Below are 72,089 nucleotides of genomic sequence, written 5' to 3'. Positions count from 1 at the left end.
CAAATCATGAAAACTAAGTGTAGAAAGGACTCACTTTTATCATCAGAAAATTGAAAGCTTAAATCTAATAACTGATGTGCTATGTAAGATAATATCTGAGTAAAATTGTGATCCTTTACACCTAGTTTCTAAAAGTTTTTTTGTTACTATTTTCTGTTAGGGATCTTTTTTTAACCGACATAAAACATGTGAGCTATTATGGAGTTCAACGTCTCATTCCCCTAAGAGGAAAACCTCACGTTGGGGAGAGGTGTCATACTCTTGCCAGAGAGTATAACCTGAGCTAAGTGATCATATCTGTAACTATCATCCATAGAGAAATGGCAATACTCAATCTATACTTATGTTGTCTTATAGTTCTAGAAAAGTAGGATGAACTAAACCCACACTTATCGCTAGGTGCTAAATACTATTTCCTTAATTATATTTTCATTCTGTAGGAAATCCACTTTAAAAAGTCATAATATTTCATATTGAAAGCTAACTATGCATCTGTTCATTCAAAACTGAATTTAAGCTGTAAAGTGAATTCCATGTATATTGAAATCTTTATTCAAAATTATCTATAAACATATCATGGGATGCTTAAAATTATAATCATTCTTGAAATAGAAATATTCAACTAGGGCTTGATAACTCATGCTTCAAATTCATGTCAATACATTATAATGTTCATGCTTAATAATGTTCATGCTTGATAATGTATATATTCATAATTTAAGTCTCAGTATTTTTGGAATGGGTTCAGATATGTATGAGCGTTATCAGTTCAGTCAGCTATCATAATCAGTCAAACTTAGATTAGTTCAGTAATTTGAGTCAGTTCAGTTAGGAGTAGAATTTATCACCGAGTGAATCTAGGGATGGGGTCTCACCTGTCAGTAGAGGGTGTGACCCATAGTATCAGTCCCTAGGTTTCAGAACTATGTAACAACATAGGTTGAGATATCAACCTGCTAGTTGAGGGTTGATAAAGTGTTTACTTGCCAGATGAGGGTAATACATATCTCATTAGGGTACTTTCTAGATGAGGGTGACTCTTTTGATTGTTAGTACTTATAGTACAGTACTAACAACTTTCCAACTGGGGTTACAGGTTGGACCCCAGTAAACTTAGATTGGGGCATGCCGGTTAGATGATACCTTCCACAGTTTCAGTTTCAGTATTTAGTTTAGAACTTATCAGTTTTACTTGACCATAACATATAGTTATCAGTTATTCAGTTATCAGATTTCAGTATTTTAGTTTACAAACTATTTTAGAAGCATGTTATATGCTTGGTCACGCATACTCAGATTTTTTAGTTTTCAGGTATCTATGCATCAGTTATCTCATGCTAGTCAGCCAGTTAGTTATTAGTCTTGTTCAGTCAGATTTTAGTATTTCCACGCATGTCTGTTATTACTATTTCTATGCACAGTTAGCCCATGCATTCATCCTAACCTTATCTCATATACTATTACATTCAAAGTACTGATCGCATACTCATTTCTTGTGCTATAATGTTTAATATCATAGGTTTGAATGCTTAATTTCCTGACCGTGCTTAAACAGATCAAATTATCAGAAGCAGCAGTGGTGAGTCCTCATACTTTGAGGACATGATTTCTTTATTTTAGTTTATCTTAGTAGTTTAGTATTTCTATTCAGTCAGAGTTATATGGGGGTTTGTCCCTTCAACTCCACAACCAGTCAATTTCAGACATTTTCAGATAGTTAGTTAGATTATCAATTTTTATCATTTTCAAACTGTTGTTTTCAAACCTATGATTCAGTGATGTTATCAGCATTTAAAACCTTATGGCGTATTCAGTTATTCAACATAGGTGTTTTGTTACTATTATTCCGTGCTCATAGTTGGTACCAGTTTATGGGTTAGCTTGTGGTCTTTCGGGATCGTAAGCACCGTGTGACGTCTATAGTATATTTTTGGGGCGTTACACCTTTGGACTAACTGTATAAACTAACTCTAGTTGACACCACTGATCTATCTCTTGCACACTTATCAATTCACTCTACTTGGCATGATTATGGCTTACTCTAGCTCATAACTCGACGAATAACTCTAGCCCTCAACTCTAAATCTACAAGATAAGAGTGAAAATGAAATATGAGCACAAGTTTCTCAAAATGAGGAGTATATTTACAACGAACAACAAAGTAAAAAGACTTAATGACCTAGACTTAATGACTTTTTCAGTTGTAGCAAGATGGTCCCTTGATTATTGAAGCTTTGTCTTGTTGAACACCTTAAAGCTTTGTAGAGAAAGTTTGAATATTTTGATTTTGCTAAACTTGGGTTTTCTTCACTTGATTTGTTGAATATATATGGAGGGTCAAGAGAGTGGGACTGCAACAGTTTTCTACAAAGCATCCTACAATGTTGTATTTCTGCTGTAGTGATAACCAATTTACAATTGTAGATATTAGTGGGAGTTGACTCATATAGATCAACTTGGTGCACGCAACTGATCCCTCATTTGGTCACTATTTAATAAGAGACCATAGTAGCTTGTTGAAACTCTATCATGATTGGTAATATCTTTACAACAATGAACCGTTGTGGATTGGTGTGAGAGTTGAATTGTACAGATCAACCTGGTGCAAATATCTGATTCCTATGAAATAAGATCCCTCTGAAAGATGATTTTTCTTGAATGAGATTTCCCTCTTGGATTCTTATCTTGTTCCCTTGAGATCTTGATTTCCTTGCTCTTCTTGAGATCGATCTGGTGCATGTTTGAATCCTCAACTGGTCCCTCGATGGATTGTCAAATTATCAAATAAAGCATAGTATCGTAGTAAATAAGCATCATTATAACACAATAAAAAATTTAACATTAATTTACTTGAACACCATAAAATAATATTTTACCTCAAACACGTATGTTGACTACGTGTTTTGTGCTTAAGCTACTAGATTGTGGCTTATTATATAGGAGATATAGAGATTAGTTAGTTGATTCTTAGTGCTTTCAGATTAGGTATGATTTAAATTAGGAGGGGTAATTAGGCGGGTTGAGTTAAATTTTGGCAGGTCAATATGAATCAAGATAACAAATGGGTCAAGACCTAACCCGACTCAAATTTGTTTGGGTCAAAACGAGTTAGGTTACGGGTTATAACTCAACCTACCCAATTCCTATTAAGTTATGATTGCTTTATTTGTTTTTTTATTAATTTTTTGTATCGAATACAATTATGTTTTTCTTTATTTTGTCATATATAACATATTAAACGAAAAAGTCTTTTTAAAATATATTTACCAGATTTCTCAAAAATCATTTTGAATTGCATAGCAATCCAATTTTTAATGGGTTGAAATGAGTTAAATTGACATAAGTTGAGTTAATAAATGAGTAAGTCAATAACCAACCCAAACTTGAACTGATTGAATCGGATTGAGCAAGTAGAATTTAATTTTGCCACCTCTAATTACTCACTCATTTTTGAATTTTCTACTCACTAATCAAAGGAAAATAAGTGACAACAACAACAACTACATACCCAGTATATTCCCACCAAGTGGGGTCTGGAGAGGGTAAGTGTACGCAGTCCATACTACTATCTCAGATGTGAGATAGAGAGGCTTTTTCCAATTGTAAATGTACACAGTCCATACCACTACCTTAAATGTGAGATAGAGAGGTTGTCTTTGATAAACCCCCGGCCAAAGAAAAATAAGTGAGATTTTTTTTTTGACACAAAATTTGTTAGGGGAACATTTTCTTGGTACGAAAAGAAATTACTCTTATTTTGTTATAAATATATTTACATTATAGTGAACGTCTATCAAGAATATAAATAAGATCTATCAATACCTATTAGGATATGAAATATCTATCTTTTTGAGAGAAACTAAGAGTAATTTTTTGTATAAATAGAAAGGTTTCCTTTATTGTAAAAGACCCCAATAGAATCTCTCAACAGAAATAAGAATTATTCTCTCTTCTCTCTACACTCTTGGTTTTCTCTACTTTATTTTTCATAACATGTTATCATCACGAGACTCTACTAGTTGAAGTTGGATTTTTCCACGAATATTCTTGAAGTTCATTGAATGCCAGAAAAGTACTTTAATGATTATTCATTGAGTCAAAATTATATTTGTGGAACTTATTTTAGTCACTCTCATACTTGACAAGTAGAGGATGCCTTACTGGCATCAATGATTGATTCTCTTTGCTGCAGGAGTTGGCTTCCTTTAACAATTTTGATTATCATTTTTCTAGTTTCCTTTCAAATATGATGCTAACTAGTTTAGGTGGCTGGGGAAGATCACAAACAAACAAAAACAACATGGTAATATTCTCTGATTTTGGGGTCAACTCTTACTAGCAACAATAGTTCCTAAGTCTAATTATGACTAGAATATATCTATAATCATGACAAGTCATTAAATTTAGCAATGATTCATTAACTTTCAAAGCAACAATTTCTTTGAAGCTTGATATATCCTCAAAGACATCGGGTTATAGTTTTGAGATACCTTGATGATAAGGTGTTGGGTTTAAGCTCCATCTCTTTATAGCTTAAGGCACCTTTATGTGGATAAGACATTGAGTGTGAATCTCGATGCATCATATTGATGATATTATGATGGCTAAGACAAAATAATGTGTATTTGGTGAAAAGTCATGAACCTGTCCCATTAAATACGCTCCATTCAATGAAGTGAATGTGTAGCAATATATGATAAGTCTAAAAGATGTTAATTTTCCCCATTCTTGAAGTAAATATGGTAGCAGTATATGATATACTTTGAAAGATATGTATGTCTCGATGTACTCCTGAAGTAGCAATATCATGAATGAGATTATAAGCTATCAAAATTTGATAGACTTAAGGCACGATTATATTTAATTCTTAGGGAATGAGAATTTCGATTGTTTTAAGTACATATCTATTGACCATTTTCTAAGGTGAATGAGATAATATTTAGTAAAACTTATTAATATAAATGTGCACTTGATTGTAATGGTATCATAACTCACCTCCGAAAGAGGTAAAATAATTGAGAAAGTTATTTTGAAATCTACTTCTGAGGTAGTAAATTTGAACTTTAATCATGTAATAGTAAATCTCAAATTTACTAAAAGGTATGTATCATGGTAAACATGGAGTTTATTAGTAAAAATAAATTTCTAAGTTGACATGAACGATTATGACATTTCAAAGGTGTGCATATTAAGTATTAAACAAATATTGAAGAAGTAGAAAGTTTCTTCTTGAACTTATAATGTTATGTGTTCTCATGATAAGTTGGTTGGACCAATTAATGTTGGGGCTGGATCCCCTAAATTCTGGAAAGTATAAAAGGTAAATATGGCCCATTCACCAGTCATGTGATTTATTAAGATACATCAATATAAGATGATCACTTGTATGTTTATTGTCAACCTGCAATTTTACATTCATAAAATTGTTGCTCGATAAAATTGAGTTAAGAGCATAATTTTTAGATTATGTAATCTAGAAAATTCATCTTGATAATGCCAATTTGGCATTGAATGCCTTCGATAAATAGCTAAATCATTGCTAATGAGAATAAAAGTTTTATGTATTGATTTCAAATATTATATACAAAAGTACTTGTATGTATCAAATCAATAAATTATGATTAATTCCCCTTCAAAGTTGATTCTAAGTCAGGAACCACACGTTGTCCATCTAATAGTTTTGATGTACGGTATATGATTAATGAATAAACCATAATGCACAAAGATAGATTTCTCAAAGAAGATGGAGAATGTATTTTAGTTTTCCTAACATAAGGGGGAGATTATAAGTAGTTATGAAATATGTTAGGAATTATCATCAGTGTAACACCTCATGATTTTGGTCCTTGAATTATTTTTTAGAAATTTATCCTCATTGTCATGATGAGTTTTAGGGAGTTGTGATGGGTCGTAAGGACTCGATTGCAACTTAATTAGAATAAGTAGTTTAGTATTCTACTCTGAGTATGAGTGGCTCTCAAAGGGTCCCAAGACTTCTAATGGGTCGTAAGGTATCCAGGATATTTAGACCAAGACACTTTTTCATTATGACTCGAGGCCACGAGTCTTAAAGACTCATGACGAGTTGTTGTGTCCCAATCGCAGGGTGTTCAGTATGTCATTCCAAATTATTATTATCTTGAGTATGAGAAGAGGTTACAAGTCATTAAGTGTGGTTATGAGTCTGTGGTATGACTCATAGACAGACCAATATGGGGCCTTGGTGGTTTTGTATTGACTACAACTCCCTGTGATGAGTCGTAATGTATCCTTATGATTCCTATGGTGACCCGTAGTCACCGATGACTAAATTTTAATTTTTAAATTGAGGGCACTTTAAACAATTCCATCTTTTCCCAATTAAAACCCCACATACATAAAGCAATTTAGGGGGGTAATTTCATTCTTAGCATTCTAAAACACTTAAAAGACTCTCTCAAATTCTCTTAAGAATCCATACTTAGTGTTTTAAAGAAGTAGGTCATCCCAGGGCTCAAGGGTTGAATTCTTTTCGTGAAACTTGGTATTTCAGGCATGTTACTCTTTCCTCATTGTTAATTTGTTAAAAGTGTACGTTTTAAAGTATTGTTCATGAGATATTGATGTTGGTTTTGAAATAAGGGTTGAGGGTTGTGAATATTTATGGATTGAACAATGTTTCTCATGGTTTACTTATGAGTAATCATGTTTCAATTGTGGATTTAAACTTGTGGGTCCCTGGGTATGGTGATTGAACTGGGAAATTGTGGTTTTCCCTAAATTTGTGACTTTTAAAGTTGTTATAACCCCAACCCCATATTGTTAAATTGGGTTTTAGCTAAGAAAAATATGAGAATTTGAATTGTTATTGTACTATTGCATAATGATTTGAATTGAACCTTATGGGATTATGTAATTCCCCAAATTAATATGTAATTAAACCAAGGAGGTTGTAAAATCCCCAAGAGAAGAAAATTGATGTGGCATATTGATGTTACCTTGTTAGTGTAATTGGTATGATGATACCAACAATGTATGCCTTAAGGTGTAATGTGGTTCAATGAATGGAAATGTGTGATACTCATTTTAATTGGGATTTAATGAGAGTTGTGTAGCTGAGTCAGGATAGTGAAGGTAAGAGAGACCAACAATGAAAACCTCAATTTCCAACACGGGGGTCTATATATTGGGATTTTCGAGTCCCCCTTAATATTATTATTATATGATTGAGAGGTTCGAGTCCACCATATATTTCTACATGATTTGATGCTTGTGTCACCTTGATATACAGGGAGGTTTGAGTCCCCATAGTGCATATGTATACTCTCTGGTTTGTATGACCACACGTACTAGGGGCCCTACCAGTTGGGGGGTGAGCTGGAACCATATAGCCTATGTGTGCCTTGTATGTTATACTGGTTGAGCTACACAATCTTGTAATGACTCAAGACTACCGACTCAAGACTACCCCCTAGTCATAACACGGTGCTTGGAACCACAAGTGATCCCAAGCTAACCCATGAGCTAGCATACTACTTGAGTAACTGATTTAATATATTAAATAGCTAGTTCTGCTGTGCTGAAACATAATCATAATGAAATTTAAATAAGTATGTAACTGATAAAAATTTACAATCTAATAAAACTGATGAAAGAACTCAAATTACATGACTGACTCTGATTGACATCTATGAAGCCTCTACTATACTGACTATGGATAACCGGGACATGCCTCTAACTACCACTAATCAATATATATGGAAAAATAAAAAACACAACACAACACAAGAACTAAATCAGACTGGAGTCCCCGAAATAAGATAACTCATCACTGATGGCTGGAAGCTAAAACTGTCTAATTATGATGCGTAGGCTATAACTGGTACCTACATTATGAGATAATATAGCACATCGACATATATATGGGTCAGTACTTCTGGAATGTACTGAGTAAGTGGGGGTGAATGCAATACGTAAAACTGAATAGGTACAAAATCTTAAAAACATGAATGCTAAGTGTTTGTAGTCTTACCAAGAGACTGATATAAATTAAAAGCTGAAGTATCTTAAAACATGCATAATAAATATAATTTGATAAGCTAGTGAATAACTACACTTAATTTCTGAAAACTTTACTTCTATAATATAAGTAGAACTGAAGCTGGAAAACAACAAAACATGGATATTGTATGAATACTGGGTCTAAAACTACATGATGGAAACTGACGAATACTGGGTCTAAAACTACATGATGGAAACTGACATAACTCAAGGATATGAATATACAATTATATTGAGAACGAATGCATAAACATACAAAACTAAATGTAGCATATACTAAGCTAATCCGATTAATTGAATGACTGATAGCTGAATACTAAATAACTGATGCCTGAATATTGAATAACTGGTATCTAGCTATTGATTCACTAATAATTGTAAATTGATTAACTGATAACTGGATACCGGTCATATAAGACTGAACTATACTTAGTCTGAGTAACTGGATTGAAACTGCGGAGTACTATGACTATGAGGTACTATCTAGCTGAACAACATAAGATAACTGAGCATGAATTCATGGAAACTATAATATCTAAGAATGCAAGACTAAGTGTATATTTGTTATGTCACTGAGATAATCTATAATTTTGAAAGACTGAAATTTATATAAATAAATATCTGAAAGTCAGTATACCTAGCCAAGAAAACCTAAACTGAAGATACACTGAATACTGTAATGAGACTGTGGGAGCTAACTATAACGACATGCCCTGAATTTGTTGTCGGGGTTTAGCTTGCAACCTTAGTTGGAAGGGTGTCAGTACCGTGCCATGGGTACTAACACTTTCTGTGAGCTACCTTATCCTAGCAGGTGCTCTCATAAGATATGATTCAACCTTACCCTATAGGTGGACATCTCAAAACTACACTGGCTATGAATTCTGTAACTCAGGGACTGCTACTAAGGGTCACACCCTATCCTCATAGTGAGACCCCATCCCTACGTTCACTTGGTGCTAAGTTTTACTCCCAACTGAGTGTCACTAATACTGAACTAAACTAAGCTCAACTAAATGTTATTACATAATTGATAGTGCTCTTTATAAATATGAATATCTGAGTATACCGATAAGATTCATGGGTTAACTATTTGATTTCTTAAAAAGATGAATTTATGTAAAATCATATAGGTATCAGGTGGTCACAACCCACCAACACTGAATGGAAATAACAAAAATGCCATATAAAAGCTGTAAAACCATAGTAGGGAATCATTGTTCAAAAATCCAACACTTAGGCATTTCATCAAACACATGAGATTCATGAACTTAAGCATGAGAATGTCTTAAAACATGGGAAATTAGCATGGTTTCATGACTAAGATCATAACTTAATAATATAACATGAAATTCTCTTGAATTTAACATGGAAGATTGAAACTTAAAACATAGGATAACTTGAATTTTCATGGAACCATACATGGACATGAATTGAGTTTAATTACTAAGGAAAGACATGAACTTAAACCATCTTGATCATACAAAAGCTTCATAATAAGAGAAAAATCCATACTTTAGTTGAAAAGGGTTTTTGGGCTCCATGGGCGAACGAAACCCATGGATGAACACCCACATACCTTAATTTTCTTGACTCGTGAAGAAAACTTGAATCTTGGGACTTGAATGATGAACTTGTGAAGGAAACCCTATTTTTTATATTTCTTGAAGATTTTCTTGAACTTGTAAGATTGAATTCTTGGATTCTTGGGAAGAGAAACCTTGAATTTCTCGTTCTTGGGAAGAAACCCTAATCTTATTGTTGTTGAGAGTGGAGTGGATTAATGGTATCTAAAAATTGATTAGAAAAGGCTAATAACGCATATTTGATGCTTTATGTCATGGAGGAGGTAGGGTTTGGGGTGGGTAAAAAACCAAAATACCCTTAAGAAACTGAATAAAAATTGCTGAATTTCTTTAGTTGGTGACTTGGCTGATAGGTTGTCAACTAGTTGACAGCTTATCAGCCTAGTTGTCAACTTCTTCAGTGATACTGCATAAGGTTAACGACTTTGGTTGATAGCTTATCAACTAGTTGACAGCTTATCAGCCTAGTCGTCAACTCCTTCAGTGGTACTGCAAAAGGTTGACGACATTGGTTGATGTCTTGTCAACTGACTAATAGCTTATCAGCCTAGTCATCACCTTGATGACAGATGGATATAATAATGCAAAATGGGTATAATTTTCCACTCCGATATCGGATTAAGGTGAAATCAAATGCATAGAAAAGAAAACTCAACGAACTTTTATTTGATATATAGTAGGGCACCTGAATCAATGTATTCTAGGAGATACAATCATTTAAAGTTGACCTTTGTAGGATTGAATACAAAAACTTAATCGATAAAAGTGTTCTCAACTCGACTTTGATCTAAGTACTTCCCGTGAAAAAATTTCACTTTGAGAGCACTTCACACTAGGATAAAGGTCATGATACTTGTATTCATAAGTAAATCATGGGATTAGAGTTTACATACATAAGAATAACGCTTCAAAGTTTAGCCTAAAATGTAGGGTATTACAAATCCAGGCGAGAGTTTCAAAGTGCATGATAAGTCTTGTTCCCTATCTCGGCATGTGACATATATATGCATATGCATTTGATTATATCCATTGGATTTGAATGATGTTGAACTATTGATCATGACATTATATTATCCTTATCCCTGAGTTACATATAGCATTCACCTCGTTAAACATCTTTGGACGTTGTATCCCTATACGATGTAGGAACTGGTCATGCTTCTACTTCTCTTACTTAGTGATTAGGATTTGGGATTAGCTCGTGAGTTGATATTGAAGTGGTGAGCTTCCATACTTTGAAGCCTACATTTTATGTTTTGGTCTCTTATGGCTCAGACTCATTAGACTTTTTTTTGTCTATAGTTGGGGGCATGTCCCAACACTCTATTGATATCCAGTTTTGGTCTTTTTTAGAAGGTTTTATTTGGAATACTATGGATTGGGTGATGTTGGTCGGCTTTTTTGGTCGGTTGTTGGTCTTTGATCATGAAAGCATCTGTTATTCCTTGAATTTATCTTATTATACATTTGGAATTCATCCAATAATAGGGAAATTATGTTGTTTCATTAGGTGCAAATGGGGTAGTTTCTGGTCCATGCGGGACTTGAGATGCCCATCAAGGCTATGCCTTGGTTTGGGTCATGAGAGATATGGTATCATAGCCTAGGTTTGGTGTCATTGGGTGTCTAACAAGGCCGTGTTGAGTAAAGTCTCATTTATAGGTGTATAGCGTGCCATACTCGCAAGGGAGAGGCCATGAGGCATTTAGGAATGTTTTCTTTTCTTGTTGTTCTATATTTGAGCTATAGATTCTAAGGTATTAAATCTCTCTAATCCCTATTTGTTCGCATTTCAGATCATGCCTCCTAGAAGATCTAATAACCATGAGAACTCTTCTATCCCATCTGATGGATAGAGGAAATCACTGCTTCTGATTTCCTTAATGGAAATCCACCATTTCCCCTATCCCTCCTTAGGCACCCAGGCTGGTGTGTCTAATGTTGAGTTTTGCCAGTTGATTCATTTGCTTATCCAGTTGGTGACCTCCCAGATTGAGCGTGTTGCTACTATTTCTCCATTATCTGAGGCCACTAGAGTTGTCCAATTTATGAGGTTGAGTCCTCCTATTTTTATTGGTTCTAACGTTGAGGAAGATCTTTAAAATTTCATTGATGAGATGAAAAAGATCTTTTGTATGATGCATGCTGCTAATGTGGAGGGTGTAGAGTTTGCCACCTGTCAGTTGAAGGAAGTAGCATACCAGTGGTATGAAGAGTAGGAGCAGCTTAGGGGAGATAATACTGAGTCTACTTTATGGGATGAATTCTCTAGTGCTTTTTTTGATTGCTTCTTTTCTCAGGAGTTGAGGAAGGCAAAGGCCGAGGAGTTGGTGAATTTAAAGCAAGGCAGGATATCAGTAAAAGAGTATGCCTTAAAGTTTCATCCCTTGTCATGTTATGCTCTTGAATTGGTGTCTAGAATGAGGATTATAATAAGGAAGTTTTCCTTTAGGTTATCCCATGAGTTTATTTTGGAGAGTAAGAATGCTTTGCGGAATAAGGATATGGATATCTCTAGACTTGTGGTGTGTATGCAACAACTGGAAGAAGAAAAGAAGAAGAAAGCTGAGATGAATGACAGGCAGAGTAAGAATTTTTGCTATTTAAATCAGGGTGGAGATCAGCAATAAAGTTGTAGAGATTGTGGAAAATGGTCTAAGAAGAAGTGATACAATTCTGGTTCCTACTCTACCGCTAGTGGTCCTTATCCAAAGCAATCAAGTGATTGTTATTCTCAGTATAATAGTAGGTTTAGAGCACCAGGAGCCCAGCCTCAGACTAGTAGGGCTCAGTCAGCTCCATCATATCCTCCTTGTAGATTTTGTGGTCAGATGCACTGTGGTGTTTGTGAATAGGGGAGGAAAAAGTTCTTTAAATATGGTCAGATTGGTCATATATAGAGGGATTGTCCTTCTAAGGTTTCTTATAGGTCAAATAAGATTCTTGTTGCTACTTCATTAGCTCTCACACCAAAAGGTGCCACTTTTGCTTTTGGCTTCGACACTGGTCAAGACTGTCTATATGCTTTTGCTATTTGGTAGGATTCTGAGCCGTGCCATGATGTTGTTACTTGTATGCTTAAGCTCTTTTCTCATGATATATACGGTCTACTTTACTTCTGGTTTACTCTCTTTTATGTGACCCCTTATTTGTCTATCTATTTTGGTTTCGATCCTAAATATATTTTGGACCCTTTCTCCATGTCCACCTCGGTGGATGAATCCATTGAGGCTTGAAGATTCTACAGGGGTTGTATGATGTCGGTCTATGGTAAAGAGACCTTGGTAGATCTGATAGAGTTGGACATGTTAGATTTTGATGTGATTTTGGGGATGGATTGGTTGCATTCATTCTATGCGTCTCTTGATTGCTGGATCCTAAGGGTTAGTTTCCATCTCCCTAATAAGTTGGTGATCGCGTGGGAAAGTAGTTCCTTAGTACATAAGGAACGATTCATCTCGTATCTTAGATCCAAGAAATTGGTTTCTAAAAGGTACCTCTATCACTTAGTGCATGTTAAGGATTCTAGATCAGAAGGTATTTACTTCCAGACTGTCCCTGTGGTTTGTGAATTTCTTGATGATCTTCCTGGTATTTTTCTCGATAGGAAAATTGATTTTGGGATTGATCTTCTTTCAGACACTCATCCTATTTCTATCCCTCCTAACAAAATAGCTTCGACTGAGTTAAAAAAATTAAGGAACAGTTGAAAGATCTTCTGGATAAGGTTTTTATTTATCCCAGTATATCTTTGTGACCGTGAAGAACAAGTATCCTCTCCCCAGGATTAATGATCTATTAGATCAACTTCATGGTGATAAGTTTTTTCTATGATTGATATTCAATTGGGTCACCATTACTTGAAGATTCGGAAAATGGATATCCCTAAGACTGCCTTCCTAACCTTGTATGGTCATTTTGAGTTTTTGGAGATGTCGTTTGGGTTGACCAATACCCCGACAATATTTCTGGATCTTATGAATTAAGTTTTCCATCAGTTCTTGGATTTGTTCATGCTTATCTGCATCGATGATATTTTGGTGTATTCTAAGAGTGAAGCAAATCATGCCGATCACCTCCGTCTTGTGTTGTAAACCTTACAAGATCAATGGTTGTATGCAAAATTCTCTAAGTGTGAGTTCTGGTTAAATGCTGTGACTTATCTGGGACATATTTTTTCTAGTAAAGGGATTATGATGGATCCACAGAAGGTCGTGGTGGTTAAGAAGTGACCTAGACCCACGACTCCAACCGACAGTAGGAGATTCTTGGGTTTATTCAGTTATTATAAAAGGTTTGTGAAAATTTTCTCTTCTATTGTTGCCCCATTGACTAAGTTGACTTAGAATAAGGTGAAATTCTTATGGTATGATGCTTGCGAGGGTAGTTTTGATAGGTTAAAAGATAAGTTGACTTTGTCTGCAGTCTTGACTCTGCTTGAAGGCACTGATGGTTTTGTTGTCTATTGTGATATATCCCAAGTGGGATTGGGATGTGTGTTGATACATCATGGCAAGGTGGTTGCTTATGCTTCTAGACAGTTGAAATTTCATAAGATGAATTACTCGACTCATGATTTGGAATTGTTAACTGTGGTGTTTGCATTAAAGATATGGCAACATCATTTTTTGGGGTCCATGTTGATTTTATTCTGATCGTAAGAGACTGCAATACGTTTTCACTTAGAAAGAATTGAATCTTAGGCAAAGGAGATGACTTGAGTTGCTCAAAGACTATGGCATGAGTCTTCACTATTATTCAGGTAAAGCTAATGTGGTTACTGATACTCTTAGCAGGTTGTCCATGGAAAGATTATCATATGTGGATGAGAAGAAATGGGATTTTGTGAAGTATATTCACCATTTGGCTAATCTCAGAGTTTGTCTCTTGGATTTCGAAGATGGTTATATGTTTGTTCAAGACGTAGCAAAGTCATCTCTTGGTTTTGAAGTGAAGGAGAAGCAAATATTGAGTCCTATTTTGATGCAAATCAAGAATGATGTAGACAGGAAGAAGGTGATGATTTTTTGTAAGACCCCATAAATTTTTCTCGTAGTCTAAGCCTTAGAGCGTGTCAAGTGAAGCATAAATCTGGTCTAAAAAGGGTGAGAAGTGTCTTCCCAAGTGAGAAATATTTTAAACCGTGTAGAATTTCCCTAATATCAACTTTTTGCCTTGTAGAGCATTGAATAAGCTTTCTATCAATAAAACTTTCATCAAAATAGGGCATCAAACGAAGAAGTTATGGCTGTTTTATCGAAAGCAGTCGGAACCGCCCAGTTGCGATGGCCGGATTGATGGACCATCGATCTTGCGATGGACCGTCGATCTTGCGACGGACCGTCGGCCAGGATGATGGACCATCAAGGCTGCGACAGACCATCGCTGAGATCGTCGCATCGAGGCAGTGTGTTTTTTTTCCGACCGTTGTGCGACGGATGATGCGAAGGACCGTCAAACTGAACAACGAACCGTCACTTCGACCATCACAGACCCCGTTCAACATTTTAAACTCATTTTTAAAAGGGTTTTTTGATCTTTTTCCAACTCTTTTCATCCCCTATTTATATTTGAGCAATGCTCACAACTTCATTTCTCTTCTTCAATATAAAAAAAAACTAGGGTTTCTATAAAATCAAAACCCTTCCTTCTTCTTCAATAAAAAAATCAAGAGAAATCAAGAAATCAAGAATCTCTCCAAGAGCTTTCAAGAAAGAGTTTCTCTAAGGTATGTAGATGTTGATTCTTGGGTCTCTTTCATCCAAGAATCTCAAGAACCCTTTTCTAAAATTCAAAGATCTTATGTTTGTCGATTTTCACGATTCATGTGAGTTGAAATTGATGTTTATGCTATTATTGAGTTTTGATTCATGTTTATTTGCAAGGTTTTCAAGCTTTGACCTTAGTATGTGATATTCATGTGATGTTCATGATAAACCCTCTTCAAGTTGCTTGTTAAGTGATGTGTTCATGTCAATTAAGTGAAGGAAATTGTTGAATAAGCAAAGCATGCTCCCCATATATTTGATAAAATGCTTATGTGAAAGAGTTAGAACTATTATAGCATGTTAACTAGAAATCCCCAATTGTGTTCAAGCCCATGCATGTCAAGTGTTTGTTGAAAAGCCTTAGAGAATGAATTGTGACATGATAGCATGAAATTCCCCAATTATGTACACTTTGATACATACTAAGACTTTAATACATGCCAAGTGTTTGATGCAAGACCTTGTTGAATAGAATATGATCCAATAGCATGTCCCCCTATGTTATTACATGTTTAGGATTCCTAAATTCTTGAAGTGATGCCTTAGTGATTGGGATGGTGAATGATTGTCCATGGACTTGCTTATTCAAGAATGGTTATGTTTTACTTTTATGTTATCGAGTCCTGGGGGTATTTATATGAAATAATTTAGCTGCGGTCTAGAGCCCGAATCAGTTTTCACGATAATTCCAGTCGAGCCATGATTCTCAGAACTCAGCAAGTTATAGAACTCTATATTCTCAGACAGACACAGAACTTAAGAAATCTCAGTAATCTCTGTAATCATTGTAATCTCAGTATTGCTAGTAATCTAGCCTCAGTTCTGTAGCCAGCTCAGATCTAGTAGTATTCAAGTGTTCAGTTCTGACCTCTGTAGTAATCGAGTACTCTATTCAAAGTTCAGTGTCATTCAGTTAGATAACAAGATTCAGTAGTATTCTGTTAGCTACAAAACCAAGTAAATTCAGCTTAACTCGGTCAGACCATTCGAGAAACATGATCAGTATCAGATTCAGCTTAGTTTGTGTTCAGTTAAGAATCAGTTCAGAGTCTTTCAGTTAGGAGTAGGAGCTAGCACCGAGAAAGGGCAGGAATGACTGCTCCACGTCAGAGAGGCAGAGTCGTTAGGAGAAATCCCTAAACTCCAGAACTGCGTATCTAACTCAGGATGTAGGAGTCACCGGTCAGGAAAGGCTGGTTACCTTTCAGATAGGCTTGACTATTATATGCCTTAGGGTTGACTTCTTGTGAGGGTTACCCATCAAATAGGCTTGACCAGAGAGGTATTTACCCATGGCACGGTATTGACACCCTTCCAGCTGGGGTTATAGGTTGAGCCCCACCAGTTGAGATTTGGGGCATGTCGGTTAAGTGACTACTTCCCACAGTTACAGTTTCAGTATTAATCTTTATAAATCAGGACTGCCAGATACAGTCATCTATCTCAGTTTGGAACTCCAATAGTTCCATTGATTCATGGACCACCCTTCAGATAGGCTTGATCTCATATAAAGTTATTTAGTATCAGATTTGGAGATCACCTGTCAGATAGGCTTGATCTCAATCGCAGATTCAGTTATGTATTCTTGTTATCAGATCTAGAGATCACCCGTCAGATAGGCTTGATCTCAGTCTTAGATTTAGTTGAGTATTATTGTTATCAAATCTAGAGATCACCCGTCAGATAGGATAGATCTTAATTTAAGATTCAGTTAAGTATTCTTGTTATTAGATCTAAATATCACCCGTCAGATAGGCTTGATCTCAGTATCAAATTCAGTTAAGTATTCTTGTTATTAGATCTAGAGATCACCCATCAGATAGGCTTGATCTCAGTCTCAGATTCAGTTGAGTATTCTTGTTATCAGATCTAGAGATCAGCCGTCAGATAGACTTGATCAGAATCTCAGATTCAGTTGAGTATTCTTGTTATCAGATCTAGAGATCACCCATCAGATAGGCTTGATCACAGTCTCAAATTTAGTTGAGTATTCTTGTTATCAGATCTAGAGATCACTCATCAGATAGTCTTGATCTCAATCTCAAATTCAGTTGAGTATTCTTGTTATCAGATTTAGAGATCACCCATTAGATAGACTTGATCTCAGTCTCAGATTCAGTTGAGTATTCTTGTTATCAAATCTAGAGATCACCCATTAAGTAGGCTTGATCTTAGTCTTAAATTCAGTTAAGTATTCTCATTGTCAGATTCGGACATGATCATTTCTTATCATTGATAATAGATTTCAAAATCATCCATTAGAGAGGTTTGATCTCTTATGTAGTCAGTCGAGAGAAAAAAGCTCAAAATTCAGTCAATGACATGAGTATATTTAGTCAATCAGCTTCAGTATCCTCAGATTCTGAGATCACTCGCTAGATAAGACTAATCTTAACTCTAGTACTCAGTTATCGATATCAGATGATTCTGTTGTTCAATATCTCAGTATTAGTAGTGAGTTCAGATGATAGTAATACAGTATTCAGAGTCATGATGGTTTTAGGTATGGTTTGTGCATTTATGTATGTGTTCTCATTTAGTACTCTCATGATTATTTAGTTAAGTAATTGTTTATGCATAAGCCCTTGTATTTAGCCTTACCTTATCTGCAAACTCAGTACATTCTCATACTGATGCATTTATGCTATGGTGTTTTATTTGACACCATAGGTATAGAGGCACGAGATCCAGAGTACCCTTAGCAGCTCAGTTCCAGTCAACAGCAGTAAACATAGAAGTGAGTGCTCTTCATTCGAGGATGATCTTTTTATCATTATTGCATCAGATTTTGTTTATTTTCAGTAGACGGAGTTAGTTGGGGACATATCCCATTAACTCTACAACTCAGATAGTTTAGAGTCTTTTTGGATAGATGTATCAGTATTCAGTTTTCAATTTGGAGTATTTTTAGATGTTTGGAACCTTATGGCCAGTTTTTGTATTTATTATCTACATTATGCAGTTTTCAGGTACAGATATTAGTTGAGGGTTATATTTTTCGTGTGACGTTCCGGTTCAAGAAAATCGGGTCGTTATATTTTTTAGATTAGTGGTGATGGTATATTAAGACACCAAAGCAGATTATGTGTTCCCAATGCTGATGGGTTGTAAAGAAGAATTTTGGTTGAAGCTCATGAGTCGTATATTATTCATCCTGGATCGACAAAAATATGTCATGATCTTAGGGAGATTTATTAGTGGAATAAAATGAAGCAGAATATGGCTAATTTTGTGGCTAAGTGTATGGTGTGTCATCAAGTGAAGGTTAAGCACTTAAGGCCCGATAGGTTGACTTAGGAAATTGAGCTATCAATGTGGAAATAGGAGATAATTAATATGAATTTTATTATGGGTCTTCTGCGGTCTCGCCAGCAGTTTAATTCAATTAGGTGATCATGGATAGGATGACTAAGTCTGCTCACTTCTTGTTAGTGAGGACTAATTACTCTTCTGAGGATTATGCCAAGTTGTTCATCAAGGAGATTATGAGTTGAATGGTACTCCAGTCTCCATCATATCTAATCGGGATACCTAATTATCATCTCACTTTTAGAGGTCATTCTAGCGAGGTTTAGGGACTAAGGTAGCCTTTAGTACCACTTTTCACCCGTAAATGGATAGCCAAGCAAACAGGATAATTCAAGTCTTAGAAGATATACTTTGGGCTTGTGTGTTTGATTTTGGTGGTAGTTGGGTTGACCACTTATCTCTCATAGAATTTACTTACAACAATAGTTATCACTCTAATACTAGTATGGATCTGTTTGAGGCCTTATATGGTAGGAGGTATAGATCTCTTATTAGGTGGTTTGAGGTTGGTGAGAATAAGTTAATTGGCACTGATTTGGTTCACCAAGCCATGGAGAAGGTGAAGGTGATTCGAGATAGACTTAAGGCCGCCAAAAGTCCTACGCTGATGTGAGACGAAGGAAGTTGGAGTTTAGTGCTGGTGATTGGGTGTTCTTGAAGGTGTCTCCCACGAAGGGAGTGATCTAGTTTGGCAAGAAGGGGAAGCTCAGTCCCTATTATATTATTCCATGCTTGGTCTGGAAGAGAGTTGGTAATGTTGCATACAAATTGGAGTTGCGTTCTAGGTTAAGCTCCATTCATTCGATGTTTCATGTTTTGATATTGAGAAAGTGCGTGGGAGATCCTTCAATGGTTATTTCTTTGTAGGAGGTGGATATTTCAGATTCCTTATCCTATAAGGAATTCCCGATTGAGATTTTGGATCAACAAGTCCATCAGTTGCGGACTAAGGATGTGGCTTTGGTAAAGTTTCTTTGTAGGAACCAAAGGCTTGAGGAAGCTACTTGGGTAGCCGAGGTGAGATGAAGTCCAAGTATCCATTCCTGTTCCCTATTTTGGATAATCGTGCTTGAAGTATGTGTGTTCCTTAGCATCTTTTTTTCCATCTTTGTTAAAGATAAAAGTAGTGGAATATGGAGTCAAATCATGCTAATAAATGCCTTATCCTATCTATCATTCGAGGATGAATGATCCTAAGGGGGAGTATGTAACGCCCCGAGTTTTTGGTCCTTGAAAAAATTTCTTAAATTTATCCTCACGGTACTGACTACAACTCCCCTAACGAGTTATAGGGAGTCATGATGGGTCGGGGGAACTCGATCATAACTTAATCTGAACAAATGGCTTAGTATTCATCTTTGAGTACGAGTGGCTCTCAAAGAGTTCGCAAAACTTCTTATGGGTCATAATGACCAAGTCGTAAGGTGTCCAAAAAGTTTGGCCCAAGACACTGTCTTAATTACAACTCGAGGCCATGAGTCGTAAAGACTCATGTCGAGTTGTTATGTCCCAATCGTAGGGTGTCCAATGTGTCATTCCAAATTGTTGTTGTCTTGAGTACAAGTAGTGGTTACGAGTCATTAAGTATGGTTACGAGTCTTTGGTATGAATCGTGGCCAGACTAGTATGGGGCCTTAGTTGTTCTGTCTTGACTACGACTCCTTGTGATGAGTCGTAATGTATCCTTATGAGTCGTATGGTGACCCACAGTCACCGACGACTAAATTTAAGTTTTTAAATTGAGGTCACTTTAGACAATTTCCTCCTTACCCAATTAAAACCCCATGTCTATAAAGCACTTTAGGGGGTTATATGCCATCCTTAGCGTACTCAAACACTTAAAAGACACTCTCAAATTCTCCCAACCAGCCATACTTAGGGTTTCCATGAAGTAGGTCATCCTATGGCGTAAGGAATGAAACTTTGTATTTCAGGCATGCTACTCTTCTCTCATTGTTAATTTGTTCAAAGCATTCATTTTAATGTATTGTTCATGAGATATTGACGTTGGTTTTGAAACAAGGGTTGGGGGTTGTGAATGTTTATGGATTGAACAATGTTTCTCATGGTTTACTTGTGATTAATCATGATTCAATTGTGGATTTGAACTTGTGGGTGCATGAGTATGGTGATTGAACTAGGGAATTATGATTTTCCCCAAACTCGTGACTTTTGAAGTAGTTATGACCCCAACCCCATATTGTGAAATTGGTTTTTAGTTATGAAAAATGTGGGAGTTTGAACCGTTCTTGTTCTATTGCATAATGATTTGAATTGAACCTTATGGGGTTATGTAATTCCCCAAACTAATATGTAATTAAACCAAGGGGGTTTTAAATCCCTCCAAGAGAAGATAATTGATATGGCATGCTAATATTACCTAGCAATTGTAGTTAGTATGACGGTACCAACAATGTATGCCTTTAAGTGTAATGTAGTTCAATGAATGCGAATGTGTGATACTTATTTTTATTGGATTTTAATGAGGATTGTGTAGCTGAGTCATGATAGTGGAGGTCCAAAAAACCAACACTGGAAACTGCGATTGCTGATGCAGGGGTCTATATAACTGGGAGGTTTGAGTCCCCCTTAATATTATTATCATATTATTGGGAGACTTGAGTCCCTCACATCTTACTATATGATTTGGTGCTCGTGTCACCTTAATATGCAGGGAGGTTCGAGCCTCCCATAGTGCATATGTATACTCTATGGGTCGTGCAGCCACACGTACTCAGGCCCTACCATCTAGGCCCATATAGCCTTCGGGTGCCTTGTATATTATGACGGTTGAGCTACATAATCTAGGCTAAAGTTTTCAAGTTCATGATAAGCCTTGTTCTATATCTGGACCTATGATATATATATACGTATGTGTATATATATGTATGTGTGTATATATATATATGCATATGCATTTGATTATATGTATATGAGTTGAATGATTTTGAACTATTGATCATGGCATTATGTTATCCTTATCCTTGAGTTACATGCTAGCATTCACCCCGCTAACTATCTTCAGATGATATATCCTCATGCGATGCAGGAACTGATCATACTTCTACTTCTCCTACTCATTTATTAGGATTCAAGATCAACTCATGAGTTGACATTGAAGTGGTGAGCCTCCATACTTTGGAAGTTTACATTTCATGTTTTGGTCTCTTATCTCTCAGACTCTTTAGACTTGTTTTTGGCTATACTCGGAGGCATGTTCTGACACTTTATTGATATTCAGTTTTGGTCCTTTTTGTTACAAGGCTTTGTTTAGATTACTGTGGATTGGGAGATGTTGGTCGACTATTTTGGCCGGTTGTTGGTCGTTGATCATAGAAGTATCTTTTATTCCTTGAATTTATCTTTTTATATATTTAGAATTCATCCTACAACAAAGATATTGTGTTGTTTGGTTAGGTGTGAAGGGGGTGGTCTCCGATTCATGTGGGACTTGAGATATTCATCACGATCAGGTTCGGTTTAGGTCATGATAATCAGATCCTCATTCAAAAAATAATTTCAATCAAATTTCGAAAGCATCTAATATTTAATCTATACGTGCTCCTATTTTATGTTCCTAAAGGAGAAGATCTATGCATACGTGAAGCGTGGTAGACTAATCGCTTCCAAATGAAATAATCCTTGAAAAGGATAAGGAGCAAATACTAATAATAATAGTAAGGCAATGTGCTCTTGAAGAGCCTACGATATAACACTTCATGAAATCTTATAAGAGGTTCAGGTACCTGAAAATAATGAAGTGATTAGCTCTCAAAATGTTATGTCACACTGTGAACCGATACAAAATGATCTATTATCAATATCTTTGATAAAATATTCATGCAATATTGTAAAAGATTATGAGGATCTGTGTTCTACGTTTATTCACACATGCTAACGTAGAAATATCTATCAAGTGACGTGAAAGAATGCATATTGGTAAGCATAGAACTTATTTGATTTGATGTCCAGATACTTGAAGATGTTACTCATGAAATGTTGTATATTGTCACTTGAAAAAATTTAGATGAAAACTTTTCTTGAGGACTCAAAATGTTTGAAGCATACAAAAGTTTATGGGGAACTTATTTATAATCCTTATATTGTATAAGCTTATAACTTGGAAATTATTGGAACTCTTGGAGAGTTTTCAAAAACAATAGATTATTTGCTGAAATGAGAAATATACTAATTTGGATTGGTTATGAAATATCATCTCTTAGTACAATTGGTGCACTCATGTATCTTGCCAATACTACAAGGACTGATATAGCCTTTTCGGTTAATTTATTAGCAAGATATAGTTCTTCTCCTACTAGGAGACATAGGAATGAGAATAAAACACATATACGATACCCAAAGAGACTATCAATGTGGGCTTATTTTATTCTAAAGATTGTATTCCCGATCTTGCTGGTTATGCTGATGTTGGGTATTTATCTGATCCGCATAAAGCTTGATCTCAAACAGATTATGTGTTCTTTGATGTGCTATATAAATATAGCACTTTCAATGCTTAAACGAAGAAAATATACAGGTTTCTGAGGTTATTTTATTAGATATGATGCTTTTTGGGTATGTTTTACAGAAAATCATGTTTTAGATGATAAGTTCATGAAAAAGGTGTTTTGGCTATTTTTGGAGCAATTATGGATGTTCGGAACACTTTTCGGTTTGATCGTGATCAAAGATTGTTCTAGAATCAAAGAAGAGCTAAAAATATGACTCGCAACACCTACTAAGTTAACCTATGAACTGTATGTAGGACCTATGGATCGCAGGTAGACAAAGCAAGTACTAGTAAGTCCAAAATCCCGAGAGTTGAACTTGCAGGAATTTTTCATCTGATACCTGCGCCCAGGGCTGGACCGCAGGTACTACCTGCGCCCAGTGCCAGACCGTAGGTACAAATCATATGTGGCCACCGACTCGATTTTCTCCTATTTCTTTCGGTCTTTGGTCTTAGGATTTTCTATTGTACTATAAATACCCTTTATGTATTTTTACTAGGAGTTCAACACTTTTGATACTCACAAACATATTTTGATTCCAAGATCCAGATCTGATCTTGGGATTCTCTTGTATTGACTTTGGTTTATTAGTTCAGTTATGGTTGTGGATTTTTACAATGCTTAGCATTATAATTTCATCTATGCTTTCGAATATGAATGTTATTGATTTCTTTACAAGCATGAGTGGCTAAAACCCATAGCTAGGGTTGTGAAAACCTTGACTGATTGATGAATTAGGGGAATTGCTTTCATGATTTTGAACTGATACTCATGAATACATTGCTTTATCTTCGTTATGATAGTTTTCTTAATGGATGTACACGTTAAGATCTAGCCTAGATATTGCTTCTTACCTAAAAGTGGAGTAGTGACTAGGAAAAGATAAAAACAACTGTAATTTGGAGTTTAACTGTCGATCCACGTTTCTAGGTTCTATCTTAGTGAGATGATTTGGTTTCCATATAATGACTTGAGATTAAAAGGTAATAGTTAACTGGGATCAAAATAAGGGTTAGTATCATGATATCCTGAGACTCAAAAGATAAAGGGTGAAATCCTTGTGCTCGTCCAAAAGACTGTAGAAGGTACATAACTTACCGATTCTACATGCAAGGTATCGAGTTGGTTCGACAAAGAACTATAAGCCTACGGAGTTGAGAAGACAGGGGGAACATAATCCTAGTCTTATCCTACGACTGATTACAACTGAACACAATCCTTATTCTGCCTACCGACTATAACTACTAAGATCTGCAATTCCATGTGTTCCTTTGGGAAGAGTTACTATATTTTGACAATGACTGTATCATCATCTGATAGGAGGTGTTGTTTGTGTTAGCCTCATATATTTACGTTCTATATTTTGATAGTGACAAACTATTGAGTAAAAATTTACAGAATATTGAAGATCTCTAATAATGGAAGGAGAAGATACTGAAGATACACCAAAGATTTAGAATCTCTAAGGAATCAGATCAAGATATCCAAGAATATCTTGCTAAAGGAAACAAGCATCCAACAACATAATGGCCAGCACTAAACTTGGAACAATATAAATCATATGAAATCAATTCAACAAAGAAAAGCAACCATCCAACAGCAGCCTAACAAAAGAAAAACTTGGGAAAAGAGTATCAATCACCATAGGAGAAAAAGGAAAGAAGATCACTGACATATCTAATACAGACGTGTATAAAGTATCATGTATGGACATATCTGGTATGGATATACTATTCGGTAACATTCCTCAATCGAGGAATCAATTCAAATCCTTGATTAGGACAAAATCTTTTGGGTTTCCTTACAAAGAAAAGTAGCTGAAGAATATAAAGAGAGGACTGAAGACCGAAGCACTCATGTAACTTTCAGAAAAAATCTTAAAGTCAATCCCAGTCTCACAAAGCTTTGTACTTATTAGTTTACAATAGTTATATAAGGAATAGGATCGAGTCAAATTTGTAATACAAACTAAAGCTGTGTCACAAGATCTAAAGAACAAAATAAGTCTTCAAAACTTATTTCTTATCATTGTACTCGAGCTCGACTTTGAAAGATCTAAGAAAATATTGAAACCCAAAGGGACTGGAAGTAGGCACCACATTGGTGTTTCGAACCAGGATAAATCTTCGTGTCTTTACTTTAAAGTCAATTATTTACTTGTATATTTATTTAAATCTAATCTATCTTGTGAAGTATACTGATTTACAGAAAACTCGACTATGAAGTCTCAATTATTGACTCACAGAAAATTTCAATTAACCTCTCTTGAATTCCAATTGGTATCAGAGTAGGTCTCACCTACAGTGTTGCTTAACCATATGTAAGCAAATATCAAATGACAAACTATCAAATTCCTGGTGCTCTTATTCAAGAAGGTAATTCCCCTGTAAGACCACCATACTTTAATGGACAACACTACTCTTACTGGAGGAACAGATTCAGGATCTTTGTCCAATCAAATAATTTCCAAGCCTAGGTTGTCATTAAGAAGGGACCAAAGCTAATTCCAGGACTCAAGGAGAATCAAAAATACAAAGATAAAAAATCGAGTAGCATCGATATAGAAGACCTTGAGAGCTTCAAGGTCACCAAAGAAAAACAAGTGTAACAACCCTTATTTTTGGACTAGGATTCAAACCATTATTATTAGGTATACAGACCGGAACCCAATGATCCTATGTCCATATATGTGTGATGATAAGTTCTACAGTGTTAAAATGTCTTATATCAGTCGAGGCCATAAAAATCTCCTAACTCAAAGACGAATTGAGAACGCTCCTATCGATTAAGTTTTAGTGAATATTTTAGCTTGGGTCAATTTTAGACAACCATTAATCCTTGTACATAATGAATTACGTATCCTACTATATATCAAATGAAAGGTATTTGAATCTTCTTTCCAATTCATTTTGTTTCACCTTAATCTGATATCGGAGGAAAAAGTTATACTCATTTTACTTCAGCATATTTGTCTGTCAACAAAGTGACGACCCGAGTTGATAGGCCATCACCTAAGTGACGACCTACTAGCCAAGTCGTCACCCCAAACCAGTGAGCCATTATTTTCAGCTTCCAAGTGACGACCTGAGTTGATAGGCCATCACCTAAGTGATGACCTATCAGCCCAAGTCGTCATACAAAATCAACAACTAATAAAATAAACTTCTAAGTAACGGCTTGGTGTGATAGGTTATCACTTTGTTGATGACTTATCAACCAATTTCATCACCCTTAAAATTCAGTAATTCCTATTTGAATTTGAAAGGGTATTTTGGTCTTTTTCCTTACCCTCCATGGCTTAAATCATGCATAAAACCCTATTAAGTGATAAAATATCAATTTCTCATCACTCATAATCCTCTCCACTCTTAAGAACAAAAAAATTAGGGTTTCCTCTCAAGATCATCTCCCAAGAACAAGATTCAAGCCCTTCTTCAAGAAAACCAAGAAATTATAATTCCCAATCCAAGAACATTTAAGAAAGGTCTTGGAGTTCTAGAACCTTTTTTTTAAAAAAAAAACTTAAATTATGATTTCCATGTTATGAATTGAATTATGTTCATGTTTGTGTATTTGTATGGGTTTCAATTCAAGATTTAATTGTAAGTTTCATGAATATAAGATGGCATGTATGTGATTGATGTAATTTCCATGTCAACACCCTTGAATTGTGAATTTGTTGTTGTAGTCATGATGTAATAGCATGTTGTTTATGCCCAAGTACAAGGTTATGCCTCCTAAGTGTTTGATAAATTGCCTAAGTGAATTAATTGTGAATTGTGATCCTTCAATGATCTTAGTATTGAACTCACGATATTACTACATGTTTAAACTACTTCCATATTAAAGTTATGCCTTGCAAGTGTTTGTTAGAATGTCTATGTTAATTGAGTAGTGTAATCATGACATGTTAGCATGTGTTCCCATTCATGTATAAGTTCATGGCTTGCAAGTGTGACAAAATGTCTCAATGAATGAATCATGACTAAGTGATAAGCTAGTATGCTTTCAAGAATATGCCATGTTTTACTATTGATGCTATCGAGCCTTGGGGGTATTTAGTACCAAAAAAAATCTAGCTATTTACCTATATCACAGTAGCTACAGAATAGTCTCAGTAATGTCACAAACATCATTACTCAGTCAGTTACAGAACTCAATAAAACTCAGTCCATTTCAGTTCAGTTTAATTCTCAGTGTCATTCAGTTGGGAGTAGGATTCAGCATCAAGCGAACCCAAGGATGGGGGCTCACCTGTCAGTAGAGGGTGTGATCCTTAGTATCAGTCCTTGTGTTTCAGAATTACGTATCCAGTAGGTTGAGATATCAACCTACCAGTTGCGGTTTGATAAGGTATTTACCTGCTAGTTGAGGGTAAAACCGTTCTCATTTAGGTCACCTGCCAGACGAGGGTGACTCTTTAACTTGTCTGTACCCATGGCACAGTACTAATACCCTTCCCACTGGGGTTATAGGTTGGACCCCAATTAGTTCAGAGAGGGGCATGTTGGTTAGATGATTACCTTTGATAGTTACGATTTTAGTATTAAGTAATCAGTCTCAGTATTCAGTAAAGAACTTAGATAATTCTACAGAACCATGACTATCAGATATTAGTTACTTAGCCATCAATTCAGTACTTTAGTTTCAGTCTAAACTTGTAATTAATAATATTCAGTTACCAAAATTTAGTACTTCACTTTCAGTCTAAACTTTCAGTTAACAGTACTCAGTTACCAGAACTCAGTACTTCAGTTTTAGTCTAATTCAGACAGATGTTATATGCACAGTGTTATATATTCAGCATATTCAGTAGTTACAGTTTTGCATATGCTCTCATTCAGTTATTTCACGATGTTCATTCAGTCAATTATCATCTCATGAATATAAACCCATGTATATCAGCCTACCTCACTTAGCGTACCAGTGCATTCAAAGTACTGACACATATTTTCTCTTTGAACTATGATGTCTCATATCATAGGTTCAGATGCACGAGTTCCCGATCATACTTAGCAGTTAAGGATATCAGTAGCATATTTAGTAGTAAGTCTTCATCCATCAAGGATATTATCATATTTCAGTATTTCAGTTAGTTTAGTAGTTACTTCAGTCGGAGTTAGTTGGGGGTTTGTTTCATCAACTCCATACTCAGACAGTTTGAGGCTTTCATACTAGCACAATCAGTTATTCAGTTTTCAGATGTTGTTATTAGTTATACTCAGTTATTATTTTAGTATTTTGAGAACCTTATGGCATTTTTAGATTTCTTCTACATATGTTTTCATAATTATTATTCAGTGCTTACAGCAGGTACCAATTATGGGTTAGCTTATGGTCCTTCAGGATTGTAAGCATCGTGTGACACCCAGGGTGCACTCTAAGGGTGTTACAAACTTGGTATTAGATCCTAAGGTTCTAAAGTTTCCTAGGGAGTCTAAAAGTCATGTCAAGTAGAGTTTTGTGCATAGGTGTGTAGCGCACCACACTTATAGACAAGGGGCTTTGAGACGTTTTTAGGAAAAATTTCCCTTCTTTCATATTTTGGATCATGTTATAGATCAGTTCTCTAAGAACCTTATCTAGATTCAGATCATGCTCCACTCATGTTAAATCTACCTTACTTTTAAGGCAACAAAAACAGAGAAGCTCAAAGTCCTACAGATAGGGATTTTTCAGACAGTCCCCACAGATAGTATCGAATTGCCGCAGGCTCAAAAGTATCCCTTCAGTTTCGTTATGTTCCAAAGTTGTAAATATTTCATTTATGATCATGAAAAACTCATGCACTAATACAAAGTCAGATGTGCCCTCAGATCCCTTCTGAGAATCTTATAAAAGCATATAACCTAAAGTTTGAAGCATGAACCCAGGAGTTTAGCAGTAGTAACGCTGGGATAGTGTTATCTGAATTCAATAGACTTTGCATTCATGGGCCAGTTGTATGAAAGGTGAATTAGTAGGATTAAAGCAGTGTATGTAAGAATTTAAGTTTGTTGATTCACATATGTTGTAGATGTAATAATCGTAGGCTATGATGAAAGTAGTATGGTTTATTAAAGGTTTGGGGATATCCATGTTAAGTGTTAGAATCTAAGTTTGAATCTTTGAACATTGAACTGATAGAAAAAAGAGTTGAGAATTCTTAATTTAGCCAGTTCTTAAGTTGTTACAAGATGTATTTAGAGCTATAGAAGGTTGAGAGTTCTATCTCAGAAGGAAGTATTAGCAGTAGGGTTTTACACTTTCAGGTACAGTCCTTCATGGTGAGTTTAGCGAGTATATGCATTATTATACCCCGAATTCTAAAGTAAAATGGTTTCAGTTCAGTTTAGATATATTGATTAAGTAGTTCACAGACTTAGAATAATGGCCTTAAGCTAAGGGGGAGATGACAGAACAAGTAACCAAGTCAGGCTTTCAGATTTTAGAACTAATGCCAGTATGTGTAGAAAAGCAGTAGGAGAGGATGATGCCCAACCCGTTCTTACCTTAGTACAAAGTTTTGTATTTCAGTTATCAGGATATCTACTCATGCCTTATATGTCAGCCCTATGATCATAGCTCATATTCGTGCACTCTATAGAAAATCATGTACGCTTTCAATTTCTAGTATAAGGAGTTACAGTTTACCTAGCGGTCCGAATCATATTCCACAAAATTCAGAAACTCCAAACTCAGGTCATGCAGCTTATGACTCATGTATTTATGTTTTATAGTATACTCAGTTCCCATGACTCAAGCTTCAATCTTAATGATCAGCGAAGATCAGATTTTGTCATGTATATCCTCAGTTTAGATCTCTTGACGAATCTATTATGTTGATATTCTATTCCTCAAGCCTCAGTTAAGTGTCAAGTTCTGTATAGTGTTCATTCATACTTCAGGTCCTCATATTATACTCTTTTAGTGGCCTCTCATTATAAAATAATACAGTGATGAGCAATTGCTTAGATGGGAGAGAGTAAATGTTTCATGTTAAGGAAAGATTGTTACATGCTTGTTTTACATGAGGCTATAGTTATGAAGATAGGCTTGAATGTCATGTTGGTGTGTAAGAGGATAAATGCACTACACATTAGTGAATGGCTAGTAAGAGGTTGTATTTAGTTGTTGAGGAAAAATCAAAATTATTCATGAGATGAGAAGTTGTGAAAATGCAGGGTGTGTCAAATTCATGATTAAGACTAGCACTACAGTGTTATGTGGGCATTTTGTAGATTTGAGGCTTGTCCATAGTGGCAGAATTCAGTCCACCTCAAACTTTAGTAGGTAGAGTTATCAGTGACCATATGAATATTTTTAGTAGCCTCAAGTGAAGTGCAGTATTAAGGTGGAAGGTATTGTTGAGGGAACATTTGGGGAGTATGTCTAAGCTTGAAAATGGTAGTTGCATTATTTAAGGCATAGTAATTCTATTCTAGCTTATGTTTCATAGGCTCATGCTCCAAGTCCTAGAATTGTAGCCACCCTAGGATTTCCTATACAAATGTCTTGTTCAGATCATGCCCAATATTCTATACTTCCTATTGTTATTAGGACTTCTTAGAAAGAGTGTCGAAGAAATACTCCAGTTAAGTATAAGCTTTCAGTATGGGTTAGTCTATATAGCCAGTAATTTAGATTAGCAGTCAGACAAACAGGTTCCTATAATGTTTTTATCTTTCGATCTAGCCTTACTATCTAAAGTTTCATGAATATATCCTTTCCAAGAAATAGTTTTTTCGCATCCATGTAAATTGTGAACCCAGTTTAGTTCATGCATCATATTTCAGATCCCAGATAGTCAGTCATGATCCAGTCTGTAAGCATCCGGAGCATCATCTTGGTTTTCCTAGTATTTCAGTCTAGTCAGTATCATTCGAGGGACGAACTATCCTAAGGGGGATATGTCATACCCCCGAGCTTTTCATATACTAAATCTCTCATCTTTTCTTCCCAAAATCAAATCCATCTTGAAGTAATAGTTACTCATGAGTTGACTCTCTTGTCTATATCTCAGCCGTACAACTATTCTTATGTCAGTGCATATATTCACAAAAATCAGATCAGTTTCAGGTTTGCTTGACCTGCACCAACTGAAGAAGAGGACATTCTGGAAGAAGCCAATTACAAAGAAATGGCTCTCATAAATTGTGGAGTAAGGCATATCATAAGACAAAGACAACAAAGATCCCAAGGTGTCAAAAATAATGATTCCACTAAAACGGTGATGGTTGTTATCACTGTGGAAGGCCTAGGCACTTCAAACAAAACTGTCCAAAATTAAGAAGAAGGTCATCTAGAAATAATTAAAATTTTTGAGCTTGGAGTGATGAAGATGAAGCTGAAGCTGAAGAAGAAATAGAAGTAGCCAACATGTGCTTTATGGCAAATGGAGAATCTGGCGAGGTAAGACCACACAAGTGTCATAATTGTAATATTCTTGAATCTATAGATATTATAACCGACGAGTTTAAAAAGTTATAAATAAATATAATGAACTCTACCAATAAAAAAAAATTAGGAAGCTCGACTTAAACAAAAACTTGAAGAGGAAAAAAGACACTGTCAAGTAGAAATCGAAGCTTGTCAAATAGAAATTGACTTACTTCAAGAAGAACTTGATGATGTAAAAATGCAATTGAATAGCATTAAGAAATCACCAAGTCACAGTTTCGTGAGATCGAATTCTTTTAAAACCAACTTAAGTTCCTCATCAAAATTGTTTAAATCAGACAAGACCTCTTTTTCCTCTCGAGGACTTGTCTGTTATATCTGTAGATAAAAAAAGCACAATCTTATAGCTATAGGAATAAGACGAAAAGTTTGTGGGTTTGGAAGCCTAAAGGAAGCACATCTAACCCACAAGGACCCAATAACACTTGGGTACCTAAACAAAATTGATTTTTTTTATTTTGCAGGAACATGCTCGCAAGAGCTATAAGAAGGGAATATGGGTCATTGATAGCGGGTTTTCGAGACACATGAATGAAAAGAAAGAAATTTTTTATGCTCTAAAGAAAATAGATGGGGGATCAGTCATATTTGATGACAACGCTAGAGGCAACATCATCGAAGTCGGCTCAGTAAAGCTCAACTCCTCATGTGAATTTCCTGAAGTGTATCAAGTATATGGTCTCAAACATAACTTTCTCAACATCTGTCAACTGTGTGACGCCATATTTGGAGTCTCCTTCAAAGCTGAGAGTTGCTCCATCAAACAGGACAAAAGAGATGTTTCTCGCATTAGTGAATGCGTTGATAATATTTATGTCTTAAATAGTTCTGACGTTGCTACTTTAACATGTCTCACTATGCAAACCAATGATATTTGGTTGTGGCATAGAAAACTTGGGCATGCTAATATGCATATCATTGAGAAACTTTCTAGACTAGAACTAATGAGAGGTCTGCCAAAACTCAAGTTTAAAAAGGATCACATCTGCGATGCCTATCAACTGGGTAAATAGACTCGAACATCATTCAAAGTCAAAGTCATTGCGTCTACTACAAAAACCTTTCAAAAAATCCACATGGATCTTTTTGAACCCACCAAGACCTCAAGTATTGGTGGAAAAAAATTTGTCTTTGTCATTGTTTATGACTATTCTCATTTTACTTGGGTAATGTTTCTTTCTCCTAAATGTGACACTTTTATAAACTTTTAGATAATGTGTATAAAAGTACAGAGAGAAGATGGACACCTAATCACCTATGTTCACAGTGATCATGTGGGAGAATTTGAAAATAAAGCTTTTGAGAAATACTATGCTCTCAATGAATACTCTCCGAACTTCTCACCACCTTGATCTCCTCAACAAAATGGTGTGGAGGAGCGAAAGAATTTGTCTCTCCAGGAAACTACTAGGACCATGTTGTTGGAACACAATCTCCCAGATTACTTATGGGCAGAGGAAGTAAGCATAATATGTCACATCATAAACAGATGCCTCATCAGACCTATTTTAAAGAAAATGCCCTATGAACTATGGAGAGGGAAGAAGCATAACATTAGATAATTTCATCCTTCTGTATTCAAATGTTTTATCCACAACAACAGTAAGAATATCTTGGGAAAATTCAATCCATAAAGTGATGAAGGCATTTTTCTTGGGTACTCTCCCACTAGTCCTGCTTACAGAGCTTATAATAAACAAATATTATGCGTTGAAGAATCTATACATATTGTATTTGATAGAACTAATCACCCTCCTATGAATTTGAGTTTTGATGAAAAATAGGTGAGTGATCTACTATCTGGAGCCAATGCTAGCAACACCTATGAGCCATCACAAGACGAGACGACATACCCTCTCAAGAGTCGACTCCCACAACAAAAATAGTCAAATCGAGTTTTCCAAGAGAATGGAAACATAATGCTATCTATCCAAATGAATTTATCATTGAAAATTCAGATGATAGGATGCAAACAAGAGCATCATTGAGAAACCAAGCGTCTCTTGCCCTTGTATCTCAAATTGAACCAAAGAAAACCGATGAGGCCCTTAAAGATCAATCCTGGGTCGAAGTTATGAAGGAAAAATTGGACTAGTTTGAACGAAATCTAGTTTGGACTATGGTTGAAAGACCTAAGAACTGCTCAGTAATTGGAACTAGATGGGTCTATAGAAATAAATTGAATGAAGAAGGTAAGATTATCAGAAACAAAGCCAGAGTTGTAGCGTAAGGCTACTCCTAACAAGAAGTTTTTATTATGATGAAACCTTTGCCCCTATGTCAAGGGTAGAATCAATTCGAATTTTATTAGTTTTTGGTGCTTTCAAATGTTTTAAGTTATATCCAATGGACGTCAAAAGTACCTTCTTAAATAGTTTATTCATGAGAAAGTTTTTGTAAAAAAATCTCGATTTTGAAAGTCCATATTATCAAAATCATATTTTTAAATTGTCAAAAGCACTCTACGGTCTAAAATAAGCTCTAAAGGCTTAATATGAGAGATTGAGTAATTTCTTACTAAATAACAATTTTTAAAAAGGTAAAATTGATAAAACCCTATTCGTACAGAATTTTGATTCAAATCTTCTTATTGTGCAAATTTACATTGATGGTATCAGTTTTGCTATTCCTAACATCTCTGTGTGTGAGAATTTTGTAAATCTGATGAAAAGAGAATTTAAATTGAGCCTCATAGGAGAGCTCACATTCTTCTTGGGATCACAAAGCAAACAAACTCTCAAAGGTACCTTTATCAGTCAAGCTAAGTACACAAATGAGCTCATCAAAAAATTTAGTATGAAAAAAGGAAAGCCCTATGGAACTCCGATGAGTCCATCCACAAGTCTTGATTCAAACTCGTTTGAAAAAGATGTTGATGAAAAGATATACAGGGGAATGATTGGATCACTACTCTATTTGATCGTCGGTTGACCAGACATCATATTCAGTGTATGTAGGTGTGCCGGGTTCTAGTTGACTCCTATAGAGTCTCATCTGACTGTCATCAAGAGAATCATCTGATATCTCATAGGAACTCAAGACATTGGACTATGGTATCCTTACATTTCCTATTTCAATTTAATTATATATTCAGATGTTGACTTTGCAGGTGATAAAAGTGATAGAAAAAGCACTAGTGGAACATGCCAAATTCTTGTGATGCCCTAGTTTCCTGGCACAGCAAGAAGCAAACTTCAGTTTCTCTTTCAACAACTGAAGTTGAATACATAGTCATTGGAAGTTATGGTACTCAAATTTTATAGATTATGCATCAACTACTTGATTTTAATTTATCTTTTGAATTTTTTCCCATAATGTGTGATAACACCAGTTCTATTAGTTTGTCTAAATATATTGTACATTATTCTAGGACAAACACATTGATATTAAGCATTATTTTATTCGAGATCATGTAAAAAATGGAGACTTTTCTTTAACATTTGTTGACTCCAAAAATCAACTGGCAGATATTTTTAAAAAATCACTGTTAGAATAAAGATTTTGTTACCTTAGAAAAAGAGTTGGTATTCTCAGTATTAATGAATTATGAGTTTTATTTTGGGACAAATAATCTTTTTTACTTGTTCCAATTTTCTTCTCAGTTTTTAACCAAAAAAAATTTGGTTTCAAAAAGGGAAGTCATCATTATTTTTCATTGCCATTCACGCCACCCTTTCTGCCTCTGCACCCCTTTACCTTCCCAACACCTCCTTCTGTCGTTCTTTCACTTGTATCAGTCACCTTTTCACTTTACGTCTCTTCATCTTCCCCTCTTTTTCTCTGTTCACTTATCCATCCTCTTTTCTCCCTCTTTTTCCCTTTAAAATTCAATTCCACTCTTCTCCCATGACCAGAACTCATTTTATGGATAGTGTCTCCACATCGCTTCCTAAAGCTCTCTCCGATAACCCTGTTCTCCTATCTGAGTCCTATGATGAATCCTTGTTAAATTCTTAATAGTATACTCTTATCAAAAGGTGTCATCCCGCTCCCAACCCAGCCTCCTCTTCCAAAAAACCTCAAACCACTTCTCTAAACTCCTTCCCTCCTGATGCCATGCACAAATTCTGGACATGCTCTCAGAAATAAAAATTCTCTACCTTCAAAAATTGCTACATTATACTTGGTCGCATAATCAATTATTTTTAATTAAAAGACGCCTTCTGTATCAGTCACCTTTTTAAATTTTAAGATTTTCCCTCGCATTCTATCTCTGTGGACTTTTGGTTTATGAGGATCCCATCCATATGTTCTATGAAAATCTATGTCTCTCTCCTGATAGTGGTGAACTTGAGACTTTTGTGCTTGGCAAAGAATCGTCCTGAATGATTTTCTGTTCGAGAAGGTTTTAGATACAAAATTCTCTGGTGTGATTTCTTTCATAAATGGTACCTGGCCCGAAGACTTTGAGGTAAGTTTTAAAGAAGCAAAAAGGATCCTATTTTAACCAAACACAGTATCGTCTACTTTTGGTCATTTGTCCTCGTGTTTCAGGTATTGCACATGGCCCACATAATCGCTAACTCGCCGATTCCATGAAAGGGATCCTCAGCAACATTACCTACCGTGATGTATTTATTCTGTATTGTCTAGTTTAAAAAACACAATCAATTTGGAAACCTGGATACGTGATTATATGCTGGAGAGTGCAGCGGGTGTTCAGGCCTCCACCAGTTCATCATATGGCCTGCTAATTACTCGGTTCTCTTGTATCACTATTTTGATCTCTCTACTTACCCCTCGGTGTAAGTCATTGACACTTATGATTCCAAAACTTTTGCCAGTATGGGCTATGTTTTGGTTGATAATGAGTGGTCCAAGAAGGATTCGACTCAAGCAAAGTTTGAACTCCCCAAGGTAAGCAAGTCTGTTTCTAACCCCATGATTACTGTGTTGAAGGAATTGGAGAAAATCAAAGATCATTTCAAAGCTATTGAGGAAAGTGTCATTCTACTGCAGGAGTCGACTTCCAAACTTTTGGACCTTGGTAAGAGCACCAAAACAGACATAGGCGTGGTCTAGTTGGCTCTCAACAGGTTCAAACAGGAGGGTATCAAGTTGTTTACTCGAGTGTTCACCCGCATGGACTACCTCAAGTCCCAAGTTCATCCCCTTAATGATGATCTTGCTATTTACATTCAAAACTCCTACTCCTCCTTCTTTATAAACATTAAAATATCATATGACAAATTCTACCATAATATGCACAATACCCTAAAATACTTTCTGGATAAGTGGTGAATGATGACTTTTTATTCAAAAGGGGGTCTTGTCCCTTGTTTTTGTTTGGTTGTAAGATGATTTTTAACACACTACCTGCCATACTTTTGGTTTTTTTCCTTTTACTTGTTAATTAATTAGATTAATTCTCTGATATATGTTCATTATTCTTTTACTACTCCATGGTTCTTTTTTATTATGCCAATATAGGTAGAAAATTAGGAACATCAAAAGTGCCTACAAGTCAGGGGGAGCAAGTCAACTATCAATGGATAAGAGTCGACTGATACTAAAGAAACAGAGGAATATTAGAGGTGTTTACAAGTCAGGGGGAGCAAACCGACTATTGTGATAGACAGGGAAGTCAACTGATGTTTAATGCTTGTTTGTTTTTATCAAAAAGGGGGATATTGTTAGCCTCCTATATTTACGTATTATATTTTAATAATGACAAACTAATGAGTAAACATTTATAGGATATTGAAGATCTCTAATGATGGAAGGAGAAGATACTGAAGATACACCAAAGATGCATAACCTCTAAGGAATCAAATCAAGATATCCAAGAATATCTTTCTAAAGGAAACAAGCACCTAAAAACATAATGTCTGGAACTAAACTTGGAACCATATCAAACATTGAAACCCAAAGGGACTGGAAGTAGGCACCACATTGGTGTTCTGAACCAGGATAAATCTTCGTGTCTTTACTTTAAAGCCAATTATTTACTTGTCTATTTATTTTAATCTAATCTATCTTGTGAAGTATACTGATTTACAAGAAATTCGACTATGAAGTCTTAATTGTTGACTAATAGAAAATTTCAATTCACCCCCACTTGAATTTTGGTTTAGACGTCATCAAAATTTTATGTCATTGCCGGGGAACACAGTGTTAATTTGTAATTTGATGTTTTTGCAGTTTTTGGGTTTTTCTTTTTTGTTTATATTCTTAGTTGGGCATACGCTGATGTATGCCTAGCATACGGAGTAGAGGCAATCCCTTACTCCCACTGAATCCGAATCCAGAGAGAATTCTACAAACACCTGGTAGAATGTCTGAGCAAAAAAGAAATGAACTTCCTTAAGGGGTTCATGATGTTGTACCTCCCCTTTCTCCCGAAGGTGTTTAGGATATTATTGATTAATAGATTGGTGAGCTATTAGCTCAAGCTAAATCTGAGAGGAGGCAACAGAAGAAGCTCAGAGGGTAGCTATGGAGGCAGAGCTAGCTGAGTAGAGACAAGTAGTAGACCGTCGAGCAATACTTGATAGGAATCAAAATAGAGCTAGAGGTGCCCATAATCAAGTAATCATAGCATATCAATATGTGCAACAATATATAGATGATGAAGAGGACTTGGGATATGTTAAGCCGCTAGAGACTGGAGCCATATTCCTCTTATTTTACCTAAGGAATCAAGTTTGACATCACAAACGCAATGATCCAACTTCTAAATCTGAAGGGTATATTTGAGGTCTAGCTACATATGATACAAACTTTCACCTTGCCAATTTCCTCGAGATTTGTAGTTCATATTCAAATCCAGGGGTGAATTAGGAAGCACTTAGTTTGAGTCTATTTTCTTTCTCATTTATAGAAGAAATATCTTTATGGTTAAGGGAACTACCAATAAGCTTTATCACTACATAGAACGAGTTGTGCAAGCAATTCTTGAACATGTTCTTTCTTACATCCAGGATATTGCAGCTTAAGGATGATACTTATAATTTCAGGCATCTGTAGTCATAATCTACATACTAGGCATGGTTCAGGTTCAAGAAAAAGTTGAGCATGGTTCCCAATCATCGGTTGTCAAGGATGAGCTTATTAGAGATATTCTATAGAGCCTTGACCATCAGCTCCAGAGCTATGACAGACACCATATCTGGAGGAGCTTTTATAAAACTACGCTGGGAGACAGCTTCGAAGATGTTAGATCAAATCTTACTCACTAGCGAAAGGTAAAGAACTCAAGAGGCTGAGATAGGATCTGACACTTATGCTATTGGTGCGTCCTGCGACCAGAAAGTAGTTGATGACACAGTAATGAAAGAGATTGCATTGCTAAGAACTGATCTTGGGGTATTAGTAAAGCATCTTGTAGCAGCGACTTCAAAGAAGGTAAATTTAGTAGCAGCATAGGGGTCAACGTCCAAAGCTTATGAATCATAATTAAAAGAGAAAGCAAATTTTTAGATCATCAGATGGCGGGTTTTTGAGCCTAAAGGCAAGGGAACCAAGGTCGGAACTATTATGATAGATACAGAGACCATAGCAATAAGTGAGATAGTGATTGGAGGAAAAAGAATGACTATAGAGAGAAGGGAGATAGGTATATTCCACCTGGCAGACGAGATACAAAATCAAGAATACAAGAAATGCTGGCTAAGCTTATGAAGGGTCAGGAAAATCAATAGATCATCCTTACGAGATTAAGGCTAACATTTTAGGATTAACCTAAAAGGTCAAGTCATATACCACTGCTATCAAGTAGTTGGAGCACTAGTTTGGGCAGATGTCAGCAACTCTGAACCAAAGGTAGCCATGTACCCTTTCGAGCAACATGGTGAAAAATCTGAAGAACGATGGTCATGTACTTATTATTACCAAAAGAAGTGGTATCACTACTATGGATCCCCTACGACCTGCTACAGAAGTTGTTAATGATGAGACACCTGTTGTTGAGTCTGAGAAGGTAACAGGTGATAAAGGTAAAGCTACAAAAGAAAAAGGTAAGGTTTCAATCATTGATCCAGAAATCAAATAGATTTCGAGACCATCCCTACCTTTCCTCATAGAATGAGGCAAAATAAAAAGGAAGGTAAGTTCAAGCAATTATTTAAGATACTTAAAGAATTGAGCTTGAACATACCTTTTCTCGAGGTGTTAGGGCAGATGCCTGGATACACCAAGTTTATGAAATAATTCAAGTAAGAAAGGAGCGAAATTTAAGGATATTGATGGTATGCACCACTGCAGTGCAGTCACGACTAGGTCTTTGGCGCATAAAAAGGTGACCCTGGAGCATTCATTATACTATGCGCTATTGAGTCATCCTAATTTACTAGAGCCTTGTGTGATTTAGGAGCCAACATTAATTTGATGTCTCTGTCCATATTCAAGCAATTGCGCTTGAACCCTCTAGAATCAACTTCGATGCGACTATTAATGGCTAACCGCGCAGTAAAAAAACCCATAGGAATCTCTCTTCATATGATTGTAAGGGTGGGTAACTTCATCTTTTTGGCTGACTTTGTCATCCTGGACTGTGAGGTTGACATCGAGATGGCCATTATATTGGGAAAACCGTTTATGGCCACATGTAGAGTTATGGTCGACATAAAGAAAGGTGAGCTAAAATTTTGAGTCAACGGTGAGGAGGCTATAATTAACATCCAAAAGTAAACAAAACAGCCAAACAATATGAGGGTAGTTTTGGTGATTAATTATATGAATGAATGTGGAGATATTTCAATGGGTATCTTGATGAATTCTGAGTAGTCAAGATACTCGTGTCATATCGCGATGTTAAATCAAGCGCTACATGAGAGGCAACCCATGGGCTTATTGGTGAAGTCTGAGTAACCAACATAGCCACGTCATGCCGCGACGTTAAATTAAGCGCTAAGTGGGAGGCAACCCATTATTTTTAGTGTTCATGTTTTTGTTATTTTTCTTATTTTTTATTATAGGTTTCTAGCTCTTAGACTTACCCAGAATATGGTAAAAATTGCTACATTCATCGACTTCCAAGTAAGGGGGCTATGTGATCAACCCTGCATGGTCACAAGTCCCACACAGTAAGTTGAGTAATAAGTTGAAAACTTGAAATTTTGAGGATGAAAAAATGGAAGGTTGTGGACTTTGGCATCTAATTTTACTTTTGGGAACTCAAACTTAGATTGGGGGACAATAAGTATCTGAAAAATACCAAAATGCCAAGTCTAAATTGCAGGAAAGTGAGCCAAATTTTTTGGCTCGGCACATACGCCCAGCACCTATTGGATGCATGTGGCACCTGCACCCACAGCCTGACGAAGATGCAGGCCGCAGGCAGCTGCCGCAGGTAGGCTATTTGTGGGACCAATTTATAATTTAAATTTTGGGCCCACCAACACTTATATATGACATAAATAGCCCCCCGCCTATATATAAACAACCTTAACCTCATTCCAACTCATTCTAATCCTCAAAACTTCACTTTTCTCTTTGAATTCAAACCTTTCTCTTAAAACACAAAATAACCCTACACCTAATTAAAGGCTAAGTTGACACTTATTTGAGATACCAACTTGTTCCAACATGCTACAAACACGTTCCGACTTTGGTTTGCTTGACTTCTTCATTATCCTCTTCTAGTTCTTCATATAAGAGGTAACTTTCTCAGCTCCTAATGGTTATGTCTTGATCTATCTACTGTTTAGACAAGTTGATATATGTATTCAATTGTAAAATATATATAAACTATCATGGTTGTATAAAGGAGCCTTGAAGTAGCCTAAAATCATAATGTAGGCCCTTTTTTTTTAGGTAAAATCTAAACTTAGGTCCCAAACAGAAGTTGAACTTGAATGGATGAAAGTAATGCCGCTAGTTGAGCATGTGTGTTTGCTTTGAAAGATGCGATTTATGATAAGTGTGTGCACATTGGACTTGTTAGCATTTCAAAAAGGTTATAGGGGTCTGAAAATTGAGGAAAAATTTAAACTTTTTGAATTTTGAGCTTTTCTTAAACTTTTGCTAGTCCTCAATTTTGTTGGAAACTAACTACTTTTTCAGTTACATATGGCACCTAAGGCTATGAAAAAAATAAAGATCGGTACTTCAAGGAACGGACAGAGTCTCCCGAGCTTAGTGGTTCAGTGGAGGAGTAACCGAGGTAGTGATGTAGAGATTCTATAGTTGAGGTGACACACAGAGTTACGAGAGGACAAACTCAACAGGCTGCTCAGTCAGCTACAACCCGGCCAAGGATGAAGCCATCCAGGTTGTAACCACCACACACTCCTCCACCTGATGATGATAATGAGGAGGAGGAGACAGACTCTGATTCCACTTCATAAGTTGCTATTCAGGACCCCCAGTCTGAGGAGGGGCTCCAGGAATTATCCAATGAGGAAGAGCAGGAGATCCAGCAGCAGTGCCCCAGTCTGAGAAGGGTACAGAGCAGGCTACCAATGATGAGTCAGTACAGCTATGCCTTAGATTCACCTCCTAAGAAGGAACATCAGAGGTGGTATGTGCTAGGTATATGGGAGATATTCACTATTGACAGTTGTATATGGGAGGCAGACAGGCTGATGAGGTGCATTTATGAGAAGCGCCGAATTCACCTATCAGGGCTAGATTAAGTACCACAGTTACGTATAACATTTGATAGTTATCAGCTAGAGTGGATGACTATGCCATTCAATTCCTATAGCCAAGCTATGGTACGGGAATTTTATGCATCCTACAGAGTTACCGTAGTCCTTCCTATGCACAGACATCCACGCCTGATAAGATTTCTAAGATAGCCACAGCTTGAGCATACGTTGATTAGAGGGGTCAGAGTTTACATATCGACAAAGACTATCTGCAAAGTTATCTTCAACCCAGATTACATTACTCTTAAATTTACAACTGAGTGCGACTACAGACTAAGGATCATATGTGATCGACATATCATGTGAGAGACTAAGCATTATCGAGAAAGAGTTTAGATGGCAGATGGATAGCCAGTTATATTTCACCTTTGGGTGATGTGACCCCATGGATTGAAGGGTATGCTGTGATCTATAAGGGAGTACTGACATTTGACGCCAAGTTCTAGAGGTTACTGATTAGATACAGACGAATACCCATTACTTTGGATAACATGTTGACGTGGGAGAAAGCTGCACTAGTTTGTTGTATAATGGTCAGTTATGTTGTTAATTTTGCTATCATCCTCAGGTATGAGTTACGTGATAGAGTCTTTAGGCAGTTGACTAATCTGCCATTCCCTTGCATTATTTAGAGGCTATGTGATGAGGCCAGGGTGCCTGAGGTACTAGGTATAGATGAGAGGGCACTTGCGATGGCGATTTCCAAGCTCTTCTAGGAGATCGAGACAATAGGCAGCAGTACCACAGGCCTATATTGAGGGCCTAACAGTTTCCATAAAGCCTAATGAGGCACATCGAGTTAATGTGGGTATTAGCATTAATATGGACATAGGGGAGAAAACAGAGGCTCCAGACTCCAGTACATAAAGTGAAGGGACACCAGCTACTTCTTCTTCATCCCCGGCTTCAACCTCAGAGCCGGTGGGTGTACCTTCAGAGCCTACTCATCCATCCACTACAACTCCAACTTCAGGTATAATCACTATATCTAGTGAGTTTTTGCAGAGCTTAGGGAACTAACAGAGGGCTACAGATGCTAGAGTGATGGTTGTCAAGGCTGAGATGACTACCCTCTACAAGCAGATGAAATTAGGGGTTAGGACTAAATTTGAGCAGTCACAGGCGTGACTGGAGGCTGCACTGAGTACTACACTGCCCGAGCTATGTTCTGACTTCCAGACATGGCTCGATGAGTTTGAGATACAAGTTACAGCCAGATACACAAAGATAGATATGCTGGATCTAGCCATATGAAGGAGGAGTTTGATATATTACGAGCAGAGGTACACTCTCTCACAGAGAGCCGTGTTGCATACATTCCCTCAATTACACCCTATATGGTCTAGATATCACCTCCGTATGCACCAAGATAGTTTGATTTCTTTACAGAGAGTGATCAGGAGGTCCCAGTAGTTGGGACCAAGAGAGGTCACATAGATGACTTAAAAGCCCTGATTTATTATATGACCAGGCCATTAAAAGGCCAGGCATAATTCTATAGTGTCTGGATTTGTTAATAGGTAGAGGCGTGCATCTATAGCAGCGGATACATCATCCAGTATCGCATTGCCACCACCACCGCCTCCGCCAGCTGATATGACCCCATCTGGTGATGCTCATGATTCAGGAGCCTAGCACGTCCCATGTATGTTCTTATTCCCTCAATTTTATTTTAGTGCATTAAGGACAGTGCATAATTTTTTATTGGGGGTGGACATACCATGGCGCCGCTGTTTTTTCCTGACGTGCTTCTTTTTTATGTCGGCCGTGGTATGATTGTAGAATTGGCATATCTAGAATAATTTTGTATCGTATTGTGTTTTATTTCAAATTGTATTTTATTTTTGTGTAATTAGGAAATTTTTAAGTATTTAGGGTAGTAGTCATGTTTTGACTAATTTTTTATTCCTCTTTAAAAATTTATATTTTAGAACTATGTGAATGTATATATGTGCGAATAGTATGGATCTTGTTATGGCATTAGGATTAGGGACATGATAATCACTTGCAAATAATTGAATGAACTAGATAGGTAGTCGTTGGTAATCTTGACTCTGTGCTATGTGTGTGTGAGATAATACCTAGTTTCCTTTGAGTGTTGAATTTAGAACTTGTCTGGTTAGTCTTGCCTAGGTTGAAGGATAGTCAGTTAGAACAGAATCATAGGCTGTTTTTTTTTAATTTTAGTCCACTTTTTGCTTAAATGACCTTCTGTGTGAATTATATCCCTTGATCCCTATTTTGGGCCTTGTTGCCTATTTTTCTTGTTTCACCATTCTCTCTCTCATTTATATTTACAATGAACCTATTTTGGCCCTGGTCCTCCTTGGACATTGTGCACCTCAACTCAGGCAAAATGCCTAAGTTGAGAGTGGCTATCATAAGGGCGCATAGTGTAAAATGGGTATGAAGAATGGTAAAATAAGAGAAAAAATTTAGTAGGGTTGGGTTTGGTAGAAAAAAAAAGAAAAAAAAAAGAAAAAGAGAAATTGTGAAAAAGAGAGAAAAAAAAAAAGACCGCACCCAACCTGAAGGTGTATAAAAGAATAAAAGGAAGAAATAAGGCTAGAATAAAAATGAAATTGGTTAGTAAGCGAGACCCTAAAGTTAGTGTAGTGTCAAGGAGGCTTAGTCACTTGATATGTCCATATGTACCATACTATCCCCCGAGCCTACATTACAAGCCTAGAAAAATCCTATAGTGATCCTAACTTAATTATCTGAATGCTAAGGTAAAGAAAATAAGGAAAATCCTATGGTATTTGACATGTATTGATTGAAACTTCTTTTTGAGTTTGAGTGTCTCTTGACCATCCCTGTGTCGACATGCTTGATTTCATACGAGTGAGTGGGACATCTTTGTTGTGAGGGCACTTGAGTCATATTGCTATTTGCTTGTTTCGGGTAGTGTAACTTGTATATATGAGTGGTTGTCTGTTTCTAATGTAATTATCATACCTTGATCCCATTGTGTCACATTATTGTGCTTCATGTTCATAACAGTTGATTTTGAAAAATAAGATTAGAGGGGTGTTGTATTTCTGAGCTTTAAGTGTTGACTAACTGCCTTGAATAACGTAGATTCTCCTAGTTAAGCGTCATTTTGTTTTTGTTGTGTTTTGTTGACTGAGGACATGCAAACACGTTCTAAGTTGAGGGTGTTGATGTGCTATAGAAGTATAGCACTTTCGACGCTTAAAACAAGGAAAATATGGAGGTTTCTGAAGTAATTTTGTTAGATATGATGCTTTTTGGGTATGTTTTGTAGGAAATCATGTTTTGGACGATAAGTTTGTGAAAAAGGTGAAAAAGTGTTTTTGGCTATTTTTGGAGCAATTATGGATCTTAAGAACACTTTTTGGCTTGATCGTGATCAAAGTTTATTCGAGAATCGAAGAAGAGCTGAAAAGATGACACATGGCACCTACTAAGTCAACCTACAGACCGCAGGTAGGCAAAGCAAGTGCCTGAAGTCCAAAATTCCGAGAGCTGAACTTGCAGAAATTTTTCATCCGGTACCTGCACCCTAGGCTAGGACCGCAGGTACTACTTGCGCCAAGTGCCAGATCGTGGGTACAGATGGCCACCAATTCGGTTTCTCCTATTTCGTTTGGAATTTGGTTTTAGGGTTTACTCTTATACTATAAATACCATTTATGTGTTTTTTAAGTAGGAGTTACGCACTTTTGATACTCACAAACATATTTTGATTCCAAGATCCGATTTTGATCATGGGAGTCTCTTGTATTGACTTTGGTTCATTAATTCAGTTACGGTTGTGGGTTTTTACACTTCTTATCATTGTGATTTCATCTGTGTCACAAGTATGGATGACTAAATCCCATAGCTAGGGTTGTGAAAACCCTGGCGGATTGACGAAATAGGGGAAGTGTTTTCGTTGTTCTAAATAGATACTTATGCATGCATTGCTTTATCTTCGTTATGATAGTTTTTTTAATGGGTGCACACATTAGATATTGTTGCTTACCCCAAAAGAGGAGTGGTGACTAGGAAAAGATAAAGATAACAGTAATTTGGAGTTTTACTGTTGATCCACGCTTCTAGGTTCTATCTTAGTAAAATGGTTAGGTTTTATCTAATAACTAGAGACTCAAAAGGTAATAATTAATTGGAATCGAGATAAGGGTTAGTAACGCGACATCCTGAGACTCAAAAGGTAAAGGGTGAAATCCTTCTGCTCGTCCAAGAAATTGTTAAAAGTATATAACTTATCGATTTTACATACAAGGTATCAGGTTGGTTCAACAAAGCACGATAAGCCTACAGAGTTGAAAAGTCAGGGGAACACAATCTTAGTGTTCACCTATGACTGATTATAATCAAAGTTAGTATAGTTACTTGCTCGAAATTACTACACCCCCCTATTTCTTTTTTTGTTCTGCCTGTCGACTACAACTGCTAAGATCTGTAATTTTACGTATTTCCTTGGGATTCGACTCCAACCTTATTTGGGTTACTATATTTTGCCAGCGACCGTATCATCATCTTATAGGAGTTGTTGTTTGGACGTCATCATTTATATGTGGGGTCACTGTCATAACTTGGAGATCTACAAAATAGTCTACCGTAGCCACTCATCAAACCATGCTGAGATAATAGCTATTTATGGAGCAACCTGAGTGGGTGTGTGGTGGAGGTCCATGATATATTTCATTCGAGAAAATGTGGTTTGAAATGTGACCAAGTATCCATAATTTTATATGAAGATAATGCAGCATGCATAGCACAACTTAAGGAAGGATTCATAAAAGGAGATAGAACAAAACATATTTCGCCAAAAATTTTTCTATACACATGAGCGACAAACGAATGGTGATATTAACGTACAACAACAGATTTGTTCGAGTAATAATGTGGTTGATTTCTTCACCAAGTCTCTTCCAACTGCAACTTTCAAGAAGATGGTGCACAAGATCGGGATGCAAAGATTGAAGGATGTTCTCATTAGGGGGAATTAATACGCGTTGTACTCGTTTTTTCCTTACGAGGTTTTGTCCCACTATTTTTTTTCTTAAAAGTTTTTTAATGAGGCAACCTATATGTGTATTGTTAGAAATGTGTACTCTTTTCTTTTTCCTGAGTGTTATAAATGTATTAACGTTATAGTGAATGTCTATCAAGAATATAGATAAGATATATCAAATATCTATCAAGATCTATTAGGATATATAGTGAATGTCTATCAAGAATATAGATATCCCTCAATAGAAATCAGAATTACTCTCTCTTCCCTCTCTACTCTTGTTTTTCTCTACTTTATTTTTCGTAACACATTTTGCATTCTCTCCTACCTTTTCAGTTTTCTTTCTAAGTCCCTTTTCCTCTTTCCTTCCTCGTCTTCCATGAGACATAAAAGGGCTCAAGTGAATATGGCTACATTTTTAAATTTCATTTGTTTTCTTTAAATTTCTCTCATGGTTTGCTTAGTTTGTGATTTTTTTTTTTCTTTTGAAAGAAGTTGTGTGATTATAACAACTAAACCATGGACTTTACTGATATTTGGAGACGAAATAAATTAAACAGAAAGAGAACTTAACAAGTATGGGTGTGGTCAAGAAAGGAGTTTTAACTATAAAATTGCATATTTTTGGGTGTATAAACTTAGCTTTTAATGAGAAGAAACTTTAATACAGATAACTTCAACTGAAAAACAAGTATAGCAAATAAAAGAGACACAACATAATAAAGAATTTAATTGGTTCCCGCACTTCCCTTCAGAACATCAAATAACAAACCAATAGAGTTTATAAATCAATTTTGGAATCAAAAAATTCCCAAGCAGCAGATACAATTATAATTTATAAGAATGCCAGGTTTTTTAACATAGAGAAAAAAAGCTCTCTCCATCTAACCTAATAAAATAATCATATACGAAGTAACTAGAGTCATAATTATTATTTAGACCATCCATGCACCAATTAATGACCCTAGATCAGACTTTCTGTATAAACAAAATCACCAACATCAATGGTAGCTGCACCAATATCAACATAATCTTCCAAATGCGATCATTTAATTTAGATGATCCACCAGATATTGCCCTATAAACAAATCGTTTTCTTGCCTCATCAAAGCGAAAGCAGAGTAACACTTTGTAATTTGAAAACATATATTTTGGTATGATGCTATAAATTTCGGTACTTGGTATAGTGGACAATTTCATCCAAAAATCTTTAACACCATAATTTTTCGTTAACCATAAACCAAAAGCTTTCTCATTCTTATAAGAAACCCCAAGCATTCCTCCCAACACTGATATACCCACATCAACATCAACTATGCTTTTGATATGAATTTGCAAGCGCACTACATCTGGCTGTTGTATCTCTCCGAACATCTCATCTGAAATATTAAATGAAACTAGACAATACTTTCTTGATAAGTAACCAATCCAATGAAATGCTCCATGTACAAATGCCAAACATTCCCAACCAGACAACATACAACTATCTGCCCTATCTGCTGAGATTTCATCGATTATCTTCCAAGAACCATTTTTCAGTGAGAGAATTTCATAACCGACATACATGTCAATCCTAAAGATTTTATAGTTGTCATTGATAGAGTCATATACCAATCCATAAGCAGATCTTGTATCATCATCAAGATTATAATCATTATCATTATCATCATTATCATCATCCTCATAATCATAATCATCCATCTGTAGTGGAAATTTTAAATGGGGAAGTGTTATTGATTCTTTTGAGGAGGGGTTCCATATAACTAATATAGAAGGCTGTGCAACAAACGGTTCAGTCCAAATGCCGATTAGAAACAAGCCATCACAACTACAATAGACTTTCATACCAATTTATCGATTAGAATTCGAAGGATGGCCAGATATTTAGATATGCTTATCAAGTTCAAACACGGATGCAGCAGAAGACCAGAAGTGACAATCAATGTTTCACCGGAGAAAAAGCATACTTGGGGAATTGAGCTGGTGGTTCTTAGCATGATTGAGATGCTTTTTCTTAATAAGGTTGGAAAATTATTGTCTTCCAAAATTTTTAGACGCATTTGAAACGAAGAAGTGCCTTCACAGGTAGCCTGCTAAGAATTTCCAATACTACTAGACAAGAATCCTTTAGTAGTTCACAGATTGAAGGCCGTCGAGTTTTTGTATTTTATAGTAGATAATACAAAAAAGGAAGAAATCTACTTTTTTGATTTGTTTTGTAAAAGGATTCCTTCAACGCCAACTTTTGCTTAAACCTCTTTTTTTTTTTTGGTCTCCCAAGGTATCCCATGGCCGGCAGCCGTGAGACTAATCCTTCGTTTCACTGTTAGCGCACTAAGCAGTAGGGAACTAATCCTCCGTCGCACTAAGCAGTAGGGAACTAGCCACAGAATTTTTTCCATTCACCAGAGATGGGGATCAACCCCCAATCTCTTGCTTAAGGGTGAGGTGCTGAACCACCACACCAACTCTTGTGGTTAACTTTTGCTTAAACCTAAATAATTTATAACTCCCTATTTATGCATTATTCAAATAATTAACAAAGAATAACGATGCAATCCCCAAATTGATCGACGGTTTCCGACAAAATAATCTATATCTATATTATTTTTTATACATGAATAATAATATTGATTGACTAAAATATTCTAATTTATTTCATCTGGAAACTTATTATTGGATATAAATGTCATTTTGTATTATGACTAAACAATACATTTTTGTATTAGGACTAAGTTTCCTTTAAAAAAAAAAAAAAAAAAACATACTAAATAAAACTAAAATACTTTAAATTATACGTTCCTATCCTTATTTTCCGTGAATTGTCTTTGTGCTGGGAATATTTTGTTGCTGCGAAGGTGAGTGGAATTTCTTTTTCTAGATAAATCCACTTTCCCTTATAATTTGTCAATATTCAAATTTTTAGTTACCAAATCATGTCACATCGTTCACACGAGAACGTAATTTATATGAGATAATTGATATTTCAATTTATATAAAGGAGATGTTAAATACTTTAAATAAGAAAATAACTTAAGTTTCAGCATTTCTATGACTAAACATAGCCTCTCATTATTACTCGTCATTCATCAATCTAAAGTCCAACAAATAATATCATCTCCGATCTCCATCATCAAGTTTATTCAATTATATACCGATTTCAATTGTAGATTCCCTCGATGTTTTGCGAAAATAAAAAACTACATAAAAGTAATTAGAATAAATTTTCAATAACCTATGTAACATCAAATTATTCATCTTAATCTTTTCTCAAGCCACTACAACTATAACATAAATAATATTAATTTAAAAAAAAATCAAAGAATTGACAAGTAATCTTATTAATGCACCAAAAATCAAAGTTAGTATTTGATTCGAACTCTATTTTTTTTCCCCTTCTACCAATTAAAGTGAATTATGTTAGATGAAAAAGAAGAAAACACTCGTTAAAATACTTTAAAAGTTTTATACATCTCTTGCCTTTTATACAAATAAAATTTTAGAATAATTACCTAAATAAACAACTTATGTTTCTAAATTATTAAATATTCCTACATTTCTAAAATATTACTTAAATCCCAACATTTATAATTTTTTAGTAAAATTGAAATACAAGTTAAAACCTTCTTTTTTTAGCCATAATTTTACCAAAAATTAACCCATTTTCTCCTCTTTATATGCCTTAATTCAAGCAGCAGTTTCTATCCAATTTCTCTCTCTAATTCAAACCTTTGAATTAAGGTAAATTTCCTCTCTAAAATCAACTTCAATTTTTTTTATTCTTATTTTACGTTTTTTTTTCAAAAAATAATTTTGTGATTGGGTTTACAAAGTGATTTTTTCAATTTTTTTTTGTTCTTAGTTCTCCTTTTGCTATTATTTTGAATATACAAATAAGCTACAAAATCATTTAGATTCAGTAGTTCGGTAGAATCCTGAAAAACATTGTTTATCTAACTTTTGTTTATGCTCACACGTCATTTATCAATTTTTATGAACTTGCAGTTTAGTGCAGCAATCCAACTGCAATTTGATTTCCGTAGGGCAATCTACAACCTTGGAACTGTTCTGATGGGTTTAACATAGTTGCTCCTTCTGGCTTCCGTACTTGAGAGAGTGATGGTCATTTACAGCAACCTCCTCTTTTTTCAAGTGAACCTGGAAAAAACTTAAACAATGTGAAAGGATAAAGTGAACGTGATGATAACCTTCTTTTTGCACCGTTCTTTTGCAGTATAAGTTAGCGGAGGACATGTCAAGAACAGGAGAGCTGTTAATACTAAAGAGATTTCTCCTAATGAGTTGTACAACCAGATTGCGATTTACATTGGAACTTTAATTTGATGAGAAACAATGAATTTTCAGCGTTTTAAGAAAGTCTGTTCTTTCAAAGTTATTGGCATGTTTAGATTTGATAAATATTAGGCCGATATATATATTTAGACATGGATGATACGTTTAGAAATTCATTGTTTATCTGATTCTTTGTTGTCAATTTTATATGTATCTTGTGTTTTTTTATGTGTTATTGAAATTAATATAACAAAAGATACAAGTTTATAAGTACATAGATACATGTTGTGTTAACTTGTATCTGTGAGTTACTGTTAATGCTTTGATATGTATTTAGTGTTGTTTTAATTTTACTGAAAGTCGTATTACAAAAGATATAAGTTTATAAGTTCATAGATACATGTTGTGTTAACTAGTATCTGTGAGTTACTGTTAATGCTTTGAAATGTACTTAGTGTTGTTTAAATTTTATTGAAAGCTGTATTACAAAAGATACAAATTTATAAGTTCATAGATACATGTTGTGTTAACTAGTATCTGTGAGTTACTGTTAATGCTTTGAAATGTATCTAGTGTTGTTTAAATTTTATTGAAAGAGGTATTACAAAAGATACAAGTTTATAACTACATAGATACATGTTGTGTTAACTTGTATCTGTGAGTTACAGATAATATTTTGACATGTATTTAGTATTGATTAAATTTTATTGAAAATCGTATTATAAAAAATACATGTTTTTTCTTTCAAGATACATGTTTTTAAGTTTAAACATACATTTTGTATTATTTTGTATCTAAATTATGATGTTCTTAGAGTTTTTGTATATATTGTATTGTCTTAATGTAGATTTGTTGCATCTCAACTTTTTTTTTTTTTTAGGAACTAAGTTACGTTATAAAGGAAATTCCACTTCATTCTCTTAGATTTGTAAATTTATGAAATTAAAGAAGTAAGCATGTAGTTGATATGAAGCCTCATTGCTCTAAGTTTTACTGAAACATTAAGGAAGACATATGAAGAAGAATTTGATATAAAGACATATGCTATTATTTTTTTAAATTTTTTTTAAGAAAGACAGTTACCGAAATAAATAGCTTTTTTATTTCTTTTTTAATTAGTTATATTTAGTTTTGTTATGTATTTTGTTGTGACACATCAGATAGAAATTAAGATATATTGAAATGACAATGCTATTAAATAGTATATTAGTAGTTCTCTCATAGTAAATGATTGAAAAGAGATTCATTCTTATAGAATGTATCTCCCATAAATTTATAGATACAAGTTTACAAAATTTGTCTTAATTATAAAATATAATTTGTCAATATTATTAAGATTTAGTAATATAAGTTTTGCTTTAGTTTGTTATGCAAGTTAGAGTCAAACATGTATTCCGATTAACAAAAAGAGGTTATAGATATATAAAAATATAAAAATTTGTTGATTACTATCATTATATATTGAAATATGATTTGTTGTAATAGATACATACAAATGGAATACATATTGTTCAAAATAAAATAAAATGAAATATATGTTAGAGCAGGCAACTGTAATTAGTGGTGTACAGATCAAATCGTCAAATCAAATCGAACCGACGAACCAAATCAAACCGATAAAAAAAACCAACTTATGATTTGGTTCGACGTTAGAAAAAAAAAAACGACTATTCTTGATTTGGTTTGGTTTGGTGTTAACAAAAAAAAAAGTCAAATCGAACCCAAATCAAACCGACATAATATATATATATATAATATTCGAACTTTTTTATACATAAAATATCAATTATAATCTATTTTTTAAATACTTTTTCAACTAATTTTAGTAATTTTTAATAATTTGAAAGTAGATGTAGATATATTTTTAGATCTTGACCTTTAAGTTATAATATTTATTCATTAATTGCTAATTAAATAATTGAAAATCTAATATAAACTTAAAATATAAGTTTTTCACTTTTCATCTCACTTTTTAATTTCGAGAGAGTTTTTTGCTCTCATCTTTTCATAATTATAATTTTTTATTAGCACATGAGTGAAAACATATTTGATCTAGTATCCGATCACAGTATAATTTTACAACCCCACGCAAGACCAATTTCATGTAAGAGTCGATAAGACTTGATATGTCCAACAACGGAAAATCCACAACTACATCATATTTTCTCATAAGCTACGACTAGATTTGATAAAAAAAATAGTGTATGAAAGATGAGTTCTTTACCTGCTTTGGAGTAGCAAGCTAGGTCGACGAACTAAAGAACAGCTTCTGTGAATTCTGATAAACTTTTTATCATAATTATTCAAATGTTTCACTAAAATTGATTATTTTTATTTATGAATATTTTGGTTATATGGGATCAGAGGAATGCTCCTTCGGAATTCCCAAATTTTTTCCCAAAAAATCCTCGCCTCAAAACCCCATCCCACGCTACCTATTTATAGGAAAAAATTGAGAATCCTTTTAGGGGGAAGCAGAGTGGCATTTGAGAATTTTGATTGGAGATTTTTGAATTTCAAAGTTGGGATAATTGAATTTTTCAGCTTGGATTCAATGAATTTGGATGAAAAAGATGGCTAAATTCTTTTGGGGATTCTGAAAGAGGCGGGTGGGAGGTGAGAAAGAATTCTTTCATCCACAATAGAAATAACATGACGTTGTACCTCTATGGTATGAGTTGGTCTCAAAATATTGGCTAGGCTTTGCATTGAGTTGATGAGCTGGATTCTCTCGATCAAATTCGAAGGGAACTTGATGGATTCCTTTGGGAAACTTGCGTCGTTAATGATAAATTTGTTGCGTTTGGGTGTGGAATCGCCATTGGTGTTGTACTAGTTGTTATTGTTGTTTTAGGAGAGAGACCAAAAAGGAGAGGGTACGGGTAGTGTGTGGTGTATATGTACGTACAGTTGTGTGTAGAGGTGTACAGATTAAATTGTCAAGTCAAATTGAATTGATGAACTAAATATAATCGAGAAAAAAAACTGACTTATGATTTGGTTTGATTAGTTTGGTGTTAGGAAAAAAAATCGATCATTCTTGATTTGGGTTGGTGTTAATTAAGAAAAGTCAAATCGAACCCGAATCAAACCGATAATATATCTATATATATATATATTAAAAGTGTAAAAGACCTTATAAATCACGTTTGAATTTTTTATCCTTCATTAAAAATCTTTCCTTTGGATAAAATCGTTTTTTCGCATTCCCTAAGAAATTATTATTTAATTAAATTTATGATATTGGATTCTAAAATATAAATATTAGTCAGACTTATTCTAAAATTAGGAGTCCAAACATATATAATTAGTAGTACATTGAATAATTTTTTAAAAACACATATTTTCCACTACTTTTATGAACTTTTGTGGAAGATAATTTACAGCTATTTCGGGTGTGTTTGGTATGATGGAAAAAATTTTCTGAAAAATTTTGGGAAAATATTTTTCACAACAATTCATTTTCTTTCATTTGATGGAATATTGGGAAAATATTGAGAAAATAACTTGTTTGGTTGTAATGAAATGTTGGGAAAATACTTTTCACAACAACTCATTTTCTTTCATTTGATGGAAAATGACTTCCCTCATGGATCAAGGAAAGTTATTTTTCAGAAAATGATAAATGAGACTTGTGATCCCACCCTATTCCTTTTCCCCATCCCAACAACACTCATATTCATATGGTTCAAAAAATTTGCTTTTCTCAAAAAATTACATTGCTCGAAAATATTTTTCACTGTGCTTTATTTTAATTTTTCACTGCTTAAAATAAAAAAAAGTGAAACTCGAATTTTTTTCATTTCCAATGTTCGTTGAATGTATTGTTATTTTCATATTCATAAAGAAAGACTTATCTATGTTACTTTTGTTAATTGCATATTTCATCTTGTCATCGATGTAACTCGTTTCACGAGGTTGACTAAGTTTGTCGTTCCGTTATATTTCTATTGATTGTAGTATCTTGAGATTGTCCTGACAAAATGTTGAAAAGTGTCTCCTATATTTGCTAATTAATAGTTGCTTAAATTTAGTGATTGTGGTATCTTAGAATTCGATATTGATATTATTTGTTATGCTTAAATTATTTCTTACAAATTGTTGAGTTGTTAGAGACATTGATATACTAGCTAACAGCTAGTAGTAGTATTTTCTAAAAAATATTTTTTCACTCACTAATCAAACACTAGAAAATATTTTTCTAAAAAATATTCTCTACTCACCTACCAAACACCATAAAATATTTTTCAAAAAATATTTTTCACTCACCAACCAAACATGAAAAAATAAGTAGAAAATCAACTTATTTTCTAAGAAAACATTTTCCATCGAAAATATTTTCCATCATACCAAACACACCCTTCATGTACTTCGGGATAATTGAGTTCTTCTCTTCATCACAATGGTATTGGAAGTATCACTGTTGAATGAAATATCTGACAAGCCACGGAGAGTTTCAATAGTTTTTTTATTGATATATTTTCGTATTTTGTAATTAATTTATTTTTTTGTTATTTTTTTATTATTTATTTGTATAGTGTCTCTCAATTGTCAAGGATATATTAAATTTATGAATAGTACGTGTTCTGATCATGAGGTTCGTAAATTTCAAATCTTTATTTTATGTTTTTTTTTTTTTGTCTTTTATTCTTTTTTGTCTCCCAAAACCCTATATGATTTCTTGATGATAATGTAAGGGAAACTTTTTTATTTTTTAATCCAAGTGTATTTGTGTTGTCATAAAATTTTAAGGAGCAAATTATGCGTTATGTCTTAGCGTCGATATTACATCGTGTTCAATAATTAGTAGTACTCAATTTAGCTATTTTTTAAGGTCCCTCTCTTACTTTTATCAATAAATCTCAAAGTGATGATTTAGTAGGTTACTTGTGATAATCAAGAGTAAGAATATATGGTAATAGCAAAATATATGGTAAATTAATATTGGATAGGTTTTTTTTTCGGTATACATGAAAAAGAAGTCTTAAAAATATATGGTAAGAACAAATTTAAATAAAAGAATAAAAAATATAAAAATAGTAGTACAAACTTTCTGGAAAAAAGAAATAAATAAAGTGAAATATTTTCTTTTCTTCAAGGTTTTGAAGAATGTATGGCCAAAACAATTTTCTTTCAAGAATGAGGATTTTCAGTAGTTTAACGAGTATAACAATTTACAAGTAACTTTATCTTCTCAAATTATCCTATCGACAATTTTTAATAGCAACTGTTTAAGTTTAGTAGGGTTGTTAGAACATTTACAATCAAGGTGTTACTTATTTATTATGGGAGACAAAATTTCTAATTTTTTAAATTAATAAATTATTTAAAAATCAATTATAGTACTTTTATTCCGACTGACTTTTTTCAAATTTGTTAACATGCAACACATTCAAATCTAGAAATAAATATAAAAACGTTAGAATAAGAAAAATTTAAGAAGTATCAAATTTTCAAAAGTTTTAAGTACGTAATAAGAATGTAATCAACGATTTTGTAAGATTTGACTTTAAAAACAAAGAAAAATTTAAATATAAAAAAATAATCGTACCACAAAGATGGTTCAAATTAATGCATCTCTCTTACCATCTGACAACAACGGAAAGAGGCAATGCATGTCAAACGCAAAAGTGATTATCCATTAAATACTTGAAACTTCTCGCGGTAAAATATATATGTGCTTATACTAAATATATATTTGTGTTTACATTATTATTTTAAAGTGTAAAGAATCTTTGAAAAGTGATACTGTTTACACCTGATTAAAAATCTTTGTAATAGATAAAATTATTTAATTTTAAATAATCAAATATATATTACACCTACAAGGCACGTGCTGCTAAACTAATATATTAAAAGTGTGAAGCCCCTAAAAAAAGTGATTTGAACTTTTTGCCCTTTATTAAAATACTCCTCAATAGACAAAAATCGTCTTTTCCCTATTTTTTAAAAATAATTATTATTAAATTATCATTCAAATATTTAGAATATAAAAGAAAAAAGGAAATAAGGAAGAATCTCATACCAAAAAGGAATTAAATGCAATGTTAAAATTTTTCGTTAGCAACATTTTAGGGAAAACTCTATTTCTGGAAAGGAAAAAAAGTTAAGAACCAAACTTTATATGTATACAAAAAATGTATGACATGTTTTTAAGGAAAAAATTATTTATGGAAAGGAAAAAAGTTAAGAACCAAAATTTATATATATAAAAAAACGTATGGCATGTTTTTAAGGAAAAACATGTTCTTTGTTTTATTGCTTTTTAGGATATATACTACATGTTAGATTTTGATTTTGGTTTTATTTTTTTGAAATCATCCTATGATGTGCTATGTGTAACTTTGTTTCGTCATTTTGAGAATTTTATTTTATGTATTTCACTATTTATCTTTTATTTTTGTGACAGATTTTGTGAAAAAATTATGATGTTGTTAGCTCTTGATAGATGACTTGCAATTGTCTTTCATCACAATTTTCAGGTTGTCATCTTCTATCTTTATATAATCTTTTCTGTTATTGTTAATTTGTTAAAAGTAGTTGTAAACTAAAAACACTTGCTTTATATTTCAAAAAAACTTGAGTTAATCAAGGAGTTCTTTCAACTCATTATCAGGCAAATTAGGTTCAAGCAGAAAATACATTCGTAGAATATTTTACTTATTTATAGAACTTGATGATTATATATGTTTTGTAAGTGCACAATAAGTTTTTTTTTTTTTCACGATTTGTACTATTTACAATAAGTTTTGTGCTTCTCTTTTTTCTCTTTGTTTTTAGGTCAACTTATTTCTCATGTGGGGTTACTTTACAAGTTTAATTTTTTGTCAACTTCAAGTTGCGTAAATCACCACGTTTAGATATTAATTTAATTTTGAAAGAATTCTTATAACATCAAAAGGATTAAATTATTTATGCAACGGAATAATTTGTACAAACTCTTAGAACTTAACCTCAATCGCTTCACCTGAGGTTGGATTTTTGAAGTTAAAGATATATTGTTATGCTAAAAGAGCAAAGGTAATCCAGAACTTATTAATAGAGGAGGCCCGTTACTATCTGTTGTCTTTGTTATTATCTGTTATTTCTTGTATTTCTGTTACTTCATTTTTTGGATTGCTCTGGACAACTCTTTCTTTGAGCCCGAGGATCTGTTGAAAACATCCTCTCTACTTGAAGTAGAAGTAAGATCGGGATATACTCTATCCTCTTCTGACCTACTTTATAAAATTATATAGGGCATGTGATGTTATTGTAATCTTTATTACAAAGTATGCACCAGTAACATTATCTATATGAACTTTATGCAAATATAGTTCTGCATTATCTAAGAGAATGAATTATAGTGAAGGCATGAGGAAGAAGCTTTCATATATGAAAAATGTGTCATTACGGATCAAAGCATTTTCAGTAAAAAAGGGCGATTTATTAACATAAAATTGCTTGGTTCATAGATGTTATTTGAGGTGTAGACAATCTTGGGAGTTCAAAACATTTTCCTTCACAAATATAGTGAAAATAAAAGTGAATGCAAAGGGTTACATATAAGGTTACTCCAGTGTTATGAGCCACTTCTAACCAAAAGGGTGAAAGTTCGAGTCACTAAGAAAACAAAGTGAAATGGGCCATTGTTGACTCTTGAGGATAGGGAGTTCCGAATGAATTTATCGTACCAGAGAAGAAAAAGAAGATTAATCTTGAACTTAGGAATTCTGTAGTGGCGTTTATCACATTACAGAAGAAAATAGAGAATGCAAAGGTTCTTTTTAAGCATGACTTCAAGATTAGGAGTAAAGAATAATAATAGGCTAAATCAATGATGCATGTGTTGTCACAAAAAAAAAATAATAATGATGCATGACCTGTATTCTATATCAAGTAGAGATTTTCCCTTAAAAAACAAGTATTCTTAGAATGATAATGAGGCACCAAGAGAATTGAAATTCAAAAAGTAAAATATTATGAAGATAAAAATTAGGAATTGAGGACCCAAGTCCCTAACCCTCTATAATTGTAATTGTTGCAATATCTTTTTTTATTAAAATTGAAATAGTCAAAATTTAACCGTATATCTATTTTGACGTAATGTTTGAATTACAAAAAGTAATCAAAGCATATAAAAGAAATTTATTAAATTATTTAAAGACTAAGCATGTTATGAATTTTGCTGGATTTGAGATACACTATTTTTCATTATCTTATATGATATACCATTTAAATAGATTTAATACTTATTTTAACATCAATACTATTTTTAAATATTCTTATTCGTTTTTGGTATAATTTTATTGGTTGACGTGACATACACATGCAACGCACGTATTCTATATATATATATATATATATATATATATATTTGAACTTTTTTATACATACAATATTAATTATAATCTACTTTTTAAATACTTTTTCAACTAGTTTTAGTAATTTTCAATAATTTGAAAGTAGTTGTAGATATATATTTAGATGGGTCTTTTAAGTTGTAGTATTTGTCCATTAATTGCTAATTAAATGATCGAAAACCCAATATAAACTTAAAACCTAAATTTTTCACTCTTCATCTCACTTTTTAGTTTCAAGAGAGTTTTTCGCTCCTCATTTTTTCATAATTATGTTTTTTCATTAGCACATGAGTGAAAACATATTTGATCTAATCTTCGATCACAATATAATTGTAAAAACTAAAGATTATAAAAAAAATAAAAAAAATTGAAAAAATCAAAAACCCAAAAAAACCGACTAAAACCTAAACCGAAAAAACCAATTTATGTTGGTTTGATTTGGTTTATAGTTTTAATAAACCGACATGATTGTTTTTTTTTTTTAGTAAAAATCAAACCAACCTGACCTATGTACACCCCTAATTGTATGTACAATGTAATCTGATGTGAGGGAAAAGAATTAATCGGAGAATTCGTAAAAATAATAGGTGTTGGCCGGGTTAGGACTTAGGAGGTCATTGGGCGTAAATTTTTGGGATCATAAGATATGTTAGAGAATTTGGATGAAAGGAAAATAAATGGAGGTTCAATTGAGGATTTAGGACTTTGGACTTAACCCATTTGAACAAAGTTCGGTCAATTGACGAAATAAATTTCGAACTAAGTAATGAGCTTCCCTTTTTCACAATTAAAATTAATCATTTTTATAAATTATAGTAATCTTATTTAAAATTAAAAAACTAATTATAAGATTAAAATTATTTTAAAAATCCTTTTTTTAAGGAAAAATAAAGCAACTTTTGAGTTAAGCACGATTTTTCAACTGAAACAATCTCCAAAATATTTTCTTAAGTAAGATTTGTATAATTTTATACAATTAAGTATATGTATTTCATTTCACCTGAAATGCGAAGATTAGCTTGGAGTTGATTTTGAAAAGCAATTAACTTTATAAAATTAATTATTTTTAAAATTATTTAAAATAGTAGAAGCTCAAAAATTACTTTAAATTGAGGAGAGTCAAAATTAGATGTCAATACCATGTGAGTACACACACATATATTGTGATGGTATCATAAAAGTCTGTCTGAAAGATTGAAGTAGACGCCAATGACATCATGATAATAAATAGATATACTGTTATGGTATCATAGAGTTCCCACTAAGAATTGAAGCAGACATCAATGATACCTTGACAGTATATAGATATATTGTGATGGAATCATTACAGATTGAAGAAAATGAAAAAAGGAGAATCAATTAAATTTTTTTTTAAAAAAAGTAAATAAATAAATAAAAATAAAAAAGGACCAAAAATATGAAAAGCTTGTAGTGAAAAATAAAGAGTATTATGATTTGAGAAAAAAATGAATGAAAAAGGAGAAAAAACTAAAGAATAAAGAAATAAACGGGAAAAAAAAAAGGAAGAAGAAATAAAGAAATTGAAAACAAAGATAAAAGGAACCAATAAAGAAAAAAAAAAGATTAAAAAAATAGAAAAAAAAAAAAGAAAAAAAAAAGGAAAAAAAAAAAAACAAAAAAAAAAAAACAAGAAATAAAGAAATTGAAAGACAAAAAGAAAATAAAAAATAAGGAAAAAAAAAATATAAAATGACGGGCCTTTCTGAGAATGGAAATTCACCACTTCTGAACAACTCGACAGTTGGGCTAAGCCACATAACGTTGCTGACATGACCTAAACCAGGGCCTAGTCGTGTCAGATATCTCAAGTCCAACCGGGATCGAAGACCACCCCCAATACCTAACCTTTAACTGCCTTGTATCCTATGTCAAATGTATGTCGAACATATAACAAGATAAGTCAATATAAGTTTAAAGACAATAAATGAAGTCTATGGCCATAGCCAAACAATCACAACCAAATATCCAACCAATACCAATCCAATACCAAGGCTGACACTAATACTGACACCGCCCATACTCATAGTAGTCCGACATAGCCTCTAAACAAAATCAAATAACATTGGGTCGGGACATGCCCCCGACCATAGCCAAAACCAAAATCCAAGAAATAATAACAATGAAAAGAAGAAGTTCATAGCATGAAATGGAATCTTTTGGAATATGGAAGCTCACCACTTCAGTTTGACTCAAAGTTGTCCCCAAATCCAAGTCACTGAGCAGGAGGAATGGTAGTATGGTTGGTTCTTGCATCACCTGAGGATATAACGCCTGAAGATGGTTAGCGGAGTGAACGCTAGCATGTACTCAAGATAAGATAAAATAATTTCATCATTCAAAACCAAATCAAATAACCATATGCAATCACATATATACGTATATACCGTGCTGAGATAGGGAAAAAGGTTTAGCATGCATTCAAAACCTTTACCTGCGCTGTGTAACTCTACCGTTCTAAAGGCACCCACGGGCTATATGGGTTCAACTCTCCTTGCTGAAAGGGCACCAGTGTGTGAAACGCACACACAGGAGAAATAAACCTAGGATGACTAGTACATTCTCCAAAATATAATGTGTGACATCATGCACACGGTCACCATGACCAAACCTCTCATCGGCAAACATGAGTATTTAGTTTCGGTCCCTCCGGGACCTCTACCTTCCACGGCTTTTCTGCACACCCCTCTTTAATCCCATATTAAAATCATTTACACCATTTCAATCATTTACCAAGGAGTATTTTAATTAGGCATTAACTGTTGGTATCATTATACCAATTAGAGCTTGCAAGTCTATTTCAACCAAGCCATATAAAACCATTAAGCTAAAAATTAGACTCCACCATTTCCGATTAAACCAATTCCATGGCTACTAAGGCCTTTCCAAACCATTTAAAATCAATCCAAACTAATTCAAGTTCCATTACCATTTATGCAATGCAAGGATTCCAAGAACAGTCAAACTAAGTGATAAAACCATTCTCATTGGTGTTTTAATGAACAGGTTTAGGGAACATAAGTTACAAAGCCACAATCAAGATATTTGGGGAATCCATAATACCCCGAAATTCATTGACCATTACCATGCTTCCCATAATGTTCAAAATCATATTAGAACAAGGAAAAAACATAATTAAACCATGAGAAACATCATTCGACCACGAGCAAACAAAACTCCCCAACCTTTATTTTAAAACCATAACAATACCATGAAAATCATTCGTTAAAACCCATATTCTTTGTAAAATAACAATGAGGGTAAAGTAACATGCCTTAGACACCAAAGAATACAGAGAGAAACCACCATTGAAAGCCTTAATTGGTTATCTTGAGAAAACCCTAGTCTTTTCATAAACCAAGAGTTTGAGAGAGATTTTAAGAGTGCTTGATTGGGAATAATAGGTTAATAAAGTCCCAAAAAGGTGTTTTAAGTCGTGGTATCAAAAGAAGTTAAAAGGGGAAATGTACAAAATGCCCCCAACTTAAAACTGTAAAAAGATCGCAAGTGGTTACGAGTCGACCCCTTGACTCATGATCACAACATACGACTCGTACTATTAAGTCGCCACTAAGACAATGAGTTGGAAACCCATACACTTTCCACCATATGAGTCCACAACCTCACTCGTGACCTGATCATACGATTCATATGGTCTAGTCGTAACCAAGACAGAACCCAAGGGATTAGACACTGGACAAGATACGACCCAACCTTACCAGTCGTACCCTATCCTCACGGTTCTGAGAGAGTCACTCGTACTCAGAGCCAAGTCAAGTCACTATTTTTCTGATTTGAAGAAGAATCGTCTAAATGACCCGTCACCACACCTAATGACCCATACCACAGAATTGTAATCATAACAGAAACCCAACCACAATCGAATGAAAACCTTTTGATTTGGGTCACCTGACCCGTACTCACACCATACGACTCGTATGATAAGTCATTACAAGGACAATGAGCTCAAAGATCCGCAAAATTTCAAGGGCAAAACCTCAGGGTGTTTCAATTCTCCCCCACTTGGATCATTCGTCCTAGAATGATAGAACAAAACTTTATCTAGCATGTTTTGAATCTCAAACATCTATACTCTTATCTTTAACTAAATTTGAAAAAAAAAAGACCAAGGAAATTAATCTTTCCTTTAACCAAGTTAGAAAATAAAGATATTAAGAATAACACATACCTTATGTACAAATTTTCGGAGTGAAAAACAGGAATGGATACTTGGACTTCATGTCCTCTTCAGCTTCCCAAGTAGCCTTTTCCACCTTGTGATTTCTCTATCAAACCTTTACCGATGCTACGTCCTTGGTCCGCAACCGACGAACCTACCGATCCAAGATCTCAACCGGGAATTCCTTATAAGATAAGGAGTCTGAAATACCAATATTGTTTATAGGTAATATTTGTGACGTATCCCCCACACACTTTCTCAACATAGAAAAATGGAACACCCAGTGAATGGATCTCAAACTAGGAGGCAACTCCAACTCATACGCAATATTGCCAACCCTTCTCAAAACTAAGTACGGACCTATATATCGAGGACTGACCTTTTCTTTCTTTCCAAACTACATCACTCCCTTTATGGAAGACACCTTCAAGAACACCCTATCCCCAACCTCAAACTCTAACTTTTTATGCCTCACATCTACATAGGACTTTTGGTCACTTTGGGTAGCTTTAAGTCTATCCCGAATCACCTTCATCTTTTTCTGAGTCAACTTAGTCAATGGAGCAACTATAGAAGAAAAACTTTCTACGAACCTCCTATAGTAACCAGATAAACCCAAGAAACTCCGAATATCGATTAGAGTCGGGGGTCTAGGCCACTTCTTAACCACTGCAACTTTCTACGGATCACTATGATCCCTTCACTAGAAATGACTTGACCTGAAAAATTGACAACATTCAACCAGAATTTAATTTCAAAAATTTGGCATATAACTACTGATCTTTAAAGGTATGCAACACAATACAGAGGTGATCGACATGATCCACCTCACTCTTCAAGTACACTAGAATATCGTCTATAAACAAAATGATGAATAAATCCAGAAACTGACGGAAGACTCTATCCATCAAATCCTTGAATACCGTCGAGGCATTGGTCAACCCAAAAGACACAACCAGAAAATCAAAATGCCTAAATCGGGTATGGAAGTCAGTCTTAAGGATATCCACCTCCCTACTTTAATTGATGATACTCGGATCGAGGATCAATCTTGGAGAAAAACTTAGCACCCTGTAACTAATCGAACAAATAATCTATCACTTATTCTTTACCGTCACCTTATTCATCTGTCGGTAATCAGTACAGATCCAAAGTGAACCATCCTATTATGCAAGAACAACACCGGTGCACTCCAAAGAGACACACTAGGACTTATGAAACCCTTATTTAAAAAATCATTTAATTGTTTCTTAAGATCTTTTAACTAGCTGGAGTCGTTCTATACGGGGGAATAGAAATAGAACAAGTATCGGGAACAAGATCAATCCAAAAATCAATCTCCTTATTAGGAGGTACACCAGGAAGGTCGTCAGGAAAGATCTCAGGAAATTTATTTACCATCGGGATGGAATGCAAAGAAGGGCTCTCCGAGTTAGAATCTTTAACCCAAACCAGATGATAAAGATACCTTTTGGAGATTAATCTCTGAGCTCTAAGATATGATATGAACCTCTCCTTAAGAGCTAGGGAACCACCCTTCCACTCAATAATCGACTCCTTAGGGAATTTATAGACGACCTTGCGGGTCCGACAATCTAGAGAAACATAGAATGAGTGAAACCAATCCATCCTCAATATGATATCAAAATCAACTATGTCTAATTCAAACAGATTCACCACAGTATCCCAACCACCCACAGTTACCACACAACTCCTATAGACTCTTCTAGACACCACAAATTCACCCACCAGGGTGAAAACAGAGAAGGGGTTTGAAATATACTCGAACCAAAATCAAAATACACAGCCACAGATAAAGTCACATAAGAGAGAGTGGACCCCGAATCAAGTAAATAGTACAAATCAAAGAAAAAGAGTTTCCACTTACTAGTCAAGACATCAGGTGATGCCTCAAACTCATGGAGGGTAGTGAGAGCATAGAGACGGCTCCAAACAGTGTCAGAGCCAGATGGTGCACCCTTTGGTGCTGGAGCTATTGAAGAGGCAATAGAAACCTTATTTTCCCCCAAAGCAATCTTAGCTACTGGATAATTTCTAATCATGTGCCCTGGCTGACCACAGCTGAAGCACTTATCCTTTCCTTCATCACAATAACCCTAATGTAATCGACTATAAAGCCTGTAAGGAGGATATGATGGAGTTGATTGGGCCCCACTAGCCTGAGTTTAGGTACTCTATGTCGTATAATTATCACCACAATGTGAATGCCTGTCAGCAGATGGCTTTGGGTAAGGAGGACTAGTCGTCTTGTAAGACCCAGAATCATCCCAATTCTTCTTGACCCATTTCCCACCATCCTTGCCACTCTACTGTTGGCCACAACCCAACTCAGAAAAATCTAAACTTCTTGTCCTGTCGCTCCCCTATCTCTGCCTGTTTTTGCTTCTCTTCATCTACTTGTTATACGTACACAATAAACCTGGAGATATCCACGTCTTTGTTCAACAAGGCAACCTTACTCTTCAAAATAAAGTCCCGAGAAAAACTAAAAGCAAACTTTCTTATTCTAGCCCTCATGCTAGAAACCAACTCCGAAGCATACCGAGATAATTGGTGAAACTTCAAGACATACTCTTTGACTGACATCTTGCCTTACTTTAGATTAAAAAACTCTTTCTCCTTTGCCTCCCTCAGCTCTTAAGGGAAGAAGCGGTTCAAAAAATCCTTAGAAAAATCCTCCCACAGAGATGACTCAACATCTTCACCCCTTGACTGATCCCATTCCTTGTACCACTGGCACGCTACATCGGCGAAATCCATGCCCTCTACATTAGTGGAATGCATAATACAGAAGATATGTTCCATTTCATCCAAAAAACTCTGAGGATCCTCCTCAACCTTAACAGCAATAAATGTTGGAGGGTTCAACTTCATCAACTGGCCCAACCCTTGTGGCCTCAGAAGATGGAGTAGTAGAAGCACCATGCTCAAACTAAGAATCTACCAACTGAGCTAACATATAAATAGATTGACAAAACTCAACATTCATCACATCAGCCTGAGGAGCTTGAGAAAGACTAGAGAGAACTGGTAAGACTCCAGAAAGTTAATCATGAACTGGACCCCTAGATCGGGTCTGGACCCTACAAGTAGGATGTGTTCTACAAAGATTGTCCTCGGGTGGGAAAGAGGAGTTTCTGTGAGCTTTAGATCATCGGGGAGGCATAATTTGTTAAAAGAACAAATGAGAATTAGAGAAGATTTCAGGACCTGAGACTCTACAGTTTGAAAACAGAACACAAGAAAGAGAAACATAACTAAATGCCTCGTAGCCTCTCCCTTGTGAGTGTGGTGCACTACACACCCTTAAAAGAGACTCTACTCGATACGATTTTGTGGACTTCCAATTGACCATGAATCTAGGGCTCTGATACCAATCTAATATGACCCAAACCAGGGTCTAGTCGTGTCGGGTATCTCAAGTCCAATCGGGACCAGAGACCATCCCCAATACCGAACCTTTAACTGCCCTCTATCCTATATCGGATGAATTTTGAACATATAACAAGATAAGATAATATAACTTTAAAGATAATAAATGAAGTCTATGGCCATAACCAAACAATCACAACCAAATATCCTATCGATACCAATCCTAAAGTCAATGCCAATACCAAGGTTGACACTAATACCGACATCGCTCATGCCCATAGTAGTCCGACAAAGCCTCTAACCAGAATCAAATACATCTGATCGAGACATGCCTCCGATCATAGCCAAAACCAAAATCCAAGAAACAACAACAATGAAAAGAAGAAATCATAGCATGAAATAGACTCTTCCGTAGTATAGAAGCTCACTACTTCAGTATGACTCAAAGTTGTCCCCGAATCCAAGTCACTGAGTAGGAAGAATGGTAGTATAGTCGATTCTTGCATCGCGAGGGGATATAGCGCTCAGATACAATTAGGAGAGTAAATTCTTGCATGTACTCATAGATAATATAAAATAATGCCATCATTCAAAATCATATCAAATAACCACATGCAATCACATATACACAAATATACCGTACTGACATAGGGAACAAAGTTTAGCATGTATTTAAAACCTTTACCTGGACTGTGTATCTCTGTCGTCCTAAAGACACCTACGGGCTATATGGATTCAGCTCCCCTTGCTAAAAAAGCCTCAATGCATGAAGCCTCACGTACCAGAGAAATAAACCTGGGATGACTAGTACATCCCCCAAAATATAAAGTGTGGCATCATGTACACGGTCACCAAGACATAGCCTCACATCGGCAAACATGAGTTTCCAATTTTGGCCAGATTTGCTATACACACCCCTTTAAGTCCATATTAAAACCATTTACACCTTTCCAACCATTTATCAAAGAGTCTTTTAATTAGGCATTAATCGTTCGTATCGTCATACCAAAATTGGAGCTTGCAAATCTATTCCAACCATGCCACATAAAACTATTTAGCCAAAATTAGACTCCACATTTTTCAGTTAAACCAATACCATGGCCCCCAAGGCCTTTCCAAACCATTTGAAATAAATCCAAACCAATTCAAGTTCCATTACCATTTATGCAATGCAATAGTCAAACTATGTGTTAAAACCATTCTCATTGGCATTTTAACAAACAGGTTGAGGGCACATAATTTATAGAGCCATAACCAAGAAATTTGGGGGATCCATAATACCCCAAAATTTATTTACCCTTACCATGCATCCCACAATGTTCAAATATCATATCAGAACAAGGAAAAACCATAATTAAACCATGAGAAACATCATTCAATCATGAACAACCAAAACCCAAAACCTTTATTTCAAAATCATAACAATACCATGAAAATCATTCATTAAAACACATGCTCTTTGTAAAATGTCAATGAGAAAGGAGTAACATACCTAAGACACTAAGGAATACGGAGAGAAACCACCCTTGAAAACCTTAATTAATTATTTTGAGGAAACGTAACCCTTTTCTTAAACCAAGAGATTGAGAGAGATTTTAAGAGCACTTGATTGGGAATAATAGGTTAATAAAGTCCCAAAAGATTTTTGAAGTCGTGGTATCAAAAGGAGTTAAAAGAGAAAATGTCTAGAATGCCCCCAACTTAAAACTGTAAAAAGACAGCAGGTGGTTACGAGTCGATCCCTTGACTCTTGACCACAGCATACGCCTCGTACCATTGAGTCATCACCAAGACAGTGAGTTGGAACCCATATAATGCCCACCATACGATTCCATAACCCCACTCGTGACCTGACCATGCAACTCGTATGGTCTAGTCATAACCATGACAAAACCCAAGAGATTGGATACTGTACAACATACGACCTAACCTTACCACTCGTGCCCTATCCTCTCGACTCTTAGTGATCCACTCGTACATAAAGCCAAGTCAAGTCACTAAGTTTCTGATTTGATAAAGAATCGTCCTAACGACCTGTCACCACACCTAACGACTTGTATCACCAAATTGTAACCACAGCAGAAACCCAACCACCATCCACTAGATAGCTTACGGTTTGGGTCACCTGACTCGTACCCACACCATATGACTCGTGTTGACACCCAATTTTGACCCTCCTTTCTTTCAATTCATTGTTTTGAGCTTCTAAATTAATAATTTATCCAAGTTACTTTATGAAAATACATTATTTTGCTATCAAAATCATTACTATCATGTTACACCTATCTTTCTTAAACAGTTTTTACATTATTTTATTTCAAGATTATTACTTATTAAATTGGTTATAAGTCAATATTTTGTACTTATATTTTTATGTTAAATTAGTTGGCGGAGAGTTGTAATGTTAATACTCTATTTTTACATATAAATTATTATTGTCATCATATTATACATTGTATTATTTATTAATTAAGTTAAAAGTCTAAGAAAATGGAAAGAGGGTCAAATTCAGCCAAAAGACCATTATCAAATCCGAGCAGCCCACAAAAATCACAAAAAGGAAAAATTTAAAAAGTAGCAACATAATAGCTATAATTATAATTTTTTAGCAACTGTTTCATAATTACAAAAAATAGCAAGTTGTATTTTGTATTTAAGTATGTTGCTACATAAATACATATACAAATTAAATAGTAGTTCATGTTTTAACTCTCATTAGTTAGAGTTAAATAAGGGAAGTAACTGTCCTTAATTTATGCTAATTTTAATTATAAAGATTCATTTCCCTTATATGATTCTTCTATTTCTCTTCTTTTCTTTTTTTTTTTAAATCTTTTTTTCATTTTTTTCTCTTTTCTTTTTCATTTTCTTATTTTTTATCCTTTCTCATATTTTTCTTTTTCTTTTCCTATTTTCGTTTCTTCTTTTTATCGTTTTATTTTTTTCTTTTGATTTATTTTTATTTTATTTTTTCCACTTTATTTTCACTTTTCTGTTTCTCTTCTTTTTTATCCTTCTTCATTTTTTTTCTTTATTGTTTTCTTATTTTTTTCTTTCTCATATTTTTCTTTTTACTTTTTCTATTTTCGTTTGCTTTTTCTTTTTTTATTTTTTTTATTTCTTTTGTATTTAAGTAAAATGTTGTTATATAAATATATATACAAATTGAAAAGCACTTCCTATTTTAACTCTACCAGTTAGAGTTAAATAAAGAAAGTAACCGTCCCTTAATTCATGCTACTTTTAATTATAAAAAGATTTTTTTACTCTTCTATTTCTCTCCTTTTTAATCCTTTTTTAGTTTTTTTACTTTTTTATTTTTCGTTTTCTTATTTTTTTCCTTTCTCATATTTTTCTTTTTCTTTTCTTATTTTCGTTTCTTTTTTATTTTTATTTCTTTTTCTTTTCCTTTTTTTCTTTTCACTTTATTTTCACTCTTCTACTTCTCTTCTTTTTTTATCCTTTTTTATTTTTTTCTTTATTTTCCTTTATCACATTTTTCTTTTTCTTTTCCTATTTTCATTTTCTTCTTCTTCTTTTCTATTTTTATTTCTTTTCTTTTAGCTTTTATTTTTACACTTATATTTCTATATTTTATTTCTCTTTTTCCTTTTTTTTTTCGTTTTTCACTTCTTTTTCTTTTGATTTTTCTTTTTTCTTTTCTATTATTATTTTCTTTTCATTTTTTAACTCTTGTGTCTCTTAATTTTTTTTTAAAAGACACATATCTATACCACATATACATATTAAAAAAATATATAAAATACATAGACATACAAATCTACATATGTATTTACATTACAAAACATACATATATATCTGCATATATATTTACAGAGATACATAGCTGACTCATATGTATATATAAACATATAAGATACAAAATCTCTATAACAAAAAGTGACATAATACATTTGTCTAATTGTGTTTGAACTACCCATTTCTTCTTCATGATGTATACATCAAAAATATTATTATGACGAAAAATATGCATCATCCATAAATACATATGCACTAATCATAAATACATATGTGTTATTCATAAATAGATATGCATAACTGAAAAAATACATATGCATTTATGAAAAAATACATATGCATTAGTCATAAATATATATACACACTGAAAAAGTACATGTGTATTATTCATAAATACATATGCATCTATAAAAACCTAAGCAGAAATAAAATATATTTTCAAATAAAAAAATATAGCATGCATCCCCATAAAAACATAAAAATAACTAGAAAATACATATGTATTTTTCAAAAATACATATGCATATCTGAAAAAATACATATGCATTAGTCATAAATACATATGCAATCTGGTAAAATACATATGAATTATTCATAAATATATATGCATAGCTGAAAAAAATACATATGCATTACTCATAAATACATATGCACAACTGGAAAAATACATATTCTTCCTTTTCGTTTGACTTTCTCTTTTTTCACATATTTTTGTAATTTTTGAAATTTTGAAGATGAAGGTTTTCTCAATGTTTTTCGTTTCATGATTTCCCCAATATTTTTTGACTCGTCACAGTGCTTCGATCTCACCTCTTTTATGCTAACTTCTCTGTTCAACTGAATAGGAGTAGAAATCGACTTAACACAAAACTCCACAA

The 72,089-nt window shown here is 34.4% G+C and overlaps 1 protein-coding gene and 1 long non-coding RNA gene across 2 annotated transcripts; both read right to left on the bottom strand.

Moving 5' to 3' along the window:
- Window positions 1-48,195: 48,195 nt before the first annotated feature.
- LOC107865461 (F-box protein CPR1-like) lies at window positions 48,196-48,792 on the bottom strand. The gene has a single exon (XM_016711717.1). It carries the CDS (start codon window positions 48,790-48,792, stop codon window positions 48,196-48,198), a length of 597 nt encoding a protein of 198 aa, XP_016567203.1.
- Window positions 48,793-51,149: 2,357 nt separating this feature from the next.
- On the bottom strand, window positions 51,150-54,785 carry LOC124896520. The gene is made up of 2 exons (XR_007052881.1): window positions 53,744-54,785; window positions 51,150-51,384 (listed from the first exon to the last, which is right to left on the bottom strand). It is a non-coding gene; the product is annotated as an uncharacterized LOC124896520 (long non-coding RNA).
- Between the last annotated feature and the right edge of the window lie 17,304 nt (window positions 54,786-72,089).

The sequence above is a fragment of the Capsicum annuum genome, chromosome 3 (genome assembly GCF_002878395.1).
Source record: "Capsicum annuum cultivar UCD-10X-F1 chromosome 3, UCD10Xv1.1, whole genome shotgun sequence".
NCBI classification, from domain to species: domain Eukaryota; kingdom Viridiplantae; phylum Streptophyta; class Magnoliopsida; order Solanales; family Solanaceae; genus Capsicum; species Capsicum annuum.
Note: the sequence above shows the minus strand (reverse complement) of the source record. Positions and strands in the feature narration are given on the sequence as shown.

Bases quoted from the DNA above. Each gene is read 5' to 3' on its own strand.
- LOC107865461 (XM_016711717.1), bottom strand. From the start codon at position 48,792: ATGTATGTCGGTTATGAAATTCTCTCACTGAAAAATGGTTCTTGGAAG.